General features: G+C 40.2%; 1 protein-coding gene across 1 annotated transcript; it reads left to right on the forward strand.

Moving 5' to 3' along the window:
• Positions 1 to 1,427: 1,427 nt before the first annotated feature.
• On the forward strand, positions 1,428 to 45,515 carry ifc (delta4-sphingolipid-FADS-like protein ifc). The gene is made up of 2 exons (XM_067766078.1): positions 1,428 to 1,905; positions 44,110 to 45,515. Exons 1-2 carry the CDS (start codon positions 1,508 to 1,510, stop codon positions 44,681 to 44,683), a joined length of 972 nt encoding a protein of 323 aa, XP_067622179.1. The 5' UTR covers positions 1,428 to 1,507; the 3' UTR covers positions 44,684 to 45,515.
• Positions 45,516 to 72,089: the final 26,574 nt, after the last annotated feature.

Here is a 72,089-nt window from a genome sequence, read left to right on the forward strand (position 1 = left end):
CAACATCAAAATTTTAGAAATAAGATTTTTCAATTAGAAGAAAATTTTTCTAAGCGGGGTCGCCCCTCGGCAGTGTCTGGCAAGCGCTCCGATTGTATTTCTGCCATGAAAAGCTCTCAGTGAAAACTCATCTGCCTTGCAGATGCCGTTCGAAGTCGGCATAAAACATGTAGGTCCCGTCCGGCCAATTTGTAGGGAAAAATCAAGAGGAGCACGACGCAAATTGGAAGAGAAGCTCGGCCTTAGATCTCTTCAGAGGTTATCGCGCCTTACATTTTCAAACCTTTTTTTCATTCTCTGGCCATTCGCGACAACGGTTCTCCCTGTCAACTATTATTTAACAGGCAGGTATGGCAATGGAGGAATAGAAAGATTTTTTACTTGTATGAAATCACAATGGGAGGAATAGAAAGATTTTTACTTATGAATTCACAATCATCACAAGTCAGCTTTTCTGATTTAAAGTACGTGCACACTAAGCGACGCGCCACGTAGCGACAAAATATTCTTTGCATGTATTCTTATGAAACCATGCCCGCCAAGGGCAGCAGCACTGCGCGGCACGGCCATGAGCGACTATGTTGATCAAATAGGCAAATAGTGAAGCGCCGCTGCCGCTACATGTCGCGCCGCTTAGTGTACACGCAGTTTTAGTTACGTTCCATTGAGACTTGAGCGAGATACGGATAGAAATTTAACATGCAAATGCAACAACGTTGTGATCCTCATATTTATCTGGTTCAATTTCTGATCCGTATAGCAGTTCTGTTCGTTTCGTTTTCTGTAGTAGATTTTTTGACAGCTAACCACTTTTGAGTTGGTATCACTCATGGCTCAACTATATGGTTGGCTCATCTCTACAGCAACAACACACCTTTGTTCACATTGCCAAAATCAGCATGTAGGTGTTAGACGAATGGAATGGAGTGAAAACATAAAACTTAGCAGCATTTGTATGTAGTAAGAAAATTTTGTAAATTCGTTGGTTTCATTTTAAGTTTGCCATCTCCTTCTGACAATCCCTACTCCAGTGAAATGAAAAAAATAAAATCAGCTGGTGAGATGAGCGAACCATATAGTTGAGCTATTGTAGCCTGAACTAAAAATGTGTACATTTGTGTATACATACAAGATTTCGCCATATTTAAAAGCAAAAACAATGACAGAGTAAACAACTTGAAGATGATGTAAGGAAAATAGTTTGCTTACGTGCAAAACTATTTAAATGTTAATAATTCTATCAGTATCTTAAAATTTTGTGTACTTTTCTACTTATTTTCAACAAAACAGATGTTTTTTATTAGTGCTGCCAGCTCTCATAAAGTTGATCCAGATCGTTCCAATGAGATTTGAGCCAGAGCCAGAGCTCGATAAACCAATGGAACGGCCCTTTTATGGTCAAATAAAACTGGTATTGGACCAAAACTATCGATAATTAGATGTATTTTCATCACTTCGGTGTTTTTTTCTGTATTTCAAGGTAGAACATAAAGGGTTATTATCAAGAATGGGTCAAAACGTAACAAGAACAGATTTCGAATGGGTATACACTGAAGAGCCTCACGCTTCACGTAGGAAATTAATAATGGAAAAATATCCGCAAATCAAAATGCTGTTTGGACATGATCCAAAATTTAAATGGGTTGCCAGTGCTATGGTATTGCTGCAAATACTTGCTTTGTTTTTCGTAAATGATTTATCTTGGAAAATGATATTTCTGACCGCTTACTGTTACGGAGGCGTTCTAAACCATTCACTTATGCTAGCGGTACACGAAATATCACATAATTTGGCCTTTGGTCATGGTCGCCCATTGCATAATCGTATTTTTGGCTTTTTTTGCAACTTACCCATTGGGTTACCTATGTCAATTTCTTTTCGGAAATATCATCTGGAACATCATAGGTAAGTATGTAGATATGAGCAGTCGACTCTGTTGAAATTATTACAGATAATTCTTTGGGGAATATTTTGAATAAGGTGCCACGATTCTCCAACTTTTTTTTTTCGAGGGGTGGAGGGGGTCCTAAAAATCACAAAATTTTCGTCCGCATTTCTAGGAAACTTAGTTTATGAAATATAAGCTTTTTAATTTCCAAATTTAGTAAAATTTCAACTTAAGTCCTGCACTTAAAGTTCGGGTCGCACATGTCGATAGCGGTATCAAAAGACGCGTATTTGTGTCAAGATTCAGAATCCGGAAGCAGAAACTAAATTTCTTATCTGGTTTAAAAGTTATTCGCGGAAAACCCGTCGATACTATTGCCGCTTTTTTCGTTGTTGCAATTAAACAAACGAAAACAAATGATGGTGGTGAATAGTGTTGCCAGCTCCACAACAATATCTTTTTATCTTGGTAGAACAATATAAGGTGGTGGCACGTCGACATAAATGCCAACAAACATTTACTATCAATGTATTTTGTTTTTGTAATTCTCTGAATAATTTGAAATTAATGTATTTAATTTACCGGAACGCGAGATTTTTAAGTAAATGTTAAATTTTTTGGCAGCGATTTAGTTTATCACCCCCCGAGTTCGGGGTTTAACTTGAAATCAAATGAAAGAGGGAGTTCTCCCGATCACAAATATATATATTTTAAAGTGCGCAAACTTATAATTTAAAAGTTATTTGTTGTTAAAGTTTGCAAATTTCTATACAACTTTTATATATGTAGACGGATATATATTTTATAACATTACAAATCGGTGCTGCCACATCTAAAAAACGGAGCAACTGCATAATCGAAAAATAACTCATAAAAATACCTTTCATCTGATGTATATATATCTGTAACTTTTCTAGTCTTTATTTACCAAAAATTTGAAAAAGCTCTTTTTTGCATTCGTGAACAAGCTGATATTACCTTATAATTCTTATGTTTATTGTTATGTTAGCCGATCCAACACAGGCAGCGCCATGCACAGTAATTCTGCGTAGAACACCTTTCTGCATAGGCAGCGTTCGGCCGCGCTTATAAAAAATAACCCTGGGCTACGCCATGCCAAGTCCGGGTTTGTGGTAAAACCGTGGCTACCGCCACGGTGATGTACTTCTGCGTAGTACACCGTTCTGCGTAGGAGGACTTCGGCCGCACTTTAAAAAAAACAACCCTTATCCGATCCAACACCGGCTACGTCATGCACAGTAATTCTGCGTAGAACACCTTTAAAAAACTTACCCTTAACCGATCCGACACGGGCAACAAGAAAACTAACATAAAAACTCAGAGTTTTACAAAATCAAAATACATTGATAGGGTATGTTTGTTTGCATTTATGTCGACGTCAACATCTACATCCCTCCTGCCACCTGCTACCCCAGTGGATACCACCCTAATACCAGAGCCTTACTGGCAACAATCGCATTATCTTAGGCGATTTCAATGGCCATCACGATCTATGGCACTCAAACTAACGGGCGGACAGTAGGGGTGAGATGTTGGCGGATCAAATAGAAGAAACGACGTTCTGCACAATAAACGGAGACGCCCCCACACAAATTAAATGGGGTCACAAATTAATTTGTGTGAGGGCGTCTACGTTTATACCCATATGGTCGCCAAGCCTAAAAACTACCCACTGGAAGAAACTACAGGCCTGCCAAAATACTGCTCTCAGAATCGCCACGGGCTGTCTTCTTATGTCCCCAGAACACCATCTGCATAATGAGGCGAGAATACTCCCCATCAGGGAGAGAAATGAGATGCTGACCAAACAGTTTCTGTTGAATACCCAGAAAACTGGGCATCCCAACAGACATCTGATTGACGAACCAGCACCGCCTAGGGGCCCAAGGAGGGATTCAAGGGGTTGTGTAGCGCAATATATAGCTTCTCCAACCCAATTGTCAACCTCACCTTCGAGCGGCGAATCCCGTTTCACTAACAGACGAGGCTCTGGCGACCCCAAGCTCCTCATGGAACTTGGGGGTGGGGAGGGAGGGTTGGCCTGAAGGTTCAATGTGGCCATATAAATCGTTCCCGAGATGGTCGGCCAGCACCTTAATGGTGCTGTGTTACCGGAGCGTATCGGATCTGTATCCGACAAAGGACCATCACATCGATAACACTCCCCAAAGCCTTCGGGGAGTAACCTAATCGCTACAACAACAACAACAACAGGGGCCTAAGGAGTCATCTCCGTAAGCATTTTGAGGAAATACGGCACCTGAGAACCCAGCCGTATGAAGCGAAAAAACACAAGCAGGTCCTTGGTGAACTCCATAGACAGGCGTCGGACCTTTATGTCGGGAATTGCCCGGTGAATCCAGTACTTGAAGAAAAATATCCAGAACTCGCGGAAGAGGAACGCATACTCCCCAGGGAAACGCGTGTCACTCTTGCTCAACTTCGTTCTGGATACTGTAACAGGTTAAACTCTTACCTATCCAGAATCAACCCCGACATACAAAATGTATGCCCCGCTTGCAATGTGTCCCCACATGACACCAACCATCTCTTTAATTGTAATGTGGAACCAACGCCTCTAATACCCCTTTCCTTATGGTCCACCCCTGTTGAAACGGCAAGTTTCCTTGGACTCCCGTTAGAGGATATTGATGACAATTTGTGATCGGTCGCGGCTATTAGGTGGGGCGAGCATTGCTACAACAACAACAACAACAACGCCCCCACACGTATGGTAGGAAGCTGTCACAGTTCGCCAGATATCTCAATCGTGAGCGCAGAACTCGTAAACTGCGTCAACTGGCAGCCGATGGTAACATTGGCATCCGACCACCTGCCTGTACTTATTTTGCTCGAGCGTACCGCCGACTCGCACTTTCAAAAACTTCAAAAAAGGAAAGTGGGAAGAATATAAATCTCTTACAGACAACCTCTTTGCTGCCCTCCCTATCCCGACTGATGCCCGCCAAGGGGAGCGTGCCTCCCGTAAGGTCATTGAATCCGCCTCGGAACGATTCATTCCCGCCGGGAGAATTCCCGAAATCCGGCCCACTTCCCGGCGGAGGCCGCGAACTTAGCGAGAGAACGTGACCTTATAAGGCAGTCGGTTCTATGTACCGGAGCGTCTCGGGATTTTTCCCGACCAAGGACTGTCATTTCAGTGTGACCCCATTTAATTTGTTTCGTCCCTCCCACAAATTGTCATCCTCCCAGCAGCTCCTTGCAGCAGGACTGCTACATATTCTCTTACTCCGGGAAGGTATCGAACCCAATCCGGGTCCGTCTCCTGACCCCGGTCCTGAGAAATGGTTTTGCTGCATTTGCCAGAAAAGAATCTTTTTAGGACGGTCATACTCTGTTCAGTGTGTCTCGTGCAAGGGATGGTTGCATCGGACAGGTTGTTCTGGGCTTGATCCCAAAACCCGACGTCCACGTAACTTTTATAAATCTTTTGTGGCTCCTTGCTGCTCACGCCCAAGGGCGTCCCGTAATCTACGCCTAGCTGATACCACTCATAACTACTACCTTCGTAGTAGAGCTGGTAGCAATGCTGAGCATCAGCCCCTGCCCCCGTCTTCTTCTCCCCCCCCCCCCCCCCCCCCCCCTCTTTTCTGGCAGCAATCGTGCAGGTCAGGGAAACAGACTCTTAGTCCCTACCTCCGTTTGCACCGTCTGCCAGCACAGAATATATAGGTTTGCGACATCCGCTCAATGCAGTTCCTGCCTTGGGTGGTGCCACTTTCCTAGATGTTCTGGTGTCCGCGACGGCAACCCCTCGACGGGTTCATCGCGCCATGTTGCCAGGTCGCAAACCCAAATCATCCGGGTACCCCAATGCTTGCCCAAGGGCGCCCAGTCCCAAGGCCACAACAGCAATTGCGTCCTGGCCTTCCACAACCTAGGCGTAGTCACCCGTCACTTACCCCTAGAGTGGCGGCGTAACCCCTCATGCACTTCAGAATTCTGCAGTTAAACTGTAATGGACTAACTGGGAAGATTACGGAGATAGTCGATTTCATGAAGCGGCACAACATCCGCATTGCTGCGATTCAAGAGACTAAACTCACAGCAAGATCTGCATTGCAGACCTGCTCTGGGTATAATGTCCACAGGAAAGGCCGCGAGAGCGGAAATGTAGGCGGCCTCGCGTTTATTATACACCACTCTGTGCAATATATATTTGATCCTGGCATCGGCCGCAGGGACAATGTCTTAGAACGTCAAGGCTATCTGTCCGGTCAGGCGATGCAAATCTAGAAATCAACAACATCTACATCCCTCCTGTCACCTGTTGCCCCAGTGGATACCGCCCTAATATCGAGGCCTTACTCACTGGCAACAATCGCACTATCTTAGGCGATTTCAATGCCCATCACGACCTATGGCATTCAAACTTGCGGGCGGACAGTAGGGGTGAGATGTTGGCGGATCAAATAGAAGAAACGACGTTCTGCACAATAAACGGAGACGCCCCCACACGTATGGTAGGAAGCTGTCATAGCTCGCCAGACATCTCAATCGTGAGCGCAGAACTCGTAAACTGCTTCAACTGGCAGCCGATGGTAACATTGGCATCCGACCACCAGCCCATACTTATTTCGTTCGAGCGTACCGCCGACTTCATCGTCACCGAAAAACGCACTTTCATAAACTTCAAAAGGAAAGTGGGAAGAATATAAATCTGCAACAGACAGCAGCTTTGCTGCCCTCCCTATCCGGACTGATGCCCGCCAAGGGGAGTGTGCCTTCCGTAAGGTCATTGAATCCGCCTCGGCACATTTCATTCCCACCGGGAGAATTCCCGAAATCCGGCCCCACTTCCCGGCGGAGCTTAGCGAGGGAACGCGACCTTATAAGACAGCTTGATCCAGGCGACCCCCAAATAAGGGATATAAACCAACGCATCAGATTGCTTGTGGACGAACACAAACGGGCGAAATGGGAAGAGCACCTAAGAGGTTGTAATCTCTCTACCGGTGTAGGTAAACTTTGGTCCACCGTAAAGTCCCTATCGAATCCGACTAAGCACAAACACAAAGTTTCCATCGCCTTTGGCGATAAGGTGCTGTCGGATGCGAAAAAATGCGCGAGCGCTTTCTGCCGACAATATATAATGCATCCTACGGTCGACAAAGAGACGGAGAGCCAATAGACACGCACATAAACACAAATTCAGCGCATCACCAATCACCATCACCGCTAGAGAGGTTGAGGACGCCATTGGTCGCGCTAAACCATCCAAAGCAGTGGGCCCAGACGGCATAGCCTGGCCGATGCTTAAAAACCTAGGGAAAGAGGGTTTCAAATATTTAGCGCATGTCTTCAACCTGTCTCTTTCCACCTTTGTCATACCCGAGAAATGGAAAATGGCCAAGGTGGTCCCGCTACTAAAGCCTGCGAAACCAGCTAACGTAGGTGAGTCATATCGTCCGATATCTCTCCTATCGCCAGTGGCAAAGACGCTTGAAGCCATTTTGCTCCCTTATTTTCAAGCACATTTGCAGCTAGCCCCTCATCAGCATGGCTTCAGAAAACTCCATAGCACTACCTCCGCGCTAAATGTCATTGGCACCCAAATAAATTGCGGTTTGAATCAATACCCCCACCATAGAACAGTACTCGTAGCGCTAGACCTATCAAAAGCCTTTGATACGGTCAACCATGGCTCGTTACTGCAAGACCTGGAAGGGTCTACCCTTCCCCCATGTCTTAAAAGGTGGACCGCAAATTATCTGGGTGGTCGGCAGGCATCGGTGCAATTCAGAAACGAAACATCAAAACCAAGGAGAATTAAACAAGGGGTGCCACAGGGTGGTGTCCTATCCCCACTTTTGTGTAATTTCTACATATCTAAGCTACCTTCACCACCGGAAGGAGTCACAATCGTTTCCTACGCCGATGACTGCACTATAATGGCCACAGGCCCAGGCCCAAAGATCGATGAGCTATGCAATAAAATAAACGGCTACCTCCCTGATCTCTCCAGTTTTTCCCCTCGCGAAACCTGGCATTATCACCGACTAAATCTTCCGCGACCTTATTTACAACATGGACGTCCCAAATGTCGACCATTTTGAACATCCACGTCGATGGCACTACGCTACCGACTGTCCTACACCTCAAAATCTTGGGTGTGACGTTTGATCAGGATCTACATTTTGGTGAGCACGCAGCCGCAATTGTTCCGAGAATTCAGAGCCGTAACAGAATCCTCAAATCCCTCGCTGGCAGTACCTGGGGAAAAGATAAAGAAACGCTCATGACTACATACAAAGCAATTAGCCAGCCGATTACCCACTGGAAGAAGCTACAAGCCTGCCAAAATACTGCTCTCAGAATTGCCACTGGCTGTCTTCTTATGTCCCCAGAACACCATCTGCATAATGAGGCGAGAATTCTCCCCATCAGGGAGAGAAATGAGATGCTGACCAAACAGTTCCTGTTGAATACCCAGAAACCTGAGCATCCCAACAGACATCTCATTGATGAACCAGCACCGCCTAGGGGCTTAAGGAGTCATCTCCGTAAGCATTTTGAGGAAATTCGGCACCTGAGAACCCAGCCGTATGAAGCGAAAAAACACATGCAGGTCCTCGGTGAACTCCATAAACAGGCGCCGGACCTTTATGCCTTGCTTCTCAAGTGTTTTGGATATTGATTTCTCCGACTCAAAATACGCTTTTCAACTTAAACTAAAAAATTACTTAATCTGTAATAATATAAATTATTTTTGCTAGTGTTCTCCATAGCTTAATATAAGCTGGTCTCCGTAATTTAGTCATAAGTGTCTGTACTAAACATTTGTTACTAGACTAAATAAATAAATAATTTGCAAAAAATAGTATCCAAAACTCGCGGAAGAGGAACGCATACTCCCCAGGGAAACCCGTGTCACTCTTGCTCAACTTCGTTCTGGATACTGTAACAGGTTTAAACTCTTACCTATCCAGAATCAACCCCGTCATACAAAATGTATGCCCCGCTTGCACTGTGTCCCCAAATGACACCAACCATCTCTTTAATTGTAATGTGGAACCAACGCCTCTAACACCCCTTTCCTTATGGTTCACCCCTGTTGAAACAGCAAGTTTCCTTGGACTCCCGTTAGATGATATTGATGACAATTTGTGATCGGTCGCTCCTGTTAGCTGGGACAAAGCATTGCTACAACAACAACAACAACAGCAGCAGCGGGTACTAATTGTGGCTTGCTGAGCAGCTGGGCTGCTGGAAGGTAGTGGGGGGGGGGGGGGCGCTAAGGCGTAGACTACGGGTCGCCCTTGGACGTGAACAGCAAGGACGCACAAAAGATTTATAAAAGTTACGTGGACGTCGGGTTTTGGGATCAAGCCCAGAACAACCTGTCCGATGCAACCATCCCTTACACGAGACACACTGAACAGAGTATGACCGTCAAAGATGCTTTTCCGGCAGATGCAGCAAAACCATTTCTCAGGACCGGGGTCAGGAGACGGACCCGAATTGGATTCGATACCTTCCCGGAGCAAGAGAATATGGAGCAGTCCCGCTGCAAGGAGCTGCTGGGAGGATGACAATTTGTGGGAGGGACGCAACAAATTAAATGGGGTTACACTGAAATGACAGTCCTTGGTCGGGAAAAATCCCGAGTCGTTCCGGTACATAGAACCGACTGCCTTGGAAAGCGAGGACCTGCTTGTGCTCTTTTGCTTCATACGGCTGAGTTCTCAGGTGCCGTATTTCCTCAAAATGCTTACGGAGATGATTCCTTAAGTCCCTAGGCGGTGTTGGCTCATCAATTAGATGTCTTTTGGGATGCCCAGGTGTCTGGGTATTCAACAGGAACTGTTTGGTTAGCATCTTATTTTTCTCCATGATGGGGAGTATTCTAGCCTCATTATGTAGATGGTGTTCTGGGGACATAAGAAGACAGCCCGTGGCGGTTCTGAGAGCAGTATTTTGTTAGGCCTACAGCTTCTTCCAGTGGGTAATTTTTAGGCTTGGTGACCATATAGGGGACGCGTAGCATGCAATCGGCTGGCCAATTGCTTTGTATGTGGTAATGAGCGTTTCTTTGCCTTTTCCCCAAGTACTACCAGCAAGGGATTTGGGGATTTTATTACGGCTCTGAATTTTCGGTACAATTGCGGCTGCGTGCTCACCAAATGTAGATCCTGATCAAACGTCACACCCAAGATTTTGGGGTGTAGGACAGTCGGTAGCTTATTGCCATCGACGTGAATGTTCAAAATGAGTCGCGGGAGGATTTAGTCCGTGATAATGCCAGGTTTCGCGACGCGAAAAAACTGGGGAGCTCAGGGAGGTAGCCGTTTATTCTGTTGCAAAGCTCATCCATCTTGTGTAGTCATCGGCGTAGGAAACGATAGTAACTCCTTCTGGTGGCTAAGGTAGCTTAGATATGTAGAAATTAAACAAAAGTGGGGATAGGACACCTAGCTTAATGCTTCTTGGTTTTGATGTTTCATTTCTAAATTGCACCGATGCCTCCCGACCACCCAGATAATTTGCGATCCACCTTTTAAGACATGGGGGAAGGTAGACCCTTCAAGGTCTTGCGCAATGAGTACTGTTCTCTCGTGGGGGGTTTGATTTAAACCGCAATTTATCTGGGTGCTGGTGGCATTTAGCGCGTGTGGTAGTTCTATGGAGTTTTCTGAAGCCATGCTGATGACAGGCTAGCTGCAAATTTGCTTTGAAGTAGGGGAGCAAAATGGCTCCAAGCGTCTTGGCTACTGGAGATATCAGGCGATATGACTATCCTATGCTAGCTGGTTTCCCAGGCTTTAGTAGCGAGACAACCATGGCCATTTTCCATTTTTCGGGTATGACAAAGGTGGAAAGAGACAGGTTGAAGACATGTGCTAAATATTTGAAACCCTCTTTACCTAGGCTTTTAAGCATCGGCATGGCTATGCCGTCTGGGCCCACTGCTTCGGATGTTTTAGCATGACCAATGGCATCCTCAACCTCTTTGGCGGTGATGGTAATTGGTGACGCGCTGAATTTATGTTTATGTGCGTGTCTGTTGGCCCTCCGTCTATCTCTGTCGCGCTCGCGCATTTTTTCGCGTCCGACAGCACTTTATCGCAAAAAGCGATGGAAACTTTGTCATTGTGCCTAGACGGATTCGATAGGAACTTTACGGTGGACCAAAGTTTACCTACACCGTCATAGAGGTTACAACCGCTTAGGGGCTCCTCCCATTTCGCTCGCTTGTGTTCATCCACAAGCAATCTGATGCGTTGGTTTATATCCCTTATTTGGGGTCGCCGGGATCGAGCTGTCTTATAAAGTCACGTTCTCTCGATAAACTTGTGACCTCCGCCGGGAAGTGGGCCGAATTTCGGGAATTCTACCGGCGGAAGTGAAACGAGTTGAGGCGGATTCAATGGCCTTGCGGAAAGCACGCTCCCCTTGGCGGGCATCAGTCGGGATAGGGAGGGCAGCAAAGCGGTTGTCTGTAAAGGATTTATATTCGTCCCACTTTCCTTTTTTAAAGTTAATGAAAGTGCTTTTTCTGTGACGATGAAGTCGGCGGTACGTCCGAGCGAAATAAGTACAGGCAGGTGGTCGGATGCCAATGTTACCATCGGCTGCCAGTTGACGCAGTTTACGAGTGTTGCGCTCACGATTGAAATATCCGGCGAACTGTGACAGCGTGGGCGTCTCCGTTTATTGTGCAGAACGTCGTTTCTTCTATTTGATCCGCCAACATCTCACCCTTACTGTCCGCCCGCAACTTTGAATCCCATAGATCGAGATGGGCATTGAAATCGCTTAAGATAATGCGATTGTTGCCAGTGAGTACGGCGCTGATATTAGGGTGGTATCCACTGGAGCAACAGGTGGCAGGAGGGATGTAGATGTTGATAATTTCTGGGTTTGCATCGCCTGACTGGACAGATAAGCCTTGACGTTCTAAGACACTGTCCCTGCGGTCGATGTCGGGATCAAATATATGATATTGCACAGAGTGGTGTACGATAAACGCGAGGCCGCCTCCATTTCCGCTCTCGCAATCTTTTCTGTGGACATTGTACCCAGAACAGGTATACAGTGCAGATCTTGCTGTGAGTTTATTCTTGAATTGTAGCAATGCCGCTTCATGAAATCGACTATCTGCGTGATCTTCCCAGTTAATCCATTACAGTTTAACAGCAGAATTCTGAAGTGCATAGGGGGAGACGTCGTCACTCTGGGAGTAAGTGTCGGGTGACTACGGGAATGTACGTCTTTGGGTAAACATTTGGGTACCCGGTGTATTTGGGTATGCGGCCTGGCAACATGGCGCAATGAAACCCGTCGGGGGTTGGCGTCGCGGAGACCAGAACATCTAGGAAAGTGGCACCGTCCATGGCAGGACCTGCATTGGGCGGATGTCGCAAACATATATATTCTGTGCTGGCAAACGGTACAAAGGGAGGTAGGGACTAAGAGTCTGTTTCCCTGACCTACACAATTGCTGACGGAAAAGAGGGGGGGGAGAAGGTCCCCAGCGGGTTAGGGGATCAGAATATACCCGCGGTAGGTATGCCTGTCGTAAGAGGCGACTAAAATACCAGATTCAAGGGGCTGTGTAGCGCAACCTTTCAGGTTGCCAGCGCAATATATAGCTTCTCCAAACCCAATTGTCAACCTCACCTATCCGCGGCGAATCCTGTTTCACTAACAAACGAGGCTCTGGCGACCCCAAGCTCCTCATGGAACTTGGGGGTAGGGAGGGAGGGAATGGCCTGAAGGTTTAATGTGGCCACATAAATCGTTCCCGAGATGGTCGGGCTAGCACCTTAATGGTGCTATGGTACCGGAGCGTACCGGATTTGTATCCGGCAAAGGACCATCACATCGATAACACTCCCCAAAGCCTTCGGGGAGCAACCTTATCGCTACAACAACAACAACAACAACAGGGGGGGAGAAGACGGGGGCACGGGCTGATGCTCGGCATTGCTCCCGACTCCTCCACCGAGATTGTAGGTATGAGTGGGAGCAGCCGTGTGAGTTGGTGGCGCCGTGGGGCGCGAGCAGCAGCGGGTACTTGTTGTGGCTGGCTGAGCAGCGGGGCTGCTGGAAGTTAGCAGGGGGGCGGGGGGGCGCGCTAAGGCGCAAACTACGGGACGTCCTAGAGCGTGAACAGCAAGGAGCCACAAAAGATTTATAGAAGTTACGTGGACGTCGGGTTTTGGGATCAAGCCCAGAACAACCTGTCCGATGCAACCATCCCTTGCACGAGACACACTGAACAGAGTATGACCGTCCTAAAAAGATTCTTTTCTGGCAAATGCAGCAAAGCCATTTCTCAGGATCGGGGTCAGGAGACGGACCCGGATTGGGTTCGATACCTTCCCGGAGCAAGAGAATATGGAGCAGTCCCGCTGCAAGGAGTTGCTGGGAGAATGATAATTTGTGGGAGGGACGCAGCAAATTAAATGGGGTTACACTGAAATGACAGTCCTTGGTCGGGAAAAATCTCTAGTCGTTCCGGTACATAGAACCGACTGCCTTGGGAAGCGATCTACACCCCTCCTGCCACCCTAATATCAGCGCCTTACTCACTGGCGATAATCGCATTATCTTAGGCGATTTCAATGCCCATCACGATCTATGGCATTCAAAGTTGCAGGCGGACAGCAGGGGTGAGATGTTGGCGGATTAGATAGAAGAAACGACGTTCTACACAATAAACTGAGACGCTCACACGCGTATGTTAGGAACCTGTCACAGTTCGCCAGATATATTAGCCAATGGCAGCCAATGGTAGCATCCGACCACATATCAATACTTATTTCGCTTGAGCGTACCGCCAACTTCATCGTCACCGAAAAACGCACTTTCATAAACTTAAAAAAAGGAAAGTGGGATGAATACAAATTCATTATAGACAACCGCTTTCCTGCCCCTCTTTCCCGACTGATGCCCGCCAAGGGGAGGGTGCTTTCCGCAAGGTCATTGAATCGGCCTGGGCCTGCTTTATTCCCGCCGAAAGAATTCCCGAAATTCGGCCACATTTTCCGGCGGAGGCCACAAATTTAGCGAGAGAACGTGACCTATAAGAGAGCTCGATCTCGGCGACCCCCAAATAAGGGATATGAACCAACGCATCAGATTGCTTGTGATGAACACAAGCGGGCGAAATGGGAGGAGCGTTTAAGTAGCTGTAACCTCTCTGCCGGTGTGGGTAAACTTTGGTCCACCGAAAGGTCCCTATCGAATCCGTCTAAGCACAAAGACAAAGTTTCCATCGCCTTTGGCGACAAAGTGCTGTCGGATGCGAAAAAATGCGCGAGCGCTTTCTGCCGACAATATATAATGCATCGTTACAAGTTCTGCGCTCACGATTGAGATATCTGGTGAGCTATGACACAGCTTCCTACCATACGTGTGGGGGCGTCTCCGTTTATTGTGCAGAACGTCGTTTCGTCTATTTGATCCGCCAACATCTCACCCCTACTGTCCGCCCGCAAGTTTGAATGCCATAGGTCGTGATGGGCATTGAAATCGCCTAAGATAATGCGATTGTTGCCAGTGAGTAAGGCCTCGATATTAGGGCGGTATCCACTGAGGCAACAGGTGACAGGAGGGATGTAGATGTTGATGATTTCTAGATTTGCATCGCCTGACCGGACAGATAGGCCTTGACGTTCTAAGACATTGTCCCTGCGGTCGATGCCAGGATCAAATATATAATATTGCACAGAGTGGTGTATAATAAACGCGAGGCCGCCTCAATTTCCGCTCTCGCGGTCTTTCCTGTGGACATTATAACCAGAGCAGGTCTGCAATGCAGATCTTGCTGTGAGTTTAGTCTCTTGAATCGCAGCAATGCGGATGTTGTGCCGCTTCATGAAATCGACTATCACCGTAATCTTCCCAGTTAGTCCATTACAGTTTAACTGCAGAATTCTGAAGTGCATGAGGGGTGACGCCGCCACTCTAGGGGTAAATGACGGGTGACTACGCCTAGGTTGTGGAAGGCCAGGACGCAATTGCTGTTGTGGCCTTGGGACTAGGCGCCCTTGGGCAAGGATTGGGGTACCCGGATGATTTGGGTTTGCGACCTGGCAGCATGGCGCGATGAAACCCGTCGAGGGGTTGCCGTCGCGGAGACCAGAACATCTAGGAAAGTGGCACCACCCAAGGCAGGAGCTGCATTGAGCGGATGTCGCAAACCTATATATTCTGTGCTGGCAGACGGTGCAAACGGAGGCAGGGACTAGGAGTATGTTTCCCTGACCTGCACGATTGCTGCCAGAAAAGAGGGGGGAGAAGAATACGGGGGCAGGGGCTGATGCTCAGCATTGCTACCAGCTCTACTACGAAGGTAGTAGTTATGAGTGGTATCAGCTGTTTGAGTTGTTGGCGCCGTGGGGCGCGAGCAGCAGCGGGTACTTGTTGTGGCTTGCTGAGCAGCGAAGCTGCTGAAAGGTAGTGGGGATACGCTTAGGCGTAGACTACGGGACGCCCTTGGGCGTGAGCAGCAAGGAGCCACAAAAGATTTATAAAAGTTACGTGGACGTCGGGTTTTGGGATCAAGCCCAGAACAACCTGTCTGATGCAACCATCCCTTGCACGAGACACACTGAACAGAGTATGACCGTCCTAAAAAGATTCTTTTCTGGCAAATGCAGCAAAGCCATTTCTTAGGATCGGGGTCAGGAGACGGACCCGGATTGGGTTCGATATCTTCCCGGAGTAAGAGAATATGTAGCAGTCCTGCTGCAAGGAGCTGCTGGGAGGATGACAATTTGTGGGAGGGACGAAACAAATTAAATGGGGTCACACTGAAATGACAGTCCTTGGTCGGGAAAAATCCCGAGTCGCTCCGGTACATAGAACCGACTGCCTTGGGAAGCCAATCTCAGCTGACAGTATATGTGCTGACAATTATTGTATTCGTGCTAATGTCGATTTTGATCCTCTTGAGTTTGTTAGTGTCGATGATTGTGATGTCGTTCAAGCCATTCTTTCTGTAAAGTCTAATGCTATGGGGTTTGATGGTATATGTCCGAAATTTTTAAAAATAATTCTTCCTAAAATCCTTCCTCACTTAACCTACTTGGTTAACTCTGTGCTTACGTCCTGTGTATTTCCCAAATGTTGGAAAGTTGCTAAGGTAATCCCAATCTCCAAGCAAAACAAGGGGTATAGACCTATAGCTATTCTGCCTTTCCTTTCCAAGGTCGTCCAACGAATTTTGCACTGCCAGATAAATACTTATTTGCAGGATAATAAACTTCTCACAGATTCCCAGTCTGGATTCAGGTCAAATCGTAGCTGTAAAACGGCGCTCCTATCGGTGATAGAGGATATTCGAGAACAAGTTGACAAACATTTTACTGCTTTCCTAACTCTTCTCGACCATTCAAAAGCGTTTGACTCGGTCGATCACACCGTTCTCTGCAAGAAGCTGGACAACCTATTTAATTTCCCCAACTGTGCAACAGCCCTTATCAGATCGTATTTGTCCGACTGAACTCAGGCAGTAAGTGTTGGTAGCAGAAAGTCTGACTTCGTCAGTGTTTTAAGAGGCGTCCCACACGGCTCAATCCTTGGTCCCCTGCTATTTGTTTTGTACATAAACGATTTGCCTGGTGTTCTCAAGTATTGTAATATTCACATTTATGCTGAACACGTACATTTGTATATGTATGTGCTGTCCTAGTGATCGTACCAGTTCGTGTATTAATTACTTAAATTACGATTTGTGTCAAATTGGTACGTGGGCTTCTATGAACGGGTTATGTCTTAACCCTAAGATGTCGAAATGTATAGTCATTCATAGAAAGTCACTAGATAAAAGTGGAATGGAGAATTTAATTTTAGACAACACTATTATAGAATACGTTGACACGGCTAAAAATCTAGGTGTAGTTTTTAACAAAACCTTGGCATGGAAAGATCACATCTTCCGCACAGGAAAAGTGTATGGGATGCTTCGTACACTCTGGCTTACACAATATTTTACTCCGTTACATATTCGTCTACTGATAGCAAAAGCGTACTTAATACCTTCGCTCCTTTATGGTTGTGAGATTTACTCTAATTGTGACTATGTATGCAATAGGAAACTTAATATTGTTTATAACAACATTGCTAGATACGTCTATGGGTTGAAAAGACTTGACCACGCCTCTCATCATGCTGACAGGTTGCTAAACATTTCTTTCGATAATCTTATTAAATTTAAAACGCTCACTACGCTACATAAATTAATATATATGAAGGAACCTGACTATCTGTATCGGAAGCCAAATTTTCTCCAGTTGTTGTTGTTGTTGTTGTAGCAATGCTCGCCCCACCTAATCGCCGCGACCGATCACAAATTGTCATCAATATCCTCTAACGGGAGTCCAAAGAAACTTGCCGTTTCAACAGGGGTGGACCATAAGGAAAGGGGTGTTAGAGGCGTTGGTTCCACATTACAATTAAAGAGATGATTGGTGTCATGTGGGGACACATTGCAAGCGGGGCATACATTTTGTATGTCGGGGTTGATTCTGGATAGGTAAGAGTTTAACCTGTTACAGTATCCAGAACGAAGTTGAGCAAGAGTGACACGTATTTCTCCGGGGAGTATGCGTTCCTCTTCCGCGAGTTTTGGATAATTTCCTTTAAGAAGCCTAGATCTGTTCTCCTTACCCACTTCAGACATCGTATGCTAATATCTGATCGCCAGTTCTTCATTACTTCCATACGTCTTTCGAAATCTCTCCCTTCTAGACTTAGGCTTTTAAGCAATGCTCTGCTCTTCAATAAAGAATTAACAAGTTTTTATAATAACCTAGACAATTAATATACTTTTTTGTGACTAAGTAAATGTACTGTTGTTGTTGTAGCGATAAGGTTGCTTCCCGTAGGCTTTGGGGAGTGTTATCGATGTGATGGTCCTTTGCCAGATACAGATCCGGTACGCTCCGGTAACACAGCACCATTAAGGTGCTAGCCCGACCATCTCAGGAACGATTTATATGGCCACATTAAACCTTCAGACCATCATCCCTCCCTTCCCACCCCAAGTTCCATGAGGAGCTTGGGTCGCCAGAGCCTCGTCTGTTAGTGAAACAGGATTCGCCGCGGATAGGTGAGGTTGACCATTGGGTTTGGAGAAGCTGTATATTGCGCTGGCAACCTGAAGGGTTGCGCTACACAGCCCCTTGAATCTGGTATTTTAGTCGTCTCTTACGACAGGCATACCTACCGCGGATACGAAATAAATAATACTTTTGTAAGACTACCAAGCTCAGCCGACAATGTGTGTAGTGATACTCCGTGCGTGTTTATGTTGACACTAGCCCTTTCGAGTTTGTTTGTGTCGATAATTGTGATGTTGTCCAAGCCATACTTTCTGTGAAGTCTAACGCAATGGGGCTTGGTGGTATATGTTCAAAGTTTTAAAAGTCATTCTTCCCAAAATCCTTCCCCACATGACTTTCTTGGTCAACTCAATTTTGACGACCGGTGTCTTCCCAATATACTGGAAAGCTGCAAAAGTTATTCCAATCCGTAAACAAAATAAAGAGTATCGACCAATAGCCATACTCCCTTTCCTCTCTAAGGTCGTTGAACGTATTCTACATGGGCAAATCGTATCATATGTACATGAATACAAGCTCCTGTCAGAGAGTCAGTCTGGTTTCAGGTCAAAGCGGAGCTGTACAAAGGCACTATTATCTGTGACAGAAGAAATTCGTGAGACAGTGGATGAAAGTTACATTGCCTTCTTAACACTTCTTGACCACTCTAAAGCTTTTGATTCTGTAGACCACACTCTGCTCTGTAGGAAGCTGGAAAACTTATTTAACTTCTCTGGGCATGCAGTTGCCCTTATAAGATCATATCTTGGCGATAGGACCCAAGCAGTATGTATAGATGGTGAAAAGTCTGACTTCCTACATGTCTTAAGAGGCGTCCCTCAAGGCTCTATCCTGAGTCCTCTGTTATTTGTTCTGTATATCAATGACTAACCCGATGTCCTTAAGTATTGTAATGTTCATATCTACGCTGATGATGTGCAGTTATTTACGTGTTGTCCTCGTGATCAAACTAGCTTGTGCATAAGTAACTTAAACCACGATTTGAATCAAATATTTTCATGGGCTACTATGAACTTAAACCACGATTTGAATCAAATATTTTCATGGGCTACTATGAATGGCTTATGTATAAACCCGAATAAGTCAAAATGTATTGTTATTCATAGAAGATCTTTTCCCACTAATGATTTAGAGAATGTAGTGTTCGACAATTCCGTTATAGAATACGTAGATATGGCGAAAAACTTAGGTGTAATTTTTAACAAAACATTGACATGGAAAGACCATATTTTTAGAACGGTTGGAAAAGTGTATGGAACGCTTCGTACACTATGGTTAACACAGTATTTTACGCCTTTGCACATAAGACTAGTTCTGGCTAAAGCGTACTTAATACCTACGCTACTCCATGGTTGTGTGATTTACTCAAACTGTGACTATCTGTGCAAGAACAAACTACATGTTGTTTACAACAACATTGCTAGATATGTTTATGGGTTGAGAAGACTTGACCACGTATCACAACATGCTGAAAGTTTGCTAAACATTTCTATCGAAAATCTTTTAAAAGTCAAAACACTGTCCTTCCTCCATAAATTGATACACACGAAGGAACCTGACTATCTATATCGTAAGCTTATTTTTCTGCAATCATCAAGATCGGTGCTACTTCTTAAGCACATTAGATACCGCACGCTAACCTCGAGTGCCAATTCTTTGTTACTGCAATACGTCTTTGGAACTCCCTACCTACAAGTCTTCGCTAACATCATTTTTTCGATCTATAACCAGCCAAAGGTTATCATCACTACTGCTGTCTTAATTAATTACTTTTCTTTAGTTTTAAGATTTACATTTACGTACATAAATATTTCACTATTATCCGTTATATTTAATTTAATTTGATTAATCTAATTTGTTATTATTATAAATGTTAAATTTTTATAGCTCATGCTATTCATGACTAGCACTGTTAAATAATTTGTCAAAATTGTTGTGCTAGGAACAAATTTTCAAATAAATACATACATACATACATACATATATTCTGACCCCCTAACCCGCTGGGTGTACTCTATCATTCGTTTATTTATTTATTAAATATATTATTTATTGTAACCGTTTCTTAGTCATAGTCATTAGCTTTAAGTTTCAAGTTTAAATTGTTCCTATTTTATGCATTTTACCGACTAGCACTATAAAATAATTTTTGCCGAATTGTTGTGCTAGGATGAATTGCCTAATAAATATAATACAATACAAATATATTTTGAAGCTTTTGTTGTTTATCAATTTCTTTGTCTGCTATTATGAATAAGATTGGTGGGCAATACACAAAGTGTGGTTCGATAATAGAATTATACCCCAGCGGGTTAGGGGATCAGAATATACCCGCGGTAGGTATGCCTGTCGTAAGAGGCGACTAAAATACCAGATTCAAGGGGCTGTGTAGCGCAACCTTTCATGTTTCCAGCGCAATATTAGCTTCTCCAAACCCAATTGTCAACCTCACCTATCCGCGGCGAATCCTGTTTCACTAACAGACGAGGCTCTGGCGACCCCAAGCTCCTCATGGAACTTGGGGTTAGGGAGGGAGGGAATGGCCTGAAGGTTTAATGTGGCCACATAAATCGTTCCCGAGATGGTCGGGCTAGCACCTTAATGGTGCTATGGTACCGGAGCGTATCGGAATTTTATCCGGCAAAGGACCATCACATCGATAACACTCCTCAAAGCCTTCGGGGAGCAACCTTATCGCTACAACAACAACAACAACAACATAATAGAATTATAAATAATTATTTTATATATTCCTTGTATATACATTTCAGTTCTCTGCACAACACCAATCTTTTTCGCGACTTTCTCAACTGTGTAGTTTATATGCTCTTACAATTTAGATAGATAGATTTTGTGAGGTGAAGCACTGCGACCTATAGGCCTATTGTGCCCTCATTCTCTTTACAACACCTCATCCAAGCCGAGTTCTCTGAGAAAATCCAGAATGCCTCTCGGCTTCAGAGAGTGTATGTGACTATTCCCTACTTTCGATGATCGTAGGATCCTAAGTCTTAGTCTCGCGACTGCATCACATTCCTTCAGGATGTGTTCTGCAGACCCATCTTGGACATCACAGAATCGACAGAGGCTACTAGCCGATATGCCCAATTTATACATATGGCTCTTTAGCCTACAGTGACCTGTGAGTATACCTTGTAGCATTATGCGTCATGCCCACCTATGCAATACATTTGCGGCATTACGCTCCATGAACTTCTATGCCAATACATTTTAGTAATAGCATAATCATATTACAACATTATGCGACATAAATTACATTGACCATGATAAAGACCACGCTAAAGGGCACCGCAAGAAATTTTATTAGCACCGAAACTACAATTGAGCAAATAAAATTAAAATTAAGAACAGCAATAAAAGGCGAATCAGTAGAAGTTTTGACAGCAAAACTACTAAATATCCAACAGCGCAGCAAAACTGCTAACCAGTATACTGCAGAAATAGGAAAGATAACTAGGTCATTGGAGGGAGCCTATATCTCGGACGGATTAAACCCAGACTTTGCAACGAGATATGCTACCCAAGCAGCAGTCAAAGCTATGTGTAAGAACTGCTCCAATGAAAAAGTGAAAATGATTATGCAGGCGAAAATGTTCACAACAATGAACGACGCAATCTCAAAGTTCACAAACAGCTGCACAGAAATCACAGGCAGCTCGAACACAATTTTAAATATACGTCAACAAAATCAATATCGAAGTAATTTCCGCGGAGGTTACCGAAGTAACAACTATGGGAATTACCGAGGCAGAAGATTTAGACCACAGCCAAGATACAACAATAATTCAAGAACAAATAATGCTCAAAGAGGAACCCAAAATAACAATAGACAGTACAATCGGACGCGTAACGTGCAAAGTTGTACCCAGCAGGAAAACCAAGAAACTTCACTTCAAAATCTGTAGATAGGAAAATATCAATAAACGGAAACGAATACGCAGTTACCAGCATATGCGATCTCACCAAATATTTGGTAGCCATTCCAGTTCCGAGCAAACACGCGATAACAGTTGCTAAAGCTGTATTTGAGCACTTCATTCTGATTTATGGTTGCATGAAAACAATCCTAACAGACATGGGAACCGAATACAAAAATTGCTTATTCGCAGAACTATGCAAACTGTTAAAAATTGAGCATAAAACCTCAACACCATACCATCATCAAACTTTGGGCACTGTTGAACGTAGTCATAGGACGTTTAACGAATATGTACGTTCATACATACATATCCAGTGATAAAGATGATTGGGACGAATACCTCAGGTATTTCGCGAACTGCTACAACGCGACCTCATCGACAGTACACGCCGTGTACTACACGGGTATTGCCCTTACGAGCTTATATTTGCGAAAAATCCCCCGACGTACGAATTCTTAAACGAGTATAAAATTATCCCAGTGTATAATCACGAGGCATATGATAAGGAAATTAAATATAGACTTCAAATAGCACAACAAAGAGCTAGAAAATTGGTGAAAGAACCTAAGGAAAAACAAAAAGTTAATTATGATAAAAGTATCACCAGTAAGGAAATAAAATTAGGCGATCTAGTATTAGTTAGAGAAGAAGCTAGCCATAAGCTAGACAATAGATATAAAGGACGGTATAAGGTAAAGAAAATTGACAAAAATAACAATTTTACTTTAATACCACATAGAGAAGAAACTAGTAATAGGAACAATAAAGATAAGGAATTAATAATCCATAAGAAGAGGCTTAAACACATCTGAAACACCTTTTGATAATAATCTTAAATCAAGCATTCCACTTTACTCTTCGCACATTAGATATCTAAGAAAATGAAAACGAATTTTGAAGCGCTTCTCAAACTTAATTATCTTCCTCGTGTCATCTCTGGGAAGTTGGATGAGTGGAATCTGCTCCTTCAGCTTCTCCATATTTCGTGACTGTATCACTTTTTCTCTTCCACATCCCTCTTTAGCTATGTTTACTAAAGTACTCCTGGCTGCCTGCTAAGTTATTATAGGTAGAGGCGTTAACTCAAGCAACACCTCCATTGTCGCCACCGGGCATGCTCGCGTGGCTTCGTGAGTGATTGTTGTACGGTCACCATGGTCGTCCTTGATGCCCACGCAACGCTAGGTCTCACTATCATAGTGTACATCCATCTTAGGATCTTTGGGCTGCATCCCCAGGATCTTCCTGCAATACGTCTGCACAACATTATTACTCTTGTCGCCTTTGATATGGTGTTGTCGACGTGCTTCCTCCATAAGAGCTTAGAGTCGAACGTGGCTTCCAAGTATTTCACCTCAGTCGTGTACTCCACCTGTACTCCATCCATTGTGATTTGCCTAATCCCTTCCAGTTTTCTTCTCCTGGTGAAGGGCACAATGGCTGTCTTGTTGGGGTTGGTGCTTAGCCCCACCTCGTACACCATTCTTTCGTTAACCTCAATGCCCTTTGCATTATGTGGTTGTTGTTGTAGCAGTGCTTCGCTTCATCCAATAGGTGCGACCGATCACAAATTGTCATCAATATCCTCTAACTGCAGTCCAAGGAAACTTTCTGTTTCAACAGGTGTGGACCATAATGTGAGGGGTGTTAGAGGCGTTGGTTCCACGTTACAATTAAAGAGATGGTTGGTGTCATGTGGGGACACATTGCAAGCAGGGCATACATTTTGTATTTCGGGGTTGATTCTGGATAGGTAAGAGTTTAACCTGTTACAGTATCCAGATCGAAGTTGAGCTAGAGGGACTCGCGTTTCCCTGGGGAGTGTGCGTTCCTCTTCCGCAAGTTTTGGGTACTGTTCTTTGAGTACTGGATTCACCGGGCAATTCCTGGCATAAAGGTCCGACACCTGTTTGTGGGGTTCACCAAGGACCTGCTTGTGTTTTTTTGCTTCATACGACTGAGTTCTCAGGTGCCGTATTTCCTTATAATGCTTACGGAGATGATCTCCGGGCGGTGTTGGCTCATCAATCAGATGTCTGTTGGGATGCCGTTTCTGGGTATTCAACAGGAACTGTTTGGTTAGCATCTCATTTCTCTCCCTGATGGGGAGTATTCTCGCCTCATTATGTAGATGGTGTTCTGGGGACATAAGAAGACAGCCCGTGGCGGTTCTAAGAACAGTATTTTCGCAGGCCTGTAGCTTCTTCCAGTGTGTAGTTTTTAGGCTTGGCGACCATACAGGGGACGCATAGCATGCAATCTGCTGACCAATTGCTTTGTCAGTGGTAATGAGCGTTTCTTTGTTGTTGTTGTTTTAGCGATAAGGTTTCTCCCCGAAGGCTTTGGGGAGTGTTATCGATGTAATGGTCCTTTGCCGGATACAGATACAGTACGCTCCGGTACCACAGCACCATTAAGGTGCTAGCCCGACCATCTCGGGAACGATTTATGTGGCCACATTAAACCTTCAGGCCGTCACTCCCTCCCCAACCCCAAGTTCCATGAGGAGCTTGGGGTCGCCAGAGCCTCGTCTGTTAGTGAAACAGGATTCGTCGCGGATAGGTGAGGTTGACAATTGGGTTTGGAGAAGCTATATATTGCGCTGGCAACCTGAAGGGTTGCGCTACACAGCCCCTTGAATCTGGTATTTTAGTCGCCTCTTACGACAGACATACCTACCGCGGGAATATTCTGACCCCCTAACCCGCTGGGGGTAGCGTTTCTTTGTCTTCTCCCCAATTACTGCCAGCAACAGATTTGAGGATTTTAATACGGCACTAGATTTTCAGTACAATTGCGGCTGCATGCTCACCAAAATGTATATCCTGATCAAACGTCACACCCAAGATTTTGGGGTGTGGGGCAGTCGGCAGCGTAGTGCCATGTTGTTGTTGTTGTAGCAATGTTTCGCCCCACGTAATAGCTGCGACCGATCAAAAATTGTCATCAATATCCTCTAACGGGAGTCCAAGGATACTTGCTGTTTCGACAGGGGTGGACCATAATGAAAGGGGTGTTTGAGGCGTTGGTTCCACATTACAATTAAAGCGATGTAGTGCCAAATTAAAATACATTAAAATAAATTGTAGATGGCAACCCTCTTTGGAAATGTTGCATCTTGAACCATACATCAGATGCACTCGGCATCACTAAAATTGTTAGAGTCGAGCAATTTGGAGAGTTTCTGATTGGTTGAAACTGCCGTTGATCGACGCCATCATTAATTTCGTTGCTAAGCAACGAAGAGAAAAACTGCCGAGCTACAGGTTGGCGTTAGCGGCAGTTTTCAGTTTCAAGTGAACCGGCAGCTGCATAAGTACGATAATTCATACGTAGATAAATTATACGGTGTTAAAGAGACTAAGTATTAAAAAGCTGTGTAAGGTACTAGAAAGGAAGTGTTAAATATCATTGTAAAGAAAGAACTAAGTGTGCAATTTTAAATAAAGTTTAAACGGAGAAATATAAAGAAAATAAAAACAGTTTTTATTAATTTGGAAGAATATAAAAATTTGAAGGTGAGAGTGTGCGCCTGGCCAGCCAAGTGTGCGCGTCAGACATTTTATAGGATCCATAAAATGGATCCTCCACATGGCGACCGTGGGCCGAAGCCCTGTAAAGGCGACGAGTGGCCGGAAGGAGGCAAGCCTCCCAACAGGTGTGGGAAAAATCCACTTAAAATTTAAAATTTGAAATAAGAAAAAAATTGTTTTTATATAATTAACAAAAAAAAACCCATACATCCAAAGTTACAAAATCAAAAATTCACAAAAAAAAAAGTTTAAAACCAAAAAAAAAATTTACAAAAAAAGTTTAAAACATTAAAAACTATTACAAAAAAAAATATAAAAATTTGAAAAATCTACAAAAAAAGTACAAAATATACAAAAACCCTACAAAAAAATTTTTTTTAAAAAAAAAAAAACATCAAAAATCTACAAAAAAAAAAACTATAAAAATTTAAAAACAATTTACAAAAAAATACAAAACATTTAAAAATTCTTACAAACAAAATAATAAAAACCATTACAAAAAAATTTTAAAAAATTTGGAAAAACGAAAAAAAAAAAAAAAAAAATACAAAACTTACAAAAACACTATAGAAAAAATTATATTTAAAATCGACAAAAAATTTAAAAAACATTAAAAATCTACGGGAAAAATACAGAAATTTAAAAAAAAAAAAAAAAAAAACATTTACAAAAATTTTTTTAAAGAAGATACAAAAAAATTCAAAATTTAAAACCATTACATAAATCTGTAAAACTAAGAAAAATCTACAAAAAATTTTTAGAATCAGAAAATCAACAAAAAAAATATTAACACATTTAAAAAATTCTTTTTGAAATTACCAAAAATGGTACATGGCAGTGGCGGTGGCTTATGGCAGTGGCTAGTGGAAAAATTTATGTGAAAGATATTTAAAGAAAATATAAATACATATAACACAAAAACTTAATAAAAACGGAAATAATAAGAAAATATCGGCATTATAATAAAACAAAAACTAAACCGCAGCAGAAGTAATAAAAGAAATTAGAAAGAAACTGAAAATGCAATTTTGAACTAAGATATCAAAACCGAACTGTACCAAAAAAAAAAAAAACAAGTGGAAAAACGGCACTAGCCACGCCAGTTTAATAACGGCACTAGCCACACTACATTAATAACGGCACACCACTGTAACATCAGGAAATAGCGGCATCCACAGCAACAAAAGACGCCATCCAGCGGCAGCAGAACAATACGCGCAGCGGCAGACCAGCACCAGCAAAACAGCAAGCGGTAGGAGGTACAGCAGCAGTGGTATGCCAAACATTTTTTCTTCATTACATACGTACATTTGATACTTTTAAATTTTTATCAATTTATAACTAAATTACTAAATCATATATATATATATATATAAAAAAAAAAAAAAAAAAAAAAAAAAAAGAGCATTTTGAAATTATATAAATTTTTCCAACTTTCAAAAAAATTTTTTTTTCTACCATACTAATCACAAAATTTGTTTCATTACATTCAAAGTCAACTGTGGGACAGGGTCGGACAAAAACGGAAAACTTTATAGCTTTATTTGGTCTTTTCAAAATTTGCAATAATTAAAAATTAACCCTAAAAATTATTGGTTTTAGTCCCACTCTGCCCTACAGTGGGCTTCATCAACACAAAAATACAAAAAATTTTTCTTTTCGTAAGCGGTGCGTCCGCGTAAAAATATGACATAAATTTTTTTTCAAACCCCGGTGCGTCCGAGGACATTTTTAATACAATTTTGGAAAGATGCGGTGCGCCCGTATCTATAAAAATAAAAACAAGACAATTTTGATAAAAGCGGTGCGTCCGTTTAAAGCCTGTACAAAAATATTTGCCATTCTATAATCTTTGCATTTAAATTCAAACAAATTCATAACTTTGCCATACATTTCTGATTCAAAAAAATTTTTTTTTCACATTCTGTACAATTAAAAATTCATACATTTCAATAAATATATTCGTAAACAATCAACATCTTTCAAATTGCATGTGAATCCCAATTCCCATTCCCGTTTTACATGAAAATTTGTTTAGCTAATTTCAATCATTGGATTTGGATTTGCGGACAACAAAGGCGTAAAGTATTTCTTTAATCTTTCTTTTCATTAACTAATCACTAATGTTAGTATTTCAATAAAATTCACTAACTAAAGTTTTTTGCTATAAGTATTCGCTAACCAATTATATAATTATAACTAAAATCTAAAAGCTTTCAAAACTACATACTTTCACAAATTTCTTTTAAAATATTTTCATAAATTTCCTTTAAGAATACTTTCATAATTTTCTTTTGAGCTCAACTCAACTCGTTCCAATTTAATTTCCTTTAAATTTCTATTCAATCTTCATAAACAAATACCACATATCTTGCAACAAAATTTTTAATATTTCGTCCATTCGTTTCAACACGTATGGACCTAAGAAGCGGAAAGGTTATTTCTAAAAATTCCAATCCAGATTCAAGTCCCGAAAATTCAGAGCAAAATTTAGATTCCACAAACTTAGAGCAAGATATAGATTCCAATAACTCAGATTCTGATTCATCTTCGAGTTCAGCGTCAACTAATACCTTAACAAGTGAACATAATTATAAATTATCCCTGAGTGCAGACTTTTTAGGTTTTGCTAATCAACCTGTTACTCCAAATTCAAGTTTTTCTATTATAACTCCGATTCTTAACGTTACAACCATGGCCACAATCGAGGAGAAAAAATCGTTCATTAGTACTTGCGCCTCGATTATGCGAGACAACTACAGTGGAGACCCGTTAGCACTTGGCTCATTTATAAATAAAGTTGAATTAATGGAAGTATTCTCTAACGAAAATTTAACCCCTACTTTTATTGCATTTTTAAAATCCAAACTCGAAGGCAAAGCTCGCGAAGCACTACCAACGCATATCGAATCAGTCAGCCAAATTAAAGAAGCGCTATGTAGTACAATTAGGCCAGACAACTCGAAAGTTGTCGCGGGAAAAATCGCAGCCTTAAGAGTAACAAATAACAATTTTTCAGAATTTTCCAAGCAAGTAGAAGAGCTTTCTGACTCGTTAGAGCGCTGTCTAGTCATTGAAGGTATAACAAAGGCAAAAGCCCATGAGATGGCGGTTGAACAAACCATTAGCGTTTGTAGATTAAATAGTAGGTCAGATATGGTGAATTCGATCCTTGCGTCAACAACCTTCAAAGATTCAAAGGACGTAGTAGCGAAAATGATTATAGAGCGAGAGCAGGAAGTTAAAGAACGGCAAGTGTTAGCGTTTCGGTCACATCCGATAAGATATAGTAATTTCCGTGGAAATTCTAGAGGTAACAGTAATTTCAGATATAATAACAATAGTAATTTTCGATTTAACGGTAATGCAAATAGGCAACACACTAATACAAATTTCCGAAATAACAATTATAACAGAGGCAATAATCACAATTATAACAGAGGTAATAATCGCAATTATAATAGAGGCAATATCAATTCCAACAATAACAACAATAATCGGTCCGGAAATAACAGAAATTCTAGTAATCAGGGTTCAAATTCTAGAAATTCGGCCAACGTTCGTTCTTTAAATGCCGAAGCCCCTCAGGCGCGAACACTGAGGGAGCAGGAGCAATTCGACTAAATACTTCTCAATCAATATATTGTCTAAATTTAAATTTTTCCGATTTCGTCGAAGTCGCTTGTAGCGATTCACATAAAATATGTTCTTTTCTAGTAGATTCACAGGCAGACATTTCATTAATAAAAATTTCCAGTTTGGCAAACGATGTAGAAGTAGACAATAGTAACGTAATAAATATTACAGGCGTAACAACAGACACGGTAACGACAATAGGAACAGTTAATACAAGTATAATCGCATCAAATAAATTTTTTCCTCTGACTCTTCATGTTGTCAATGACAACTTTAATATTCCTTCGGACGGTATAATAGGGAAAGATTTTCTAAAAACGAACAAATGCATAATCAATTATGCTAATGACACAATTACATTCGGACAAGGGACAGAAAAGGTAAATGTTTCAATTTTGCATAGCACTTCAACAAATACTCTTGTAATTCCACCAAGATGCGAAGTTTTTCGTGTTTTTAGTTTGAAAAATTCGACAAGTCCAGTTTTTGTTGATTCTCAGGAACTTTGTAACGGTGTTTTCACAGCAAAATGTATCGTTGATACAAAAAATCCAATAATAAAAGTTATCAACACCACCGACGAAGTCAAGTGCATAAAAGATTTCAATATTCAAACTGAAGACATTAAAAACTTCAATGTTTATCGAATAAATGATACACCTATCGATTCAAAACGTATAGAAGAGCTTAAATCAATCTTGGCAAAACAAATGCCTTCTTACGCTAAAAAGAAATTACTTGATTTATGTTTGAAATATTCTGATATTTTTGCATTAAAAACCGACTTAATGACGCTTAATAATTTCTACGAACAAAAACTTAGACTAACTGACAAAACTCCTGTCTATATTAAAAATTACCGTTTGCCATACACACAACGCGAAGAAATCAATAAACAAGTCGAAAACCTATTACAGAATGATTTAATCGAACCTAGTTTTTCAAATTATAACAGTCCTTTAATTCTGGTACCGAAAAAAGATCCAACAGGCAAAAAGTCGTATCGTATGTGCGTAGATTTCAGAGCAGTCAATAAAAAACTCATAGCCGACAAATTTCCACTAGCACGCGTTGATGACATACTCGATAATCTTGGCAGAGCCAAATACTTTTCAACTTTAGATCTTTTTTCTGGTTTTCACCAAATACCCCTTCACCCTAAATCTAGAGACGTAACTTCTTTCAGTACAGATCGAGGAGCTTTTCGTTGGAAAGTTTTACCTTTCGGGTTAAATATTGCACCAAACTCATTTTCTCGTATGATGTCAATAGCATTTTCAGGAATTTCACCAAATCAGGCTTTTATGTATATTGACGACGTTATCGTCATTGGTTGTAGTGAGACACACCACCTTAAAAATTTGGAAAAAGTTTTCGAAACCTGTAGAAAGTTTAATTTAAAGCTGAACCCAATCAAATGCAATTTCCTTCGTTCTGAAGTAACTTTTCTAGGCCATAAATGTACGTCAAAAGGTTTGCTGCCAGACGATTCAAAAATAGACGCTATTAAAAGGTATACTAAGCCAAAAGACAAGGATGCGGTTAGGCGATTTGTCGCATTTGCAAATTATTACAGGCGATTTATACCGAATTTTGCGTCACTGGCAGCGCCTTTAAATCGTTTAAATAGGAAAAAAGTTGAATTTGTTTGGGACGAAGCGTGCGAAAACGCTTTCGAAAAACTAAAACAAGCACTAATGTCTCCTCAACTACTACAATACCCTGACTTCACAAAAGAATTTATAATTACAGTAGATGCTTCTAAGAGTGGGTGTGGCGCTATATTAAGCCAAAAGCACGGTGATAACGATTTACCAATTTGTTTCGCGTCAAAATCTTTTAATAAAGCAGAACAGAAAAAAGCAATTATCGAATTAGAACTCCTAGCAATACATTTCGCTATAAAGCATTTTCGTCCATATGTTTACGGTACAAATTTCACAGTAAAATCTGATCATAGACCACTAGTTTATCTTTTTAACATGAAAGACCCTTCCTCTAAACTTTCTAGAATTCGATTAGAACTGTCAGAATATAAATTTACGATTGAATATATAAAAGGAAAATCTAACGTTGTGGCTGATGCTCTTTCACGCATTAGTATAGACGAAATAAAAGAATCTACAAAGCATGTTTTAGCAGTCCAAACGCGATCGCAAACCAAACAAAAGGATTTACAAAATAAAGACGATAATTTTACTGATACTTTTTGCGAAACGCCTAAAGTACAAGTTTATGACAAATTTTCATACAATTTTTCAAAAAAGATACCGCGAATAAAGTCGACTATACAATTTAATAAAAATAATGAGATCTCTAATATACAAATTTATGCGCATTTAAAACATAAAAAACTAAACTTACTTAATTTTGTGAATGCTAACGGAAAGACAAATTTAGATGAGTTATTTTCGAGGCTTGAAAAAGCAGCCGGCAGTCACAATATTAAGCAGTTAGAATGGCCAAAGAATGATATATTTTTCAAAGAATTTTCGATTACAAATTTTAAAATCAGCGGTAATAAAATTTTAAAATCATTACAAATAATACTAACAGACTCTGTAGAAACTGTAACAGAAACAGAGCAAAAACAAAAACTTATGACAATTTATCATGAGGACCCTTTGTTAGGCGGTCATTGCGGGACAAAACGATTATATTCCAAATTAAGAACAAAATACTATTGGAAAAATATGACAAGAGACATTGCGAAATTTGTCAAAAATTGCAAAAAATGCCTTTTAAATAAAGTAAAACCAAAAACAAAGGAAAATCTCGTGTTGACTCCAACACCCTGCAAACCCTTTGACATAGTAATTATCGATACAATAGGTCCACTTCCGGAATCCAAATATGGTAACAAGTTCGCTGTTACTATGATTTGTGACTTTTCTAAATACCTGGTAACAGTAGCTGTACCAGATAAATCAGCAAAAACTATTGCTTGCGCTATTTTTGAAACCTTTATATTAACATATGGTACAATGAAAGCTATTAGATCCGATTTAGGAACGGAATATAAAAACGAATTATTCTCTGAATTGACGAAACTTTTAAAGATTGATCATGATTTCTCAACAGCTTACCATCACGAAACTGTTGGTACTGTTGAAAGAAATCATAGAGTCTTTAACGAATACTTACGTGCGTATCTGAATGAAACGTATTCAGATTGGGATACATATTTAAAATACTTTACATTTTTACACAATACTACAAGTAGTTCGGTTTTTGATAATAAATTTACTCCGTTTGAATTAATATTTGGCAGAAAAACTACAATGCCACATGAATTGCAAAAAGAGCAAATTGATCCGATCTATAACGTAGAAAATTACGCAAAAGAGCTTAAGTTTAGAATGCAAAAATCGCATAAAATGGCAAAAAATTTGATTAATAAGCATAAGATTAGAAATAAAGATTTATACGATAAAACTGCTAAGCCTTTAGAAATTAAAATTAATGATAGAGTTTTAGTAGAAACAGAACCTAGGAATAAACATAAAAATATATACCAAGGTCCCTACATAGTAAAGAATATTGATGGGCCAAATGTAACTATTTGTGAAATAAGTAAAGAAAACGAAAAAATTGTACACAAAAATCGAGTACAAAAAATTAATTAATCTAATAATCTATTATTAATCATATAAATATATTTTAAAACCGCCAATGAAGGCTAAAAAAAAAAAAAAAAAAAAAAAAAAAAAAAAAAATTTAACAAACAAATATACATTTAATCAGGTAGATTTTACAATAAGGAAAAAAAAACCGGTTTACTTCAAACATTAAATTCAATATTTCAAACCAACTTTTATATATTTCACTTTATTCAAAATATTACTTTCATTTTTAATCACCTTTTTAGAAGTTGCACTGCGATGAACGAATGAGTCCCGGGGTAGAGCACCCTAATGCTAGCAAACTCCTTCGTTCATAACATTACAACAACATATTAAAGCCTAAAGAAGAATGTGGCAAGATTAATTACCTTAATCTTACCAAATTCTTCTTTTCTAAAGGGGGAAGATGTAGTGCCAAATTAAAATACATTAAAATAAATTGTAGATGGCAACCCTCTTTGGAAATGTCCAAGATGCAACCATACATCAGATGCACTCGGCATCACTAAAATTGTTAGAGTCGAGCAATTTGGAGAGTTTCTGATTGGTTGAAACTGCCGTTGATCGACGCCATCATTAATTTCGTTGCTAAGCAACGAAGAGAAAAACTGCCGAGCTACAGGTTGGCGTTAGCGGCAGTTTTCAGTTTCAAGTGAACCGGCAGCTGCATAAGTACGATAATTCATACGTAGATAAATTATACGGTGTTAAAGAGACTAAGTATTAAAAAGCTGTGTAAGGTACTAGAAAGGAAGTGTTAAATATCATTGTAAAGAAAGAACTAAGTGTGCAATTTTAAATAAAGTTTAAACGGAGAAATATAAAGAAAATAAAAACAGTTTTTATTAATTTGGAAGAATATAAAAATTTGAAGGTGAGAGTGTGCGCCTGGCCAGCCAAGTGTGCGCGTCAGACATTTTATAGGATCCATAAAATGGATCCTCCACAGCGAGGTTGGTGTTATGTGGGGACACATTGCAAGCGGGGCATACATTTTGTATGTCGGGGTTGATTCTGGATATGTAAGAGTTTAACCTGTTACAGTAACCAGAACGAAGTTGAGCCAGAGTGACTCGCGTTTCCCTGGGGAGTATGCGTTCCTCTTCCGCAAGTTTTGGGTATTGTTCCATGAGTACTGGATTCACCGGGCGATTCCCGGCATAAAGGTGCGACGCCTGTTTGTGGAGTTCACCAAGGACGTGCTAGTGTTTTTTTTTTGCTTCATACGGCTGAGTTCTCAGGTGCCGTATTTCCTCAAAATGCTTACGCAGATGACTCCTTAAGTTCCTAGGCGGTGTTGGCTCATCAATCAGATGTCTGTTGGGATGCCCAGGTTTCTGGGTATTCAACAGGAACTGTTTGGTTAGCATCTCATTTCTCTCCCTGATGCGGAGTATTCTCGCCTCATTATGTAGATGATGTTCTGGGGACATAAGAAGACAGCCCCGTGGCGGTTCTGAGCGCAGTATTTTGGCAGGCCTGTAGCTTCTTCCAGTGGGTATTTTTTAGGCTTGGTGACCATATAGGGGACGCGTAGCACGCACGCTTTGTATGTGGTAATGAGCGTTTCTTTGTCTTTTCCTCAAGTACTGCCAGCAAGGGATTTGAGGATTTTATTACGGCTCTGGATTTTCGGAATAATTGCGGCTGCGTGGTCAACAAAATTTAGATCCTGATCAAACGTCACACCCAAGATTTTGGGGTGCTTACCCAAGGACGTCTTGTTCCAGAGCCACAACAGCAACCGCGTTCTGGCCTACCACAACCCAGGCGTAGTCACCCGTCACTTACTCCGAGAGTGACGACGTCTCCCCCTATGCACTTCAGAATTCTGCAGTTAAACTGTAATGGATTAACTGGGAAGATCACGTAGATAGTCGACTTCATGAAGAGGCATAACATCCGCATTGCTGCGATTCAAGAGACTAAACTCACAGCAAGATCTGCATTGCATACCTGTTCTGGGTATAATGTCCTCAGAAAAGATCGCGAGAGCGGAAACGGAGGCGGCCTCGCGTTTATCATACACTACACTGTGCAATATCATATATTTGATCCCGACATCGACCGCAGGGACAGTGTCTTAGAACGTCAAGTATTATCTGTCCGGTCGGGCGATGCAAACATAGAAATCATCAACATCTACATCCTTCCTGTCACCTGTTGCCCCAGTGGATACCGCCCTGATATCAGCGGCGTACTCACTGGAAACAATCACATTATCTTAAGCGATTTCAATGCCCATCACGATCTATGGCATTCAAACTTGCGGGTGGACAGTAGGGGTGAGATGTTAGCGGATCAAATAGAAGAAACGACGTTCTGTACAATAAACGGACGGAACAACGCCCCCACACGTATGGTAGGAAGCTGTCACAGTTCGCCAGATATTTCATAATAATTTCAAACTATGCTGGCAAAGCTGATTGATGGCGGAGTCATTAAAGGTGAAAGCATTAGCCAATCTGATTGCAACTTTTTTCATGAATTTTGAGAGTACGAACATTTCTCAGAGTATTTTTGACATTACCACCAACGAATTACACAAACAAATTACATACATGGAGTTTGTGTGTATGTCCGCTCGCTGTTACCACCTTACGGCTTCAACATGGCTATAGCATTGCCAGCAAAATTCAAAAATAAAGTATCACGTTTTTGTTAACGTTTTTAACTTTAACGAAAGCTTTTCGTTTCGGTTAAAAACGAGATACAATTTATCTTGATAATTTCTTTATCGATAATATTTCGAAGTGTTTAAACGGAAACGGTGGAAATTTTTTGATAAACGATTAGCTTAACGTTAAGGTGCATTCCTGGTATGAACAAATAAGACATGCGATTTTTGAAAATCAAACGGTATCAGAAAATATTTTGAGGTGCAGCAAAAGATCATCGAAGAGTACAGGAGCGTAGATTGCTGCAAACCACCACGTTAATGCTTACGGAGGATGAAAGGCCTCTCGTAAAGGCAAAAATCAAAGATAGTTTTATTGTAGGGTTGTTGGACTCGGGAGCCAACGTCTCCATCTTGGGGAAGAATTGTGAAGAATTTCTAAAAGATAACGACTAGGATTATCAACCCCTACATGCGTTCATATATACCGCGGGTGGCAACAAGCAGAAAATCTTAGGCTCGATATATTTACCGGTCACCTTCAAAGAAACTTTGGTTTTGTTGCTGTTTTTGTTCTATTTATAGAACTACAACGAATAACTTTACAACAACTAAGGCATGACGTAGCTGAATGCGTTTATAACCATTTCAACTATCGTAGGAGTGCGAGTTCGACTCCCACTCCCGGGAGAAAAGGCTTTGAAGAGATTTACAAGGTATAATCGAAACAGCTGTCGCCTTGTCCGTCCTGATGTCACGTTGTTTAAATTTTTCCCAAATTATTAAATAAATTATGAAATTAAAAATCGCTTCAAATAAATGTTTTCATACATTTAAAAAAGCAATACGGGCAATCCCTGATTAAATCATATCAATATACTCAGTACCATCTGACTATCATGGTAGCTTTGTCAATACTAAAAATTTTGATTTTGTAAACAAACAATGTAAGCGGCCGCTATGTTTTCCGTATCTTCGCGTTTATTGATCGTCTTTTCTCACCTTTCCATGATTCTCAGGCTCTCAAGTGTATATCTTGTTGCTTTTCTATTTCCTTTATCAATAATTTTCGTGATGGTAAAGTCAGCTGAGTGTCCACTTGTTAATATATGTTGCGCTAGTGCTGTACTTGTTTTTTGATATCTATCCGCTTTATGCTCGCCTAGTCTAACCGAAAGAGGTCGTTTTGTAGTACCAATATATACTCTTCTACATTCGTCGCTTTCATCGCCTTTGCATGTTATCTGGTATATAACATTGTTTTGTTGTTGGTGTTCTAAGGGATACTTTGTTCTTGTATATATTGAGGACATGGTGTGGTTTGACCTGTAAGCTAGCACTGTGTTAGGTGTTTTTGCTATGCTGTGGTAAACTGAATTCAAAGGCTTCAATTTGGTTTATTTCGGCAGCATAAAGAATTATTTCAATACTTTCATTAATTTCGACTATGCTCTTAACAAAAAAATTGTTCAGGGCATTGGCTATATCACATTCCTTCTCAATGCATTCACCATTAATTATTTTTGGTTATGTGCTTTTTGGTATCAGTCATCTCTGCGAGATCTTTCATACACTTCCACATCCGTTTCATGTCTCCATGATTATCGATCACCCTATCTTCCATATATTTCTTATTTTTATATTTGATGGTTTTTTGTATGTTATTTTAGCTGTGTTATAATCATCCCAGCATCCTGTGTTTTTAGCAACATTATAGGAGTAAAGTTTTATTTTGTGCAATATTCTCAGCTCGCGGTCATACCACTTATTTCTTAGCTGTATTTTTATTCTCTTCTCATACGTCAATGCTTGCATGGCTTCAGCTAGGATATCGTCCACTTTTATAACTCTATTTTCCCTGTGGCGTAATTTAAAAAACCTTTGCGTGTATGTTAAAGATAATCCAAATTGTTCTCCTAACCCTGATGGGCTTAATGATGTATTTGTAAATCGTACTTCCTCACCCAGTGCCACCATTTCTCAGCACGTACCCTCTCAACCTGCGTCGGTTCAACAATTTGAATTTGGTGCCGTCTCGGAGCTTGATGTTGCAAGATATGTTTGTAAGATCCGCTCAAATGCGATTGGTACTGATGGAATCGTGGTAAAATTTCTAAAAATAATTCTTCCTTATATTTTGCCAACCCTAACACATATCATCAACCACTGTATTACAACTTTGTGCTTCCCTGATGCTAGTAGTCCATCCGATTTCCGTCCCATAAGCATTCTTCCCGCTCTATCGAAGACCCTTGAGTCCCTGTTATCTGAGCAAATCCACTCGCATATAACTGTATACAAATTGCTTTCACCGCTGCAGTCGGGTTTTAGATTTAAACACAGCTGCACTACTGCTGTTATAAAAATTCTGGATGACATACGTCTATCCATGGCAAAAATAAATTAACATTGTTGTGTATGCTCGACTTTTCAAAGGCATTTGAATCAGTTAACCATAGTTTGCTATGTATGAATCTGAAAGCCTACTTTGGATTCAGTGACTGCGGTAAAATTAATGATGAGCTCCTTGGGGGGTAGAGTGCGGTATTATCTGACATTAGGCCATTGCTCGCTGGTGTACCCCAAGGTTCTATATTGGGACCGCTATTATTTAGTCTATTTATAAATGACATATTCAGCACCTGTCAGCATGCGCAAATACATGCCTACGCAGATGATATCCACATCTATATGTCAGCGATGCTGGGGCAAGCATCTGAACTTTGTGCCAAGTTTAACAGACCTGTTATCCTTATCCCATTAGGCATCAATGAATCTCCTTGCCCTTAACAGTGCTAAATCGTGTGTACTTCCCTTTTCAAAAAGGCATATTAACTTTCAGTATCTACCAAAGCTTTACATTAATGTTAATTGTCTGAAATATGTTTCTAAAGCGACGAATCTGGGGTTCGTCATTAATTCTAGTCTGTCCTGTGTTGATCACGTTAATTCTGTCATCAGTAAATTTTACTATACGCTAGGAATAATGAGAAAGCTGGCTATACAATTAATATTGCCAATTATTTGTTATGCGGAATGTGTATACAGCAAACTAGATTCCAGGTCTGCACACAAAATTGATGTAGCCTTTAATCATGTAACGCAATATGTTTTTGGCTTAGCACGATTTGACCATGTATCTAAATGGAGGACTTTTCTGTTAGGTTGTGAGGTCTCTGATTACCTTAGAGCAAGGAACTGCATTTTCTTTATTGTATCATGGCAGATAAAGTGCCCAGTTACTTATATAACAAGTTGACTCTCTCGCAGTCTGCTCTCATATGTGATATAATTTTACCAAACTACAACTATTTGAACTCTGCAAGGCTATTCGTTGTCAATGCTATCCGCATATGGAACTCCATCCCGAACTCAATTCGCAGTAGCTTAAGTAAAGGCAATTTTAAGAATGTTATATATTCGTTCTTTCGTTAATTAATGTCTTGATTCGAAACTCAGTTTACCTATATATCTTTTCTAGTCAATTATTATTATTATTATTTAAAATATTCTGGTACCCAACAGCAATTCTGTTTTCGAAAATAACTTATTGCAAGCTTTCTGTATATGTGACCTGGAATCATGAAACGACCGTATTGTGTTAAAATACCGTTTTTTGAGTGATTCTTATACGAAATTTAACGCTCTTTCCAATGGAACAAACCGCAGTTTTCTATCTTTCGCTTTTAAAGCCAAATCGGAAAACAAAGGCGATTTTTTGAAATATTTCGATCCATGCGCCACCTATCGGAGCTTTTTTTCTTATTATTGCATTGTCATCGGGTTCTGAACTATATTCCAAGTTTGTAGCTTGTAGTTTATCGGGAAGTTTATTAAATTTTAATTACAAAATCGTTCACAACGGCCAGCGGCTACACAGAGTCAAGCTAAACAAAAACTTTAAACGCGTTTTTCTCGAAAACTTGTTTTCGCACATTGGGGCGTTTCATGATTCCAGGTCACATATTTATATATAACCGATTTCAATACTAAGTTTATTTTTGTTTTCCTAATTATGTTATGAATTTGGTTTGGTTTCCATCATATTTTGTTTTATATATCTTAAATATATTAATGTTAATATATTAATGTTAATGTTTTAAATTTAAAGCTTGAATATCTTATTATTATCCTGTTATTTAAAGTCTGTTGTACTATAAAAGATCATACATGATCTTATTGTACTAATATATACTTTCAATAAATGAAATGAAATATAGTATGGTTAAGTGTGTCTGTAACCATGCAAATATGTAGTCAGTCATGCCCTAACGAATATGTTTGTAGTTAGAAAAGGAAGAACGGCAAATCTTTCGGCTCCTTCGCACATAAGCTACTTATTCATAAGCTTAATCTACTTGGCTTCCCGCCTCACCAGTTTCGAAACCTTATATGCTTGATGGTAACCGTTTGGAGCGTATATCTATTGCAAATGATCTAGGTGTTCTTTTTGATCCAACTGAGTTTAAACATGCATATTACATCTATTGCCAATAAGGCGTTGTCTGTACTTGGATTTGTTAAAAGGTGAGCTAAAGAGTTCGAGGCTCCGTACCTCACTAAGATCTCAAAATCATACAAAGAGGATTGAGTCAGTACAAAGCAATTTTTGATCTTTGAACTAGTTGTCTCCCTTAGAATGTCCTGACACTATGTGCTCTTTTACTTACCTCTTGGTCGTCGAAACTTTGGTGAAAATAATCTTCTGCTTATCTGGTGTTCACACTACAGTGACTTGTATAGCTGTATTACTTTCAACTGTTCTTTTGGCACTTTTATTGAATTGATAACAAAACTTTTATAAACAGAAAGAAGACAGTGCTGGGTTGATTGGAATGTAGTGCAGTCTCAAAAGATGTTGTTGTTGTGTAAACAGTGCTACACCCCCTTCAATGGCACGACCGAAAAGATAGCTGGTGTCATGTAGGGACACATCGCATGCAGGACATACATTACGTATGTCGGGGTTGATTTCGGACAAGTAAGAGTTTAACCTGTTACAGTATCCAGAAAGAAGTTGGGCCAGGGTGACTCGTGTTGTTTTTGTTGTAGCAGGAGTGCTTCGCCCCATCCAATAGGTGCGACCGATCACAAATTGTCATCAATGTCCTCTAACGGCAGCCCAAGGAAACTTGCAGTTTCAATAGGGGTGGACCATAGTGAGACGGGTGTTAGATGCGGTGGTTCCACATTACAAATGAAGAGATGGTTGGTGTCATGTGGGGACACAAGCAAGCAGGACATACATTTTGTACGTCGGGGTTGATTCTGGATAGGTAAGAGTTTAACCTGTTACAGTATCCGCATCTAAGTTGAGCTAGAGTGACGTGCGTTTCCGTAGGGAGAGTGCGTTCCTCTTCTCCATCCCCAAGGGACCCGGTTCTATGTACCGGAGCGACAAGGAATTTTTCCCGACCAAGGGCTGTCATTTCAGTGTAACCCCATTAAATTTTGTTGATGTATCGTGTCTCCCTTGGTAGTGTGCTTTCTTCTGGCAATTTAGGATATTGCATATTAATAACAGGGTTCACCGAGCGCGTCCTGCAAAAGCGTTTACTGATTCTGTGTGGATTTGGCGTAGGGCCTGTTTATGCTTGTCTGGTTCAAACGGCTCTGTTGGAAGGTGCCGGATCCCGTCATAGTGCTTATGAAGATGCTCCCTTAACCCCCGTGGAGTCGGGGCTAGATCAAGCAGTTGTTTTTGAGGATGTCCTGGTTTGTGAGAATTTAGCAAAAACTGCCTGTTCATCATTTCGTTGTGCTCTTTAATGTTGAGCTCTTTGGCCTCATTATGTAGGTGGTGTTCGGGTGTCATAAGGAGACATCCGGTGGCAGTTCTGATTGCAGCATTTTGACAGGCCTGGAGCCTTTTCCAGTATGTGTTTTTAGGACCAGTGGACCAAACTGGTGACGCGTAGCTCATGAGCGGCCGGCCCATTGTTTTGTCCGTAGTTGGCAATGCTTCTTTATCTTTTCGCCAGGTGCTGCCGGTAAGCGATTTGAGTATCGTGTTGCGACTTTGTACTCTAAATACAATTTCGGTGGCATGCGCCTTGAAGCTCAGAGTATTATCGAACGTTACCCCTAAGATCTTTGGATTACTGACAGTCGGTAGTGTGACACCATCGATGTGAACGTCCAATATTTGCGACATCTGTTCCTTCCACGTCGTGGAGTGGCCGTGGATTTTGTCGGTGATAATGCCAGGTTGCGCATGGTGAAGAAACTAGAAAGATCGGGGAGATAGCGTTTTATTTTAGAAACGAATTCATCAATTGAAGGGCCAGGTCCCGTTGCCATAATCGTGCAGTCGTTGGTATAGGAATAGGACATGACCCTGCGGTACCCCCTGTCTAATTTTCCTGGGCTTTGAGATTTCGTTCCTAAATTGAGTCGGCGCTTGCCGAACATTCTGACAATTTGTGATCCATCTTTTTAGACAAGGGGAAGGTGTGAGCCTTCTACATCTTGGAGTAGCGTGCCGTGGTTGACTGTGTCAAAAGCTTTTGACAGGTCAAGTGCCACGAGCACAGTTCTATGATGGGGTTTTTCCTGATTTAGTCCATAATTAATCTGAGTGTTTATGACGTTTAGCGCGATGGTGGTACTATACATTTTGGGAAGGTCATGTTGATGAGTGGCTAGGCGAAGATTTTCCGTGAAATGAGGGAGCAAGACGGTTTCCATTGTCTTCGATATTGGCCGATATCGGTCGATATGACTCACCTTCGTTAGCTGGCTTACCAAACTTTAGTATTTTCCATTGTTCGGAAATGAAAAAGGACTTCAGTGACATGTTGTTAACGTGCATTAGGTAGTTTATTCCCTCAGCGCCGCAGCGTTCTAGCATTGGCATGTCAGGCGAGCTGTGACAACTACCTGCAATTCCGGTGGGGCATCGCCGTTTCGTTCGTATTGTCTATTTGCTCTAGCTGCCTGCCTCTGCTGTCGACTGGCAAGCTGGAATGCCAGAGGTTGTTGTTGTTGTAGGGATAAGGAGACTCCCCGAAGGCCTTAGGGAGTGTTATCGATGTTGATGGTCATTTTCCAAATGCAGATCCGGTACGTTCCGGTACCAAGCCCGACCATCGATATAACGATTTGGTATGGCCACATGCGACCTTCTAGGCCATCCCGTCCTCCCACCCCGTAGATCCATGATGAGTTCGGGGTCGCCAGAGCTCGGCTGTTAATGAAACAGAATTCGCCACTGATAGGTGAGGTTTAAAATTGGGTTGGAGAAGCTATATATTGCGCTGGCAACCCCTTGAAAGGGTTGCGCTACACCACCCCTTGAACCTATTTAGTATTTTAGTCGCCTCTTACGACAGGCATACCTACCACGGGTATAATTTAACCTAACCTGCTGAGGTTAGGTGAGATTGGGTCGTGGTGAGCGTTGGAATCGCCATGGATAAGGCGGTTTTGGTCACAGAGTAGCGTACTGATATCAGGGCGATAGCCACTTGTACAGCAGGTGGCTGGAGGAATATAGATGTTCATTATTTCTAGGTCAACATCGCCTGACCGGACGGTTATGCCTTGACTTTCAAAGGTTTTATCCCTGCGGCTGATGTTAGCTTGAAACAGACTATATTGCACGGTGTGATGGGTGATAAAGGCAAGGGCAGTCGTCACTCTGGGTGTCAGATTTGGGTTAAGGCGCCTTGAAGGATATAGGCTTCATCGAGTGTGCTGTCCGATTGCTGCTGGAGTACCTGGTGTTGATGAGTTGGCACTTGTGTTTGGGCAGCACGGTGTAACGAATGCACCGGTCGCACGGATGCCATTTCTAAGCCCAGGGCATCTATGAAGGTGGAAATGGCCAAGGCATGAACTGCATTGAACCTATGTCGCGATCGTAAATATTCATACCTGGCAGTGTGGGGGACTAGGAGTTGATGACTCCTTACGCGAGTGCGTTAGCCGGAAAAGAAGGGGAGGGATGGGGGTAAAAGCTGGTGCTCGGCATTGCTACTGTTCATGCTACGTAGATTGTAGTGATGAGTTGCAACGGCCGCGTTATCTGGAGGCGCCGTTTGGCGCGAGCAACAGCGGACAGTTGCTGTGACCTGCTGGGCCGCGTTGCTGCTAGAAGATGGTGGAAGTATGCTTGAGAGTGAACAGCAGAGAGCTTTTGGAGAAATTTCGGGGGCGACGAACGTTGTGTTCAAACCCAGAACAGCCCGAACGATGTAACCATCTTTTACATGTGACATACTGGAAAGAGTATGACCGTCTGATATAAATCGTTTTCCGACATATGCAGCAGAACTGCAGCCTCAGACCGGTGTTAGATTAAATACATTCCAGGGGCAGTAGGGTATGGAGCACTTCAGCTGCTCCGAGGATGACAAGTTTTGGGAGGGACGCACTCTGGTGGCATACCATACCATACTATACTACTTGGAGCTCCGCCATATTTATACGATATGCTGATTGGAATCATGTTTATCCCACAGTTTTCAGACAGCATGCTGAATGGAATCGCATGCATTCCACCGGTAAAAGACATTATTATTATTTTAAGTATTTTATATCTAATAATATATATTGATAAAATTCACTTAATTGTAAGATATAAAATTGTTAATTGTTGCGTCGATTCGCGCTTTCGATGTATATATATTCTTACCTTTAGGTTGTATTCATTTTCATATCATTTGGTCGACCATTTTATGTTTGTTGTCTACTTTAAATAAATAAAAAATATTAAAATAAACTTGTTCAAATAATATTGAACGTCATTTTTACAGGTACCAAGGTGACGAAGACGTAGATACAGATATTCCAACTGGTTTGGAGGCGAAACTTTTTGACACAACTTTCGGAAAATTTATATGGGTTTGCTTACAACCATTTTTTTACATTTTTCGACCACTAATCATAAATCCAAAGCCACCAACTCAATTAGAAATTATTAATTTTGTCATACAGCTGACATTTAATACATATGTTGTTTTTTTTTTTGGATGGAAAGCATTAGCTTATATGCTGATTGGATCTATATTAGCGATGGGTTTGCATCCAGTAGCCGGTCATTTCATTTCGGAGCATTACATGTTCGCCAAAGGTTTCGAAACATACTCATATTACGGCCCTCTCAATTGGATAACGTTCAATGTAGGGTATCATAATGAGCATCATGACTTTCCTGCCATTCCAGGATCAAGGTTGCCTGAAGTGAAACGCATCGCGCCAGAATTCTATGATACAATGCCACAACATACAAGTTGGTCACGAGTTCTTTACGACTTTATTACAGATCCTGCCATAGGGCCATATGCGCGTATAAAACGCCATAAGCGTGGGATGAAAACAAGTTCTTAGTTAAAAACAAAAAAAGTATTGTGATAAAATTAATCAGGCAATTCACAAAGTCTCAGTCTTACGGAGTATCTTTTCAAAAACGGCATTTGTGAACAATACAAAGAGTTGTAAATATGTAGTATTTAAAAACATCCGTATAAACCATTGAGAATGTATGTCTTTTTATTGATGCTTACCATTTTTTCGTTATTTTTTTTACTTTCGGTTCCTAAAATTCTTCGAAGTGTTTTAAAATATATAAATAATTTGTTTGACAATAACTAAACACACTTGATTTGAATTGTATTTTTGTCGGGGTTCAAAATCATAGCACATACGTGGATAGGATACCTTGTAAATTGCCTCAATGTTGATTCCAAATAGCAGCCACTACACATTTTATATTATCTTACTTAGGCTGAGGACAGAGAGCTACAAACAAAGCTAGATGTGAATCAATATTTCTTTTCATATATTTTGAAGCTATGCTCTAGCACTCTGAGAACTTTTCAATTTTCCATAAGAATTGATATTCAAAGCTTTCTATCTTTATATTACAGCAACGTTTCTCGCTTCCACTCTGTCGTCAGCCTTACCGTTAAATGTTTAAATATTGTCCTGGCAATTTTCTCCTAAATCTTCAAAATTTTTTCGCTTAGAAAAAATTTCAATTATAAACAAAAACAAACAAGACAAGTTGCTTAATTTGTTTCTGCTTTCCAATTGAAAGTTTTTTCTAAGAACCAGTAAAAATTTGGAGCTTTAGAAAAGAAACATAAAATAGTATTAATGTATAAAAAAAAAGCTATATAAAAATAAATTTCGCTTCTTGCTGCGAAGCAAGCAAAAACAAGGTTTTACATTTTTGATACGTACATAAGAAAGTAGAAGGAGAGAACTATCTAATTCTGATCAATGTTCCAGAAAATTTAATATTTTATTACGAGTTCTTGCTAAAATAACTGGTATTAAACAAAAAATTTAAGAATTATTTATCATACGTGGGTTCGAAAAAGTAATTTTTGTAAGTATTTGGTAACACTATGGACACATTCAATCTATGTGAGGCCTTTATTGACCGGCCAGGTCAACTTGTCATAAAATAAATACTAAGTAAAACCAACGAAACTAAGTTTTCTAAACTTATAATTTCTTTATCTAGACTATTGATTTTTAATGATATTTGTGTATATTTGGCCATTATATTTTAAATTTTAGGCGTTTTAGACAACCTCTTCGATGGCATGCTGCTTAGGGTGTGAACACAGGATTTAAAACCATGTGGAGCCAGTGCCTTGTAAGTACGCCCATCGTACGCCTAAAGTCCTTTCTCTGAAGAAATGGGATCAACTTCGTTAATCTCACTCAGGGAAATCTATGCCTAGAACATCCACGACTATGAATACAACATAAAGCAAAAATCCTCTGTCTTGCGTTCATCGGAAACCTCCGACTTACCAACCATCATCGAAAATTACATTTCACCGCCACCGTGCTAAACGCCACCAACACACAAGGAAATACATGTGAATGGCCGGCCCTTCCTCCCAGTCTTAAAATGTGGGTCGCAAATTATCTGTGTTTTCGGCAGACATCGGTCCAGTTCAGGAGCGTAACATAAAAACAGAAAAAAAATTAACAAGGGGTGCCGAAGGGCGGTTTCCTATCTCCACTTTTGTTTCACATATCGAAGTTCCCTTCGCCACAACAACATACATATTTGTAACAGGATTGCCTTTGCGTAGGTGTGGTTGATAATTGGGTTGCAGAAGCTCTGAAGCTATGCATTTGTACTGCGCTTATCAATCCTTTGAACCCTTTACTCAGCTCGTCGTGGTGAGAAACGAAATGCTGAACAATGCAGTTTCTGTGGAGTATCCAGAAAAATGGGCGTCGCAAAAGACATCTGATTGAGAGACTCCGCCCCCACAAGCAAGCACAACGAAGAAATTCGGCATCTAAAGGCCCTCAGAGTCATCCACAAACAGTCGACAAAGTCCTATGCACACCGGAACGACTCGGGATTTGTTTTCCGAACAAGGGCTGTAATTTCAGTGTAACCCCCCGTCCATTCTCTCATTCTCCGGGAAGGTATATACCCCAACAAGGATCTACCTCAGACTGTAATTTTAATATCTCACGTGTAAAAGATGATTGCATCGTTGGGGGTAGAACCCAACTTTCTTCGTCCTCGCAGTTTCCACAAAGCTTTCGTGGCTCCCTGCGTTCAAAGGCGCCCGCGGTTTACGCTCAAGCGTACCTCCGCCGGCTTCTAGCAGCAAAGCTGTCAGCTGGCCACATCAACTGCCCGCTGTTTCTCGCGCCAAACGGCACGTCCAGCTAATGCGACTATTGGAATTTTCCGTTGTCGAAACAAAGATGGCAACCCTTTTTTCTGTATTTTATTTTACTATTTTTACAGTTGAAATGTGACGTTTAAAGAAGAAGCACTTCAATAAAATTTTCTTTCCATAAAAGCGAATTGTTCAACTGTTAATAAAACGTGTTTTCTTTTGTGCGCTTATCTTTTTTATTCACTTAATTGGTTCGGTCAAAAGGACTTCTAAAACATTTAAAAGGTTATGTGCCCAGAGAGCTTCAGTGAATAAATTAAAAGAGATTAATACAACTGTGTCAAGTCGTCGTACTGTATAAAGTTGCGCGCACGTTTAGAAAAAAGTCGTCTCATCGTAGCGTAAATAAATTAGAGCATGTGGAAATAATTGCTGTGTTACAGAGCAAAGAAAGCATCGTCGCATGAGGTAAAATCTAATTTCACTACCTTAAAAAAATTGCATCAACATTATAGGATTCCCCTTATCACGTTTGTGCATACAATATTGTAGATATATTCGTTCGCAGAGTACAACAACAACAAATTTTATGTAAAGTTGCTTTGTCGTCGCACAACAACTAAAGTTCGGTTAATGGACGTATTAAATGGTTCAAACTATCGCGTATGAAAATTCCAGATAATGGCTCTCTTAAAAGCACGTAATTTGACCAAGAATATAGAAGGGATAGTACCGGCAGAAAATGCACCAGAGGATGAAAGGAATCATTTTTGAAAGAAATGAAGGTAAAGCCATGAATGCTATATATTTTAATCGCTGGATACAGAACGCGCAAATCTTGTTCTAACATGCAAAACCGCTAAAGAAATGATGGACAAATTGGAAAGTGTGTACGAAAAAAATTCGGAAATTCGTGCCATGACTTTGTATGAAGAATATTTTTCACTCAAGATGAAGGATGATGAAACTGTCGCTTCGTACGTAGCCAAAGCAAAGCAATTAGCATCAGAGATTGAGCAACAGGGTGAAAAACTGTCTGAAAAATTGAAGATGGTGCGTATTATTAGTAGTTTGCCTGTAAAGTTCAACAACTATAAAACTGTTTGGTATAATACAAAAGAAACTCGTACAATTGATACGCTTATGGCATCTTTGCAATTAGAGGAGGATAATTTGAATCGAATGAACAATGAACAGAATGATTCATCAAATGCGGCATTTGTTGCTAGGTTTAAACACAATAAACACAAAGACTCCAAAAAAGCCAAAGTCAAGTGTTGATGAATTGAAGAAGAGAACGAAATGCAATGCTTGTGGTCAAATGGGCCATTGGGCAAAAGATAAAAAATGTCCAAAGAAAAGAAATTCGTCGAATAGCAATAAAACTGCAAATAAAAACGAACTGGCATGGTGTATACTGCTGTAAGGACAAATCAAACGAATTAAACCCAGATTACTGGTGTGCTGATTCAGGTGCAACAAGTCACATGACTTTTCGTCGTGAGTGGTTCTCAGCGCTAAGAGAACAGTGGGAGCAGCGTCGTCTTGAAAACGTGATGTATGTTCCAGAACTTGGTGAAAATTTATTTTCGACAATAGTTATGACAGATAAAGGTTTTCAAGTTTTATTTGAAAGTGGTGGTTGCAAAATACTTCAGCAACAGCGTAAAATCGTTGCACTAGGTAAACGTGATAAAATAAAACAAATACGCATGGAATTTCGTGTACGTACAAATGAAGTTGCAAATGTTGCAGCTGTTTCGCTTGAGCAGTCGCATTGTCGATTGGGCCACGTCATCATCAATTCAATAAGAAAAATGGTTAAAGATGATCTCATTACAGGTGTCGACTTGTCCAACAGTGAAAGATTTTTTTGTGAGGATGGTCAATACGGAAAAATGACGAGATCAACTCATAAGGAATCGATCAAGCGACCATCAGTTGCTGGAGAATACATGCATACAGATTTATGTGGTCCCATGGAAGAAATTGGAATTGGTGGCGCTTGTTACTTCTTGTTGATTAAATACGAAGCAACAACGTTTCGTTTCACATATCTTATAAAGTCGAAAAATGAAGTACATGGAAGCTTGAGCTCTTTCATTCCAATGGTACAGAAGGCTTTTGGTTTTCAAATTAAATTTTTTCGTTGCGACAACGGAATTTGTCAACAAAGAAGTCAAGAAATTGTTAAGAAATGAATGTATTCAAATCGAATATATTGCACCGTATACTCCAGAGCAAAATGGGAGAATGGTGATAATCAAACATGTACAAGAACTATGCTTATTGCTAGTGGTTTACCAAAATAGCTATGGTCTGAAGCTGTTCGTACAGCAACATATTTATTGAACCGCACAACAAATAGCAAGTATCCAGGGAGTACACCTTATGAAGAATGGTTTGGTCGAAAACCATTTTTGGATCACATCAAAATATTTGGAACAGAATGTTTTGTTCAAAGTGCCAAAACAAGCGGGTCGACAAAAGTGGGATCCAAAAGCGAAGAAAGTATTTTTGATTGGATTTGAGCCCACAACCAAAAACTTTCAACTGTTTGATCCGAACAACAGAAGGATATTTCTCAGCTGTAATGTCCGTTTTAATAAGCAAGTATCAAAAAATGTCCGTTTTAATGAGCAAGTATCAAAAAAATTTGTACTTCGGGATGACATTGATACTGATGACGAAGAAGTGTCTGAAAATGCTTCAGGTGAAATCGTCGTTGAATCAGTTGATAATAATGATGTTTTTCTTGACGCTCAAGGAGAATCAACTGCGGAAACTCATGAACGGGTTCGACCCCAGAGAAGTAATCAACGCTACGATCTGCGAGAAAGTGTAAAGAGTCCAGATCGATTAATTGAAAGTGGATTTTCAGCAACAATTGTTGAACCAAAAGCATTTGAAGAGGCAATGAACTCACCCGATGCACAACAATGGAAGAGTGCAATGGATGAAGAGTTTAATTCATTGATCAAGAATCACACATGGGATTTGATAGAGCCACTTGATGATCAGAAAATTATTGATAATCGTTGGGTGTTTAAAATCAAAGAAAATACTGATAGCTCAATTGAGAGATATAAAGCGCGTCTTGTGATTCGTGGGTTCACTCAGCAATACGGTGTCGATTGCGAAGAGACTTTTAGTCCTGTCGTGCAATTCTGGCTCTAGCGGCAATGAATAAAATGCGGCTAAGGCAGTCCGACATTAAAACTGCATTTTTGTACGGTGAGCTGAAAGAAAACGTTTTTATGAAGCAGCCAGTCGGCTATAATGACAACAATGGACGCGTATGCAAGCTGATCAAAAGTGTATATGGTCTGAAACAGGCATCATGATGTTGGAATGAAAAATTTACGTAATTTCTTTGCAAATTTGATTTCACACAAAGTGATTCAGACTCATGCGTTTTCATTCGGCGAAAGGATAAGACAATAACGATCTTCGCGATTTATGCAGATGAGGGTTGATGGTAACAAATAACATTACTGAAATTGATTCGATAGTTTCACACCTGCAAGACAATTTTGAAGTAAAAGTTATCGAGGCAAAGCGATTTTTGGGTCTCGAAATTGATCAACGTCAGGATGGTTCAATACGCATACATCAGCAGGCTTGTGCTAAAAAGATATTGAATTGGTTTGGTATGATTGAAAGCAAAACTGTATCAACTCTAATGGATAACAATCAGAACCTTGGCGATTTCGCAAGAGATGAGCATGATGCTGTATATCCATATCGTGAAGATGTCGGTAGCTTAATTTACCTGGCTATTGGGACACGACCAGACATAAGCTACGCAATTGGTGTGGTAAGTCGATATTTGGAACAGCCTAGCTCAGCACACGTAACTGCGGCGAAACGCATATTCAAGTACATTAAGGGCACGATCGATATGGGTATTGTTTATAAAAATGACTGTGTTCTTGATTTGGTCGGCTACAGTGATGCCGATTATGCTGGCGATAGCGAAACAAGACGATCGACGAGTGGGTACGTTTTTCATATTGGGTCCGGTGTCGTAAGCTGGGCATCAGTAAGGAAAAAATGGGTCTCAACATCAACAACGGAATCTGAATATGTGGCGGCTTGTCAGGCAATCAAGGAACTAATCCTGCTTAAATTTTTTTTAATTAGTTTGTTGTATGAAGCAAAACTAAAAACAACACTATATATGGACAATCAAAGCGCAATTCGTTTAATAAAGAATCCCGTCTTTCATAAAAGAACCAAGCAAATCGATGTCCAGTACCAATTTATCCGAGAAAAACTTCAAGATGGTCAATTCAATTTAGAATATATAAATACTTGTGAGCAGATCGCGGATATATTTACGAAAGCATTTAATAGGAATCGTCATAAATACTTGTGCAATTTGATGGAGATGACATCATAAGAGAACGTCCTCGATTTTGTTTACAACAATGAGTGGGAGTATTGGAATTATCCATTGTCGAAACAAAGATGGCAACCCTTTTTTCTGTATTCTATTTTACTATTTTTACCTTCGTTAACTACAGTTGAAATGTGACGTTTAAGGAAGAAGGCACTTCAATAAAATTTTCTTTCCATAAAAGCGAATTGTGAACTGCTAATTAAACGTGTTTTCTTTTGTGCGCTTATCCTTTTTTTCACTTAATTGCCCAATAACCCATCACTATAATCTACATAGCATTGATAGAAGCAATGCCGAGCACCAGCCTTTACCCCAATCACGCCTCCTTTTTTCGGCACACGCACTCGGATTCACCAACTCCTGCCCCCCATATCATGTGCTCCGTATGCCAGGTAAGAATAGTTATTGCGACATCGGTCTTATGCAGTTTGTCACGCGTACACCACAATCACTGATGAAATCCTACTAAAATTCAACTCTGTTCACAGGAAGCCTGAAACCCTACATAGGCTGTCTTTGAAATTGATTCGTTATTCAGATTTCGTTCGTGTAAGTCGTGATGCGGGAGACGCCGATATAAAAAAAATACGAAGCATACTCTTAATTACAATTCGACTAAATTCTAACTAAAACTAATGTGTAAATTTATAATCTTACCTTTATTTAAAAAACTGTACGCCTAACTAATAATTAAAAAGCCATCCTATATTTCATTATTATTTGGACTATAAAATAATATACGGTAAGTGTGTTTTGTCAAGCCGAGAAATAATAAACTTAACAATTTCAAAAGTAGGGACGGGACTATCTTCTACGCGATCGCGATTAAACGTGAAAAGTGAATTAAAGGTGACATTTTTAAAAAATTTTAAATTGGAGAACCTAATTGTGTTAATATACATATATATACGTCTATACATACGTGCACGTGTACGCTTTGACATGTTTGTGCATATTCGCGGACAACATAACCACACATATATATACATATATGTACATACATGCATACCGGTGCTAATGTGTGGGTAGCTTGCCGATTTTGAATAACCTCAATTGTACATGGCCCTTTAATCCGGAATAGGAACCGCATCTAAATACAGTCCACAAGATATATCAGTTTGGTAAAACACAACTCAGCTTCGAGTGCCACATATTTTTCTTGTTTTTTTTTTATAATTTCACCGGTAACAACATTTAACTTCTGCATTATCCGGCGCACACGGCAAAGGGATTCAGATACAGCGCGTAACAGACAATGCGTGCTTACAGGAGTCCCTGTCTTCGTAGACCTACCTCCGGTGTAAAACACAGATCAATGTCCGTTGATCTTCGGCCCAACAAGTTGGTACCACTCGTTGAGCTGGGGTGTTCAAGTCAACCACCCTTGGTTTGGCCGAGGAGGACTATCCATCCTCCCCTTCCATTTTCGGGTAATGGCACCCGGTTGCACGGCAACTCCACCGCGAGTTCCGTGCTTGCCTCGGAATCCCTCTTTCATCGATTTTGATATCTCGATATCTGATTAACATGTTAATGAGATTGAGATATTGTGTTTTGTCGCAATTTAGGAATGTGACCAACCTTTCCTGTCCTGCAGTGGGACAACAATGTAAAACATTGTTGACGACGGAGCTTGGTTTTGCTTAGATATTGCTTAAAGGCCGCACTACGTTGACAAACAGAGTGAGCTTGGCACCAATTATGCTCCGTCTTAAACTCCATCACAATTAAAATCAAGGGATGTGACCAACCTTTTCCGCGCACAGACCTGTGAGTGCCGAGTGCCCGTCTCAGCAATGTCTCTCGACATCGCTTAAGACCACACTACGTTGACTTGCCATTGCACGCCATATTGTGCTACTATTGGCTTCCATTTTTGCTACTAATTTCGCTCCAATTTTCACTCAATTACGCAACAATTATACTCCATTTTGCCTCCAATTACACTCCTACCACAATTAAAGGGATGTGTCCAACCTTTTCCGCTCACAGACCTGTAAGTGACCGAGTACCTGCCCCAGCAACATCTTTGCATTGCAGTCCGCCACACTGCAGTGATTTGACAGCGTCAAATCTTGCCACATTTTTGGATGTGGCCATCCATTCCGCGAACGCCTCCTATTCGCTTACGCAGTCTAAAGCAGCCTCAAACATCTCAAAAGACGAGATGAGCACCGGCCCACTCGTACAATTATCGATTGTTTTTCGGCTGACGATAGACATGCGTTTCTTCACCATCTTTCGTCACCGTTTTACAGCATATATAACCGGCATCTCCGGTTGCCACAATTAAGGGATGTGACCACCCTTTCATCTGCCCCTCAGGGTCAGTTTCTCAATGAAATTAGGATTGCTGTGGCAAGCATGAGACCGAATTCCCTTGGGTCTTGGGTCCCCAAGGGAAAACAAGTCTACTCAGAGCGTGTGTCATAAGTGAACTCTATTTGAAACCACAGCCACCGCGATGCTCCCACAAGGGGGCCATCCCAGGACAGGAGGTGAGACCTGAGTACAAAGCATCGTTCGATGCAGTGCACCAGATCACACTGGCTTCTCCTGCTCCCGCGGTAGCAGTTTTTATAAAAACCTTGCCTAGGGTCCCACAGGGTGATACCCGCGTCCACCCTGCTACCTTTCGAGTAAAACACCTTACTCATGGATTGGGTACCCATGATATTATGGTCGCCTTTTACGACCGGTATACCTACCGTGGGCATATTCTAACCCCTAACCCACAGGGGGAACAGCGCGTAACAAGGGGAACATAACCTCACATTTTTTTTTAAATCACCGCGATTTTGCATAAATTTTTTTGGTAATTTTTCCCTTTATTATTTCTAGCCGTCAAAAAAAATCGGACATTTTACGCGGCCTACGTGTGATGCTTAGCCGAGATAACAACTGCGGCAGAAGCCCTGAAAACAGCTGAAAAATCGTTCCATCCGATCAGACACCCATTGAACACAGTATCCGCCTGCCGCCATGCAATAGTGAATTCCTTAAGGGCAACTACTTATCGTGGCCAACCTTTCGTGACATGTTCACGGTCATCTATATCCAAAACAACCGCCTCAGCCCAGTGGAGAAACTATTCCATTTAAATCCAAAAAACCTAGGGCGAGCCAAAGGATAGAGTAAAAAATAGCCCCCTTACAAACGAAGGTTTCGAAACTACATGGAAGAACTTATGTGAGCGATACGAAAATAAATTATCTTAGTCAACTCACAACCACAAATCCTAATTAATTTAAAGAAGGCAGAGAATGAATGTGGTACCTCTATTAAAAAATTACAGCGGGAAATCAACAACAGCATTTCTGCTGTCAAGGGTCACAAAATTGACATTACCTGTGTTCGGCAAAATTGCATGAAAAAACATTAGCTCTATGGGAACAAAGCATGGACCACAAAATGGGCATATCTAAGTGTGAATATATGGACAAGTTCTTATTAAATCGGTTTCAGACACTAGAAACAGTGTCACTGGCAATAACGCCCAAAAGCGAGAAAAGCCACAAAATACACGGCATACATCCGAAACCCCTACAAAAAGACTTGGTGTATACATATAGGCATCCTGCATGCTGAAACATTTCAGCAAACTGCAACGCGCAATCCATTCAAAGATGTGGATATTATCCCAACAACTTCGACACAGGCGCGAAAAAGAGAGGAATCGAGGCAACAAAATTCTTCTGCGAACCAGAATGTAAAATCCTGTCATGCCAATTCCAGCACAGGCGTGGTATTAGGAACTGCTCGCGTACACATTCACCATATTGCTACCGACTTCTCCGCGCAGGCATCAGTTGATTCAGGGTCTGAATATTCCTTCAAGACAAAAAGACTGAAACGCAGAATCCATTTGCCGGCGAGAAAAATGCATGCTCAATTTTCAGGCATCATCAATGCAGTATCTGCTCAAGTTAAAGAAGCATCCAACATTGAACTACGATCACCAGTGGATCCATGCTTTAGCTTGACAACACCATGACTATGCAGGCATTCACAGGCTTGGTTTTTGGCAGACAAGAGGTTATACGTCAACGAAGATGTAGACCTCATACTTGGTGGAGATATATATCCCCAAATCATGCTAAGCGGCCTGAAAAAGAATGTACCTAATACACTTCTGGTACAAGAAACAGTGCTCGGTTGGAACGAACGAGCGTCGTGTCATTCAGCAGCGAGGTTTGACAACTAACTAAGGGCATTCTGGGGGTTAAAACATCTGCCAAACACCAAAAGCATTAATGCAGATGACGCATATTGCGAAAAACTGTACAGAGAAACAACCAAAAGAAATGAAGATGGGAGGTACATAGTACCGCTTCCATTCAGACAAGGATACTCAGAAGAATTGAGTTTAAGAGAATTCGTTAGCGCGCATGCTCGCAATATTTTCGAAGCGAGTCTGTTAATAAGAAATCCGGATTTAGGGAAAGGATATATGAGGGTACTCTCTGAATATGAAACGCTGGACATATGCATAAATCAGAAGTATAGTTGCGGCAGATGACACCAACAATTATTTTCTGCCACACCACGCCGTTGTCAAGGCAGAAAGCATAACAACAAAAGTTCGAGTCGTTTTCAATGCCTCAAGCCCGACGGCTACATCAACAGTGTCTGCATCAAAACAAATTTAAAAAAACGCAATGCTTCCAGCCACAAATCAATCTCCCAAACTCCAAGAGTCAAATGACCAGTATTCAAAAATATTTTATGCAACAATTCACCTGCTTCAGAACGCACCTCATCACTGCACAGTGTTTCATGTGGAACAAGCTAGCTGGACAAAATTATTTTATGAGATTTTCCGTTTCATATGCAGTCATTTATTACAACCACGTCATTTTTTTCAGGCATATGTTCTTTTTTTATTTTTTTTCCAAAATTTTACTTTATATGCATACATTTGCTTATTTCATATACAGTAACTAATGTGAATAAGTGACATAGATCCAAAAAAATTTAAAGGACTTAAGAATATTACTTTATTGTACTTAAATTGAATGGACTACAAATCTCAATACTCTAAAAAATTCCAAAAAAAAAAAATTAAAATTTTTTATGAAAATTCGTCGAATTTTTCAAACATTTTTTAAATATAATTTAGTTTTTGTTATAGATCGTGACAAATTTTCTTATGGGAAATTAGTTAAAATAAATTTGCGAAAGCGAAGACTGTAAGAATTGTTCAAAAAGGGGCGTCTACTTATTTATGTGAGTGACTGTACATATGTAAATACATATTTTGTATTTATTTGAATATTTATCCTGGCACTACAATTTTTACAAAATTATTTTATAGTACCAGTCAGGAATGTAAAAGTGAATTACAATAATAATAACAACAATGTAAATAATTAAATTAATTATGTGAAAATAGTTTATTACAAAAACTCAAAAGTAAAGTATAATACAAAGTAGAAAAGACAATAGATTTAAATTAAATAAAACCTGATCCAACAAAAAGTTATAGGGTAGGTTATCTTTTATAGTTATGTTATTATTCGCTATCATCACTTTCATTCGATGAGTAACTTGTGGAATAGTCATGAGCATCAGCAACACTACTGTGAAAGCTTGAAACAACGGGTATTTATTGACTACTCAACATTATCGGGGGACAGTAAATTTAAGACTTCTGAAGTCAGACTTTAAAATTTTTTCTTAGGTATCTCCCTAAAACTGTTAACTAAAGGATCCGATGTTATAAGCAACATATTCATAAGATCTCTATTCGTGGCTTCACGCGACTGCTTTTGTGTGTTATCATCCCTGAATCGTCTCAAATCTTTGTTACGGGATTCCTGTGCTTCCTCAGAAAGTTGACCAATAGGTAAAATTGCTGATTTTATAATATCAGTACTATGCACTAAGATTTTATGAACTGTAACAGGCATATTAAACCATGGATAGAGATCTATGTATAGTTTTTTAGTCTCGACCGCAAATTTTTCAAATCTTTGGATATTGTACCCAGATGCTAATGCGCGAAGGAGAGTGTCGAATCTTTTGATGAGCGTTACATCCAATCCCGTAATCTCAGCACTAGCCTCAGAATTTTCGAAAAACCTACGAGCAGTGTTGCCGTCATTGGTATTGCCGAAACCTGGTTTTGGTTTATCTAATATCAATCCAAGTACACTTTTAAATTTATTCTGGATTTCGTTGGAATGTAGCTTTACACTCTCTTTATCTGCCTCATTCCTAAGCTGCCACTTTTTTACTTCGAGGCGATAACTTATATGAAGCAAGCATTCAAAACATCTTATCCATGCATGGAGAGTAGACAAACCAAAATCAAGATTATCTCGGTTAGGCGTAAAGTCCCGTAACTCATTATTCATATCTTTTGGAGTGGCACCACAAATATAACACTTTTGTTCGGAAGAAGTTTCAGTCAAAGCATTGCAAACTTTTCCGTCAATCATTGTTAGAAGCATATTGTGATTTACGGAAACTTCGTATTCTTCGAGCATGTTCTTTGTTGGCAACAATCTCCTCTAAAACTTTGTTCGTTTCAAAAACAATAAAATCTTTTGTTTCTTTAGAAAAAATAAATTTAATTGGACGACAATACATGGTAGAGGAAGGTCGCAGATTCTGCCAAACAATGTTACCTTTTTCATCCTGTAATTGAAGAGGAACGAAGGAAAATATAAACAAAAATTCATCAGTGTCAGAACTGCATGTAAACTTTTGCTTATATGTGCTATGGCCAGAGCTTCCATCGCAACCCCACTTGCTGATTAAAGTATACGTCAAGTTTGTAGGTAATAAACTAACAAAAACTAAACGCTCAACAGTTTTATCTAATACGGACTGGACTTTAATTTCCGCACGTGTTTCACCCACATCAATTTCATTTGGATAGCATTCTTCCTTAGCTTTTCTTAGACTATAAAATGATGGATAAACCTTATTGCCTGCCTTGATGCTCCACTTCCGAGTCGTTTTGTACCCATGAGTCGTCGACTTGCTATCTACGTAGTATGCTAAAGCTTCTACATTGCTCAAGCATCTTGCATCTGGCTCACATGTCATCTTTTTGCCGGATATTTGAGTGGTTTCCTGTGATTTTTTTATAATGTTAGCAACATTTCTGTTGCCGGACATACGAGTTGATACTTCTGCCGCATAAAAAAACTCACCAGGACTTCTAGATTGCAAGAGGTCATCCACTCGACGCCGTTTGGTTTTTTCACTGCAGCTAACAAAGTCCTTCATTCGCCTTCCGGGGTCGGGGTTACCTGAAGAAGTGGTTGGTTGGTCTGATGGCAACTTTGAATCCACCGTTATTGTAAATGTGAAGTCTGGACCCGAAAGCCACTCCGATTTTTCATTCAAAAATCGCTCCTTATGTCTTCCAGAAGTGTTCCAATTTTGATCCAGCTTCGACGAATATGCCGATATTTGTAAGCTTAAACTTTTTATCGAATACTCGGCTGCTTCGCTTAAATCGTACTTAAGTACAACAAAACTCAATAATTCTTTATATCTGGTTTCCTTCGAATGTTGAACCCAAATGTCAAAAAACTTCGTTCTTGGTACGGTTATAACTAAACTGCTTTGTGTTTTTGATTTTCCGACAGGGTGAATAGTTGATGATTGTTGTGCTGCCATCTTAAGTGTCGTTGATCGTTCTGATTTGTTATCAGTTGCGCAGTATTTATATTACATTCAGGTATTGGCGTAGATGCTACCAAATGGGGTTGTTTTGTGTAGCGTTCCTGTGTGGTTATACCTGCATTAGGATTTCTTTGTATGTACCTGTTTTTATGCCTTGGTGACTGGTGCGGTAGGTTGTGGCAGGTTAAAGTCAGTTATCTTCGCCTTTTTGCTTTTGGTGTGCTCTTTTTGACCTTGCGCGTTTATTTTTATGTGTTTTATGGCTACGTGTTTGTTCCCTGTACCTGGGGATTGGTTTTGCTGTTTGTAGATCAGCTTTAAAGTTTCAAATATCTCGTCGGAGCTGGTACGTACATACATCCTATTTTATATGTAGAGATAACTAAATCTACAAAAAAAAAATTAAAAATAGATGTGCAAAGAATTCGCAATGGTTTTTTCTTTGGACTATTAGAGAATACTTGCGACTATAACATATGTAAAATTTAGCCCGGATGTTGGTGGATGTATGTAACTTTTTTGTCCGTAAAGTTAAAAATATAGAGAAAAAATAGTAATATTCGTATTTTAACATCGGACAAGGGAAACCAAACAGTAGCAATGTATATGTGTGATTATGAAAATAAAATGAAAGATATATTAAATGACTTGACAATGTATAGAATACAAAGACAGGACCCCACATCGAGGCTACAAAGCAAAAACAATAGCTTAGTTGATAAGCTTTTCAAATTGGACCTGATTTCAAAGGCCGAAAGAAATAAGTTAACCACGACCACGGCACTATCTCCACGAATTTATGGACTTCCGAAAACACACAAAAAAGGAACACCACTTCGGCCGATTTGCTCTGGGATTGGATCACCATCACACGGCCTATGTAAATACATTGCCTACATATTAAAAAACGTCATGACGAACTCCATATATAATATTAAAAATTCGCTAGAGTTCAAAGAAAAGATAAATAACTCATATATTTATGACGATGAAAAACTTATATCTTTTAACGTAATTTCCCTATTCCCTAGTATACCCACACAGCTAACACTTGACATTATAATAAGAAAATGGACGATAATAGAAAAACATACGAAAATGCCAAAGAAACTATTTATGGAAGTATTAAAATTCTGTATAGAAGAAAACAGATATTTTAAGTTTAAAGAGACAATATACCAGGCATGCTTAACCAACGAAACGATATCATTTCGTTACGATAATCAACGTTAATAAACGAAACAAAGTCATTTCGTTTCGTTTATTAACGCTAAGAACGTCATATTAACGTTAATTTGACGTTTTTAACGTTAATAAACGAAACGAAATGACTTTGTTTCGTTTATTAACGTTGATTATCGTAACGAAATGATATCGTTTCGTTGGTTAAGCATGCCTGCAATATACACACAACTAAAAGGATTACCGATGGGATCGCCGACTTCACCAGTAATTGCAGATATCGTAATGGAGGAATTATTGGAAAATACAACTGCAAAATTGACTAGAACACCAAGATGCATTACCAAATATGTGGACGATCTATTCGCTATTATAAATGAAAATGACGTAAAAAGTACACTTGATGCATTAAATTCATTTGACAAAAATATAAAATTCACAACAGAACTCGAAGACGACGGAAAATTACCTTATCTCGACACAATTATTATTCGACGAGGAAACCAATTAAAGCTCAAGTGGTATAAGAAATCAACATCTACCGGACGAATCATCAATTTTTATTCAAAACATCCAGAAAAGATGATAATGAATACAGCAATGGGCTGTATACAACGTATGTTACAAATATCAGACGACACTTACCACAAGGAAATAAAAGAAGAAATTAAATTAATATTAAAAAGGAATGACTTTCCTGACAATGTTATCAAAACCTTAATAAAAAGAAGTTTATCACAGACGAGTCAACGTGAATCCGAAAAAACAAAAATATTCAAATCGCTAGCATATGTACCAAAATTGTCAGAGCGTCTAGCAAAATCCGATTGCTATAATAGAGAAAAAGTGAAGATAGCTCACAAACCAATAAACACATTGAAAAATATTTTTAACAAAACGAAATCCGAAATTCCTAAAACAGAAAAAAGTAATATAAAAACCCCATACCTCCAAGCTGCATTCGTACAACGAGCGGAGAATGGGCCACTTCTAGTACGGAAATTCTCGAAACCCTGATCAGCACTCACTTTCCGGGCTGCTAGTCTCAACCATACATCTTAAACACGCAATCTAACCCAGGTCCATTTCAACCCCTGGACCATATTGTAAGTGAAAAAGGAGTTATCTGGGCAATCAAGTCCTTTAAACCGTTCAAATCTCCGGGAACGGATGGAATATTTCCCGCTGAATTGCAAGCTGCAACCGATCTTATAAGGCCGCTGCTAGCTAAAATCTACAAGGCTTGCCTCAACCTGGTCTATATCCCCACGGAATGGACCAAGGCAAAGGTAGTCTTCATACCCAAAGGAGGCAGGATATCGGGCAAGAGTCCAAAGGATTTCAGACCAATAAGTCTGACCTCCTTCCTCCTAAAAGTTCTAGAACGATTGCTGGACGCCTACATTAGACGATCGGCAAATAAGGCACTCATCTCCAACAACCAACACGCCTACTCTAAGGGCAAATCCGTAGAGACAGCTCTACATGATATCACTACTAAGATAGAGAAGGGTCTTGCCTTTAAAAAATTTACGCTGGGTATCTTTCTCGACATAGAAGGAGCCTTCAACAACGTTCTCCCAGCAGCGGTCACAAAATCTCTACGTTCTTTAGGGGTGGAAGAGCCTCTTGTGAAGTTCGTCGAGCTCCTAAACAAGAGAATCATTATCTCTGAGCTGGGCAACTCATCGTTAATAAGGTATACAACAGAGGAACCCCCCAGGGGGGCGTTCTTTCTCCTCTACTATGGAACTTGACGGTGAACGCTGTGTTATCTATACTACAGCCCACCGGATGCCAAGTCATTGCATATGCCGACGACATAGCCTTGACAGTTACCGGCAAACACCTTCCGGTGCTTGGCGAACTCCTGCAAAATGCTCTTAATCTAACAAGCACATGGTCTATGGAATGCGGACTCAGCATCAGCAGTGAAAAAACTGAGATGGTGCTTTTTACCCCGCAAACGCAGTATACCGGAATTTACCCTCCCATCCCTAAACGGGAAGGAAATCAAACTCTACCGAGGTTAAATATCTCGGAGTTATTCTAGACAGGAAGCTTGACTGGAAGCGAAATGTGGAGGAACGATCCAGGAAAGCCACAATGGCTCTCTACGCTTGTAAGTCGGCAATCGGAAAAAGGTGGGGTCTCCAGCCACGCATAGTCCATTGGATCTATACGGCAGTGGTGAGACCCATACTCTTCTACGCCGTCACCGTATGGTGGACGGCACTCGATATCGAATCTAACAGGAGTAAAGTAACGAGAGTGCAGAGGATGGCGGCAATGCTCACCAGCGGTGCCCTTCCCTCCACTCCCACCAAAGCTCTTGAAACCATATTATTCCTTCTCCCAACTGATCTATATGGTAGATACTGTGCCTCCTGCAACGCGGCGAGGCTCAACGCTATCGAACCATGGAGGGATTGCAGGTTTGGTCACACCCGGATCCTGAAGCAAGTCCCTGAAACCTTCTTGAAATTGGACCATACAACATCGCCCCCTTGCTGGGACAACAAATTTTCCACAAGAATCCCAGAGAGGAACGAGTGGGCAAACGGCGTAGAGCCGGGATCACACGAAAGCTCCGTTTTTACAGATGGCTCTAAACTAAACAACAGAGTCGGCAGCGGGATATTCTCGGAGAAGCTCAATCTAAGCGAGAGCTTTCGCCTACCTGATCACTGCAGTGTTTTTCAGGCTGAATTCATAGCTATCTGGGAAGCAGCCCGCTATCTTGCTAACCTGCAGGTAACCAATTCTATTTCAATTTTCTCTGACAGCCAAGCTGCCATAAAATCCCTGCAATGCAGTAACACTTCGTCACTAGTGGCATTGAAGTGCAGAGAAACCATCAACAAACTAGCTGAAAATTGCAACCTAAGCATAATATGGGTTCCTGGTCACTGTGACATCTCAGGAAACTGCGCTTCGGATGAGCTAGCTAGGGAAGGCACCAACTTGCAAACAACAACCTCCGCTGATTGGGCCAGCCCTCCTCTAAACACTTGCAAATATCACCTGCGATCTCTTTTCACGGATCAGGCAAACGCCAGATGGGCGAGGGAACCTACATGTAGTATATCCAAGCAAATCTGGCCTAAGCTGGATGCAAAGAGATCGCGATCGGTGATATTGTTAAACCGTATCTCTATAAGCCCACTAGTGGGCCTTCTTACAGGTCACTGTCTCATGGGCACTCACGGTGCCTATATGGGCCTGCAGACAAATGACTTCTGCCGCAGCTGTAGGGACGAGGAGGAGATAGAAAGCGTTGAGCACTATCTGTGCCACTGTCCCGCACTGTCAAAAACCAGGTACCAATGCCTCCACAGACACTCTTTTGGGTGCCTTGCGGAGCTTGAATCTATAAACCCAAACGATATCTTGCGTTTCATTGGGCAAACGCGCTGGTTTAGCCTCACTGGGGTCTAAACTCTCCTCTTCTTCGAAAGTAGGGTAATAGGAAATAGGGGCCCCCCGCGTGGTAGCACAACGGGCCACAACGGCCTACGTGAGTCTCCGCTCGGACAGCGGAGGCAGCCACTCTAACCTAACCTAACCTAACGTTAAGGTGCATCCCTGTACTAAATATTACATACGCAATGAAAATGCGGACAAAAAAAACAACAACAAACAAAAACTTATTGCGCTCATTTGTATTCGGGTATGCTCGAAATTGTAAATCTAAGTGCAACATTCTATGGTAATGATAATTTTGTTGTGATTTGATGATTATTAATTGGTACATGTTATAATGATGACTATTAGAAAGCTGCTGCTGCTGTATACACCTACACACATTAAATATGTATGTTTTTCGCTATGGGTTTAATTTAATATTTATTGTGCTGCGCTAGCAATTGCATATCCGTTAAATATTTGATAATGTGCACTTTTGTCGTACGCCCAAGGTATTTGCATATTGTATATCAAAGAGATGTTCACAATATTAATACGAGAAATAAAAATAGCTTCAGACTTCCGCTCTTTACAACGGACAGAGGGCAGCTTAACTTGTTTTATAAAGGTCTAAAAAGATTTAATGAACTTCCTGTAGAAATTAGAAACTGTGAAGACTTAAATATGTTTAAAAATAAATTATACTTATATTGTCGCACAACTGTGATACGATAGATATTTCATATTACATGTGATAAGTTTAAAAAAAAAAAAAAGCTGTAATAATAATAATAAATAAATAAATAAATATCCGATACCGCCATACCAAATGATTGATCCTCGGTGCTTACCGCTTGTGTCATCGAATTTTGGAATATCTTAATTGTATTTAACATATTGTTACCGTGATTATCCTCATCGATACGTTCACGCTTGAGCGGCGGCTCATAAAAGTATGGCTTTTGTTCTTTAGCGGTTGCGGCCAATTGTGTGTCGCCTGTAACTGTAATTACTAAACGTGAACTTATATTTATGGTATGATATTTAACAGTAATTAAATAATAAAAACAAAGTACACTTCTTTTTAAACTGTTAGCAAATTAGAGCAAAATAAGTACCAAATTCTTTTCTCAAATGTTGTTGTTGTAGCAGTGCTTCGCCCCACCTAATAGTTGCGACCGATCACAAATTGTCATAAATAGCCTCCAACGGGAGTCAAAGGAAACTTGCTGTTTCAACAGGGGTGGACCATAATGAAAGGGGTGTTAGAGGCGTTGGTTCCACATTACAATTAAAGAGATGGTTGGTGTCATGTGGGGACACATTGCAAGCGGGGCATACATTTTGTATGTCGGGGTTGATTCTGGATAGGTAAGAGTTTAACCTGTTACAGTATCCAGAAAGAACTTCAGCTAGAGTGACTGGGAATCAAAAACTCACGGAAGGACGTGTTTGGATGATCCAGCTTGAAGTCGATCCCGAGTTAGTCGGGCTAGTATCTTAAAGGTAATATTTTGTTGAACGTGCCGAATTTATGTATATTCGGCAAAGGATTAACAACACAGACCCCGGCGGGTTAGGGGGTCAGAATATACTCGCGGTGGGTATGCCTGTCGTAAGAGGCGACTAAAATAACAGATTCAAGAGGTTCTGTAGCGCAACCCTTTCAGGTTACCAGCGCATAGTATAGCTTCTCCAAACCCAATTATCAACCCCGCCTATCCGTGGCGAATCCTGTTTCATTAACAGCCGAGGCTCTGGCCATCCCGAACTCCTCATGGATCTAGGGGGTGGGAGGGCGGTATGGCCAAGAAGGTTGCATGTGGTCATAACAAATCAATCCCGAGATGGTCGGGCTTGGTATCGGAACATACCGGATCTGCATCCGGCAAAGGACCATCAACATCGATAACACGCCCCAAGACCTTGGGGAGTGTCCTTATCGCTACAACAACATTAACAACACTGGGATTGAAAGAGTTGTTTATAAAGGGTCGCACATTTGACCTACTACCACAGCAAGGACAATGAAATATCTGTTTACATATTGCCGAATCTTATCGCATTTCTCATGACAATGCCCCTTTTCTAAACCACGCTCAAATCCATGTATATATGCATTAACTTTTAAGTACTATGTAGTTTCACTTACGGCATTTGCTGCACAGAAACTTCAGTTGGTTATGACGCCTCAAGTGCACATGATAAAATGATTTTAGTAAAGCGCGTCCACAGAGATTACAATCCATATACTCACCCTTTTGGTGAACTTGCCGTCTATGTAAACGTAAAGCATTTTTCGTAACAAATCTATTTTCACAAATATCACAGGGAAAATTTAGATTTTTATCTCCTAAAAAATGGAACAATTTAACAAAGCTTTCGGTATATAGCGTAGAACTCCGTAAATACCTACCATGATCTAATTCATAGTGATGTAACAAGTCCCTCTGAAACTCGAATATAGATGTACAAAACTCGCGTTTAAAATCAAAACAAGTTTTACGTGTACCACCAATACTTGGATCATCTGGTGAATTATCATCATAGCCAGCAACTCCTTTTGTCAGCCCATTCTCATCATTTGCAATACTATCCTCTTGCTGAATACAAACGATGCCGCCTACACTTTCACTAAGGTGTAACTGCTTTTGACTAGTATATTGGCCGGTTTTATGTTGGTTGAGGCTTTCCACCACTAATTTAGTTAGCTTTTCGTTTGCGATTTCTAAATCATGATTATCGGTATCACTTATGTCAACGGGATCATCAACAATGTTTGCGTTTGATTCTTCGTATTCGAACTCCTTAAATTATATTTAGTTACATTTCCATTTTAATACACATATCCCTATATTTACCTTGCGAATGAACTCCACTTCTGCGTCCTCGTTCCCGTCCTCCTTTGCGGCTATCGAACATCCTGAATCTTTAAAATAGTCTTGATGAATTTGCGTATGCATATTTTTTGATTCCGCGTTTAGCTCCTCCGCTGCGGTATCTAGTTGTGCGATTTTATAATTTCCTATTAATATTTGATTATTCAATTGAGCTCGGTTTATGAATTGATGTGATTGCTTTAGATCCTGATAACAGCGACCACACAAATAGTGACATGGAAATCATTAGGTTTAATTTGTAATTGTGCATATTTATTGAAAGCCTCTAATATAGTGGAAGTAACATCACTTTGAGAAAGTGTAAATAACTCCATCAGATCTATATACAGACCAATTCTAAATATTCTCGCGGAATTTTGTTCTCGCGGATTTTTTTATTCCCGCGGAAAAATTCCTCCAATTCTGTTCTCCTAGGGAGAACAATAATTGGGGAATAGGAATTTCGAATTTTCGAAGTCAGCTGTTTTGTCAATTGAAATTTCGTTGCACATTTCTTATTTTGTTTAAAAAATTGAAAAGTTTAATTATTGTTGCAAATTTGTTGGAAATTAAGAAATAAAATATAAACATTGCACAGTATTTATTGCATTTCATGTGGTATTCACTGAAATGAGTAATGAATTGGTGCCACAGCAACATCAACAGCGGAACATAAGAAGAAGATCGCCGCATAACACAAATCTGCCGGAGTTGCCTGCTTTCATTCAGCAAAGCAATTTTCTGGCGGCCAAGTTGAGTTGAATTCGTCCTTCATCATATGCCAAAATCTATTTAAGCCTTATTAAAAAATCCTTGCGCAATTCCTGGATGGCTGCATGTATACCAAGAGCTCTACCGTTGCTTATGATATACTTTTCAACTTAAAATAAAGAATATTGTGGTTGTAGTTGTTGTTGTATTAGAAGTGAGAATATTGTGGTAGAATATAAATACATCTTTTAGCACAAATTTGTACAAATAAGTGTTCTTTCTTAAAATAACCAATTTCCTTTAACTATTTTGATGCATTCCCTTTAATTTAACAAGTGAAAAAACTCCTATGAAATGGCAGAGAAATCTCCCTCTCCCTCACATTCATAATACCTACTTTTCTCCCATAACCGGTTTCCGCTTTTTCGAACATTGTTCAGAATAGGAGGAAAGGGAGAAGTGAAAAAACTCACAAGGAATTTTTATTTAGAATACGAGGAATGGGAGAAGGGAGAAAAATCGCACGGAATTTTCGTTTAGAATTGGGCTGATAGTCATTAAGTTCGTTCTGACTAGCAACGGATAGACACGAGCGACAGCAGCGCATATATTCCAATGAAACTTCCGTTCTTTGTGAGGAATCCATATTTGATTTAAAAGCAAAGATATTTTCACTTCATTTTACTGATGAAAAAAGATTTATCTTTTGCCCAGCCAGCCCCTTGCCAAAAATCACACACACAAGATTGCGCACAAGCGTTTCATGTGGCGGTGGATCTAAGTGAATTATATCATTTACACCAAGTGCTTTAAGCATAAGCACAGCATTCCAAAGATTTATCAGCCGTATCCCTGGTACAATATTATTTTCTGATTCTTGTTTGTAAGCCCAAGCGGTATAGAGGCGAAAACATTTGCCTGGCGCAGTGTGGCCAGCACGTCCTGCACGCTGATGCTTTAGAAATCGGTACAACCATTAATGATTCCATACCAGTATGAGAATTAAAATTATTTTGCTTGGCAAAACCAGGATCTATCACATATCATATAATGTTGTCAATTGTGAGCGAAGTTTCGGCGATATTTGTTTAGATATGTTAAATTATAGTTGACCGCTAAGAATGATACATTTCTCGGATACATTTACGGTTAAAAACATTTTAGATAAACAATTAATTAAAATAGAATAAATTTACACAAACACATGCTCTTTTATTTTGCAATATCAGCTGTTCGCTCAAGTCAAATGTGACGTAGATGCGCAGAACGAGGCAATTTTGAACTCGTCAATGCGCAATCTGGGTGGTTATTTTTGAAAACAATGTATTTACGTGGATGTGATATCGATAATTTTATAGAAAAACTACGATCCCTATAGTTTTGACAATTGTTAATTACATTTGGTAATTAGTGTAAAATTTGATTTAAAATGTTTTTCGTATCGGACAGTGAAACTTCGAGTAATGACGAGTGCAAGGAGATGCCACTTTTCCAAAGAAAATAGATACGCCAAAGGTCTGACATTTTAGATTTGTCAGATAGGAAGGTAGTACTATAATTGTGATTTCCATTAATGACAATTCTCCATTCCGGCTAAAATATAAAGGCGCATAGTGATAGTAAAAAAATTGGTTTTAAATTTAGTTGCAGCTTTTTGGCATAATATTCTATTAGCTATCTGTCAAAAAAGCCGCTACTAAATTTAAAACATATTTTATTTTGACTATGAATATGCGCCAAAGAATTTATTTAAAACTTGTTGGAACTGGTCCCCTGTTTAACCCTTTGGAAAAGGTTTGATTCTTTCCCAAATCTGCAAGGAGCTCCGTGAATTGGTTGTTCTTGGTTGTTGTTGTTGGTTGAAATCGAATTAAAAATAAATAAAAAACCCGTAAATTTTTAACTGCATTTATTTACGTTGAGTATCTTACGAAGACTGATTTACTTAAAGCTAACAGAACTTAATTCTAGCCCTAACCTTCCCGTTGGCACTGCCGCGATCGCTGTTGTTATTGCTGTCACTATCGCCTGCGCTTGCTTGCTTTATCGCGCTAAGGCATTGCGCTCACTAGGCGCTAAATCACCAAAAACGGTTTCCCACATAAATCGTGGGAATCTTTACAAATGCTTAGTACTTAGCTTCTGCCGAAAATTCACCAGACGCTATCGTCAGAAAAAACAGATTCCCACACAATGCATTTGCATCACCTGCTTATTGCGTAGCTGACGATAACTCTTCTCCCACCAAGTGAGGGTCGTCCTCGGTTCTTCTCAGTGCCTTATCTATTGCCATATTTAGCATTTTGCAGATCATTTTTTCTGTTTTTGTTTAATTTTCCAGAAAAATATGGAAGCTACCACGACGCCCAAGATAATGACCAAGGCGCTGCTAATGGTAATTGTTGTTGTTCTCTCTAAATGTGAGTAAAGGCTTTCAATAAGTTGTCTATTTTGCATACTATGGTGCTTCAAGTACGGCAAGCTGATCATTTCTTTGTAGTCGCCAAAATCAATTTCTGCGTTAAGCGGAAGTTGCGCTGTTCTCGGTGGCATAGTTTTTCTATTGAAATATTGGGTTCCATTAAAATTATATGGCTTTCAAATATTATCACATAAGTCCTCTTAGTTAGATTGGTAGTATGGTTAACAAATTGTATTGTTATAGGTATGTCATTTATAAAAATAAGACCGTCACTGACTTCATTGATGGGGGGTAGGTGATTAAAAGTTGTTCCGCATTGGGCTTTTGAGTTCGTCATTAATTGTTGTGCGCAGCTTCTTTTTGGTGATAATTTGCAGAATTGTTTTGTCGCTCCAGCACAGCCGTTCACAGAATATGAAGTATTTCTCCTCCATGTAAAGCACAGCATGATTGTGGGCCACCGGGAAAATTAATAGTTTCTTACACACTAATTTAGGTTTGGGATATTTAATAAGAAAAATTAATACATCATTATTCTGTAGTACTTTGAACTTAATAGAGACCAACATTAAATCTGTAATTGTTGTGTTTGTGAGCTGATCATGTTCCATCAACGCATTAACTTCACTGTTATCAAGCAACATAGGATTCAAAACACCTATCTTTGCCAGAGTGATTGAAAAATTTATGTTATCTAACTGAATTATTATTGCTCGGTTGCGGGCAAGTAACATTTCAAACAGATGACCCGTCTCAATGTTTTCCTTCCCTACCTCCGTAACCATTTTATTTACTACATCTGTTATATTATTGATCTGTTCCTGAAGCTGAGCGTTTATTTGTATTTGGTATTTATTCGCGTCAATTATGTATGTATGTATGTATGTATGTATTTATTTGAAAATTTGTTCCTAGCACAACAATTTTGACAAATTATTTAACAGTGCTAGTCATGAATAGCATGAGCTATAAAAATTGAACATTTATAATAATAAATTAGATTAATCAAATTAAATTAAATATAGCGGACAATAGTGAAATATTTATGTATGTAAATGTAAATCTTAAAACTAAAGAAAAGTAGTTAATAAATATTAAAAGACAGCAGTAGTGATGATAACCTTTGGCTGGTTATAGATTGAATAGTATTTAACAAACAAAGAAAGAAGACACAGAGAAAGGAAAAGGACTTAGAAATGAACATTTTAACAACAACAATTTGAGATCCAGTTTAAGAGTCGTTAAAAAATGATGTTAGCTCTTTTCTGAAGTGCAGAGCATTACTTAAGAGTCGAATACTAGTAGGTAGCGAGTTCCAAAGACGTATTGCAGTAACAAAGAATTGGCGCTCAGAGGTTAGCGAGCGGTATCTGATGTGCTTAAGAAGAAGCACCGATCTTGATGATTGCAGAAAAATAAGCTTACGATATAGATAGTCAGGTTCCTTCGTGTGTATCAATTTATGGAGGAAGGACAGTGTTTTGACTTTTAAAAGATTTTCGAAAGAAATGTTTAGCAACCTTTCAGCATGTTGAGATACGTGGTCAAATCTTTTCAACCCATAAACATATCTAGCAATGTTGTTGTAAACAACATTTAGTTTGTTCTTGCACAGATAGTCACAGTTTGAGTAAATCACACAACCATGGAGTAGCGTAGGTATTAAGTACGCTTTAGCCAGAAGTAGTCGTATGTGCAAAGGCGTGAAATACTGTGTTAACCATAGTGTACGAAGCATTCCATACACTTTCCCAACCGTTCTAAAAATATGGTCTTTCCATGTCAATGTTTTGTTAAAAATTACACCTAAGTTTTTCGCCGTATCTACGTATTCTATAACGGAATTGTCGAACACTACATTCTCTAAATCATTAGTGGGAAAAGACCTTCTATGAATAACAATACATTTTGACTTATTCGGGTTTATACATAAGCCATTCATAGCAGCCCATGAAAATATTTGATTCAAATCGTGGTTTAAGTTACTTATGCACAAGCTAGTTTGATCACGAGGACAACACGTAAATAACTGCACATCATCAGCGTAGATATGAACATTACAATACTTAAGGACATCGGGTAAGTCATTGATGTACAGAACAAATAACAGAGGACCCAGGATAGAGCCTTAAGGGACGCCTCTTAAGACATGAAGGAAGTCAGACTTTTCACCATCTATACATACTGCTTGAGTCCTATCGCCAAGATATGATCTTATAAGGGCAACTGCATGACCAGAGAAGTTAAATAGGTTTTCCAGCTTCCTACAGAGCAGAGTGTGGACTACAGAATCGAAAGCTTTGGAGTGGTCAAGAAGTGTTAAGAAGGCAATGTAACTTTCATCCACTCGCTCACGAATTTCTTCTGTCACAGATAATAGTGCCGTTGTACAGCTCCGCTTTGACCTGAAACCGGACTGACTATCTGACAGGAGCTTGTATTCATGTACATATGATACGATTTGCCCATGTAGAATACGTTCAACGACCTTAGA

This window comes from Eurosta solidaginis, chromosome 2, assembly GCF_040869045.1.
Source record: "Eurosta solidaginis isolate ZX-2024a chromosome 2, ASM4086904v1, whole genome shotgun sequence".
NCBI lineage: Eukaryota > Metazoa > Arthropoda > Insecta > Diptera > Tephritidae > Eurosta > Eurosta solidaginis.

What these genes read in the sequence shown, in the direction of transcription:
- ifc (XM_067766078.1), top strand. Translation starts at nt 1,508, where the DNA reads ATGGGTCAAAACGTAACAAGAACAGATTTCGAATGGGTATACACTGAA. An exon ending in TATCATCTGGAACATCATAG is followed by an intron (nt 1,906 to 44,109) that starts GTAAGTATGTAG and finishes TCATTTTTACAG; the next exon opens with GTACCAAGGTGACGAAGACG.